This window comes from Anolis carolinensis, chromosome 3, assembly GCF_035594765.1.
Source record: "Anolis carolinensis isolate JA03-04 chromosome 3, rAnoCar3.1.pri, whole genome shotgun sequence".
Classification (NCBI taxonomy): Eukaryota; Metazoa; Chordata; class Lepidosauria; order Squamata; family Dactyloidae; genus Anolis; species Anolis carolinensis.
This window is the reverse complement of record NC_085843.1, coordinates 114,960,384-115,032,472: the sequence shown is the minus strand read 5'-3', so window position 1 is coordinate 115,032,472 and position 72,089 is coordinate 114,960,384. Positions and strand designations below refer to the sequence as shown.

Below are 72,089 nucleotides of genomic sequence, written 5' to 3'. Positions count from 1 at the left end.
CGGGATCATTAGCTAAGTACAGTGCCGAAGATGTAAAGTGTAAGATAGGGAGTTGGGAAGGAAAGGTGTCATTTGTGATATCACAAATAGCCAGCTATAATGTTATACTAGGCATGCCATGGCTGGGGCAGGCCAACCCGCAAATCAACTGGGAGGATAAGAGCATGATCTTCAGGATGGAGTTGGAAGAAGGGAGCCAGGAAGTGGAGAGAGAGCCGGGGAAAAGGGGGGAGGAAGACTCTATCAGGATAGCAGAACTGGCAGATAAATTACCCCCAGAGTATCGGGATTTTGTGGACGTATTTGATGAGAAGGAAGCAGACAGTTTCCCACCGAAGCGGAGAGTTGAAGTGAAGATAGAGCTAGTCCCAGGAGCAGAGCTTCCTAAGGCAAAAATATACCCAATGTCGGCTAGGGAAAAGGAGGAACTGAGAAAATACATTGATAAAAACCTAGCGAGGGGTTTCATAGAGCCTTCAAATTCCCCTCTAGGGGCGCCTGTGTTGTTCAGGCGCAAAAAGGACCAAACGCTGAGGCTCTGCATTGACTACAGGGGCCTGAATGCAATCAGTTCTGGAAATAAATACCCCCTACCTTTAGTGAAGGACTTGATCGCCCAGTTATCGGAGGGACAGATATTCACTAAATTGGACTTAATTGAAGCATACCATAAATTGCAGATTAAACCAGAGGACAGGTGGAAGACAGCCTTCTCCTGTGCATTCGGATTATTCAATTATCGTGTGCTCCCTTTCGGTTTGTGCGGCGGAGGCGCCGCGTTCATGCAATTAATCAACGAAGTGTTGCATCCATTGTTGTACAAGGGAGTCTTTGTTTTTTTAGATGACATATTGTTAGTATCTCGGACTAAGGAGCAACACGTAGAACTAGTCAGGGAAGTCCTGCAAAAGTTGAGAGAAGCAAAACTGTATGCGAAGCTTGCCAAGTGCGAGTTCAATAAAGACCAGATAGACTTTCTGGGGTATAGGATTTCCTCCCAGGGAGTGGCGATGGACCCTGCGAAGGTAGAAGACGTGAGGGGGTGGGAAGCCCCCAAAACACGGAAGCAGCTGCAATCCTTCCTAGGGTTCGCAAACTTCTATAGAACATTTATCAAGGACTTTGCGCGCCTCACTTTGCCATTAACGGATTTGTTAAAGACTAAAGGTAGGGGAGAAACAGCCAAAGTGAAGGCCCCAGGGGCCAAACTGACCTGGACAATAGAATGCCAGGAAGCTTTCGAAGCCCTTAAAAAGCGTTTTACGGAGGAGCCTGTCCTACAGCACCCTGATATGTCTAAAGCCTTTGTATTACATTGCGATGCGTCAGACCGGGCATATGGGGCAGTTCTGCTACAGAAAGACGAGCGGGGGAACCTGAAGCCATGTGGCTATCTGTCAAAAAAGTTTAGTGATACAGAAAAAAACTGGCCGATTTGGGAGAGAGAAGCCTTAGCGATTCTAAAAGCACTAGAGTGCTGGAGACACTTCCTGGAAGGAAGTGGAACACCGTTTGAGGTGTGGACTGACCATAGAAATTTACAGTATCTAAGATCCCCTCGTAAACTATCAGCGAAGCAAATTAGATGGGCCCAATATTTCAGCCGTTTTGATTTCAGACTCAGATTCTTCCAGGGGAAACATAATATACTCGCTGACGCTCTCTCTCGGATGCCTCAGCACGGGGGAGGAATTCAGGAATCTGAAGGGAGTATTTTTCTTGATAAGCAATGGGGCCTGGCAGTACTAACTCGAGCACAAGCGGCCAAAGAAAACAAACGTACTGCCATTTCCACGGGGGGAGGAGAAATATGGGAGGAAGAGTTGAAGCGAGCGTATGGAATGGACAAATGGTTACAAACAAACAAAGAAAAGGGAGAATTGTGTGGGGATTTGGTGTTTGTAAATAAGAAATTGTATATTCCTGAATGTTTAAGACGAGAAATGTTAAGGAAGTACCATGATAACAAGGGTGCGGGTCATCTAGGCCCCACCAGGACTATTAAACTGTTGGCCAAACAATGCTGGTGGCCCGGAATGAGGAAAGACGCCAGGGGGTACGTCACGCAGTGTGAATTATGCGCAGAGGGAAAAACACCACCGGGGAAGCCCCAGGGGCTATTGCAGAAGGTGGTAGAGCCCATGAGGCCATGGGAATGCGTAGCCATGGATTTTGTAGGCGAACTACCCCCCAGCAGAGGCCACAGATACATTTGGACAATATTGGACTTATTCTCAAAACAGGCACACTTTGTGGCTCTGCCAAAACTTCCTTCAGCTGAAAAACTTGCTGATTTGTATGTGAAGCACGTATATCGCCTACATGGGTGTCCCGACAAGATAATTAGTGACCGGGGAGTCCAATTTACTGCAAAATTTTGGGGAAAATTCTTACAGCTGTTAGGAGCAGAAAGGAACCTGAGCTCGGCCTTTCATCCCGCGACCAACGGGGGGGTCGAACGTACCCAACAGACACTGTGCCAATTCTTAAGGATGTACACCAATTATAGACAGGATGATTGGGCGGACCTTCTTCCGTTTGCTGAGATGGCTTTTAACGGGGCCGTACATTCGGCCACAGGTCGTGCCCCATTCGAAATAGTATACGGACAGGAGGTGGCACCTTTCCCCAGGCTACCCGAGTGGAAGGAAGGGGAGGGCCAGACCGACGAGGAATGGCCGGCCAAAATCAAGCAAGGGTGGCGAACCGTGGTAGAGGCATTGCGGGAAACACAAAAGAAGTACAAGCTCTTTGCGGATCGTAGGCGCCGAGAGGGGGACAAATTGGGCGAAGGAGATCTGGTTTGGCTGAGCACAAAAAACCTGAAATTGGGGTTCCCATCCAAGAAATTGGCTCCACGCTATATAGGGCCATTCAGGGTAGCAAAAAGAATAAACGAAGTGACCTATGAGCTGAGGCTACCAAAGGACCTAGGAAAGGTACACCCGGTATTCCATTGCAGCCTGTTAAAAAAGTATAAAGGAACTCTGGACAGCGGAGAACAATAGTTGTGTTTAATCTTTTCCTTCCAGGACGAAGGGGAGGAGGACGCCATGTCAGAACCCTGCTACTAGAGCCTGGATGTGGCTCTGAGTTTCAGGGTCACTGACATTGATAAGACACCTGCGTCCCAGGACTCGGAGGAGAAACGGCTGATGGACTTGGCGGGGAATTTGCGCGGGGTTTTACTGAGCGGGAAGAGACTGTTCAAATGAGGGGGAGGGTATATAAAGGAGGGTTGGCCGGAGCCTCCCATTCTTGGCTTTTCTGATGTTCATGTTTCCTACAGTAAAAGTTTCTGGTGATATCACAGAGAGTCTTGTGTGTTCATTCAGGAGCGGCTGTGGTGAGCTGACACTAGGGATATAGATATATAAAATAAGTATAAACATTGAACATTTACTATAATAAATCATCATTTGCAAGGCTATCTAAACAGGTTGATGTTGGGTTGCTGGGAGTTTTCCGGGCTGTATGGCCATGTTCCAGAAGGATTTTTTTCCCTGACGTTTCATCTGCATCCATGGCAGGCATCCTTAGAGGTTGTGAGGTCTGTTGGAAAACTAGGCAAGTGGGGTTTATATATCTGTGCAATGTTCAGGGTGGGAGAAAGAACTCTTGTCTGTTTGAGACAGGTGTGAATATTGCAATTGGCCAGCTTGGTTAGAATTTAATGGAATTCAAGGTCTAGTTGCTTACTGCCTGTGGGAATCATTTGTTGGGAGGTGTTAGCTGGACCTAATTGATTCATGTCTAGAATTCATCTGTTTTCTGAGTGGTGTTCTTTATTTACTGTCCCAGTTTTAGAGTTTTTTAATATTGTGGAGGACACCTGAAGCATTTTCTGCAGAACCCACTGTAAATTGTTGCCATTCAGAAACCTTTAACTGTTGCTAATTTATTTGTGACCCCAACATTGTGCTAAGGGGACCCCATTTGGGGTTGGGACCCACAGTTTAAGAAGCAGTGCTCTTATAACTTTAATATTATATTATTATAACTGTTAATATTGAAAGACCAAACAATTGGCTGCTGTAGGTAAAACTGTTAAAAGAAAATCCAGAATTCCACTGTTTATTCATATGGCAATGCCACCACTTATTTGTGGCTACTGAACACACACCTTTTCTGGTTTCATTTCAAATTAACAACCACTGGAAGGTTCTCAAATATAAAATAAATACTCGTATAACTTTATTTTGCAATTACTGAGATTGATTTTCATTAAGTGTTTTTCTCCCCATTTAGCAAAGTTGTTTTGTGCATTAAATGAAGTGCCAAAGCAGACAAATGTAACCAACATTAAGCTAGCCAATAGAATTCAACAAACTGTTCGGGTCATTAATATAATTTGTTTTGGCACGGTTACATTTCCTAGTGCTACTCTGAGTAGTTTGCCGGGCACATCGATTTGTTTTCAGCTATTGTGAAATTGGATATCCTGGCTTTCATCCAAAGCACCCTCTCAATTTGCATATCTTTGTTATCATTTCAGGTTCTCAGAACATACTGTGGACTATCACACCATCTGTACCAAGATCCTCACATCCAAACACAAATTAAAAATGAAACTGTAAAATTTGCAAGGAAACAATGCAGACCTTTTATCTCATTCTCCCTCTGTTCATTTTCAAAAGAGAAACTTGCTTGTAGCCAAGCATAGCTAAAAAGGCTTTTATTAATTGGACTGGCATCAAGCATGCATACATAACATTGTTTATTTTTCCCCCTATAAAGGGGTTGCCTGACATAAAAGGGTCTTTGAAGATGACATTCAGATTTTGACATTTGCATGATATTGTATAAATATCAGAGGTAGGAGACTTCTCTGACAAACCAGATGGGTCAGAAAAAGCACTCCCATAGATAGATATTAGTCTTTTACATAAAGCATATTAGCTTCGTCTCAAAGCTGTGAATTATTAGATAGCTAAAACAAACACATTTCCCCTACTAAACATAGCTCGCTTACTTGATTCCCCCCCCCCCCCCCAAAGCCAAGAACTGGGATTGAGGAAAATATAAAATAAATCATTATTCTGGCATTGCCACCCCCCACTGTAATTAAATTAAGATCAAACAATAAAAATGAACCTCCTCTTTGGATTGTCATAGAGATTAAATCTTATTGCCAAACTTACAGCTTCTTAGTTGAGCTCATTTTGGTTTCAGGCATGGTCTTTGAATGTTATTGAAATATGAAAAGGTATTTTAGGCCTTGGAATCCATCAATATTTGAATTAGAGAGACAAAGATTCTTCATTTTAACATAATTCCTATCTGCAGTTAGATGGCAGCCACAGGCATTTTAAGCAGGGTGTGAGGGAGGGTTAAGGAAATAACAAGTACTGAACTAAGTAAGTTATCGAGTGCTTTGTTGTCACTGTTGTTGCTTCTTTTTATAGGTAGAATTGCTGACTGGATTATTTTACCTTAGATTTCAAATGAAGGCAGAAGGAATCTCCTTCTCTTTGATAATGCAAAGCAATGACACAAATCTGATTAGAGGTGTTGACCTTCCTGATCAACAAAGAATCCACCTCTGTCAGCAAGTAACGTCTAGGAACGATACAATTTTCATTTGAAAATGATAGCGGAACAACCTGAAACACTATTTGCAAATGCACATGTTTCTAAAATTAAAATGTTCCATACCATGGGTTGTTGTTATAAAAGGAACAGCAAAGGGAGGATTATTAACCATACATTGCCTCTCTACCTTCTTAAATCAACTAAAACTGTAACAAAAAGTTTCAAAAGAAATAATAATGAACTGGGAGAAAAAGATGAAGCAAAGGCAGAACTAGGAGTGTTTGTACAGAATTTCACCTTTCCCGTCAGTGAAGACTTTTTCCCTTGGATTTTGTAATATCTGTTATTTGCATATATGTACATGAGATATCATGGAAATAGGACCAAGGTCTAAACACCTTTTCATACAGCTGAACTCAGAGTGAGGAGCTAGCAGGTAGTCAGTTAAAATTCAGATGTTGTTCAAAATAGATTTTGGAAGGAAATAAAACAAATATTTGGAAGCTATATGTAATGAGCCCTGGTGGCGAAGTGTGTTAAAGCACTGAGCTGCTGAACATGCAGACCGAAAGGTCCCAGGTTCAAATCCCGGGAGCGGAGTGAGCACCCGCTGTTGCTCCAGCTTCTACCAACCTAGCAGTTCAAAAACATGCCAATGTGAGTAGATCAATAGGTACCACTCCGGCAGGAAGGTAACAGTGCTCCAAGCAGTCATGCCAGCCACATGACCTTGGAGGTGTCTACGGACAACGCCAGCTCTTCAGTTTAGAAATGGAGATGAGCACCAACCCCCAGAGTCAGACAGGACTGGACTTAATGTCAGGGGAAACCTTTATCTTTTTATATGTAATGCTGTCATATATTTGGTATATTGCTTGATGGTTTAGTTTTTCATAGGAATTGATTAGTTGGACACATAAAAAAGGTGACGTTGGAAGATGTAACTTATATAGTATAGTACTATGTGTCTGTCTACAACTCTGTGTGTTTTCTTTTTCCCTTTTCTGCCAGAGCTACCCATTATTACTTCTTTTCCTCATTTGAAAACATACCCACTCTTCAGCTGCAACCTGCTACTTTATGTTAGCAGATCGCTAATCCTGGAGATTTTCCAGTGCAGAAGATTACATTCCCAGAAATAGCTTCTCTAACTTCTGCTCAATAAAAAAGGAAATGTTTTTCATCATTAGGTATGAACATACAGGTTAGAGCCAGATTTGTACTCAAGAATTCCAGTGACACAGGATGAAAGGCTGTTTCCAGTACCACCACAATCAATGTTTGAGGGGCCTCAGGATCTGGATCCACATCACTCTATTTTTACACAGACAAAATTACTATCTGAGTGGTAATCCATTCTCAGTTTAAAGTTAGGGCATAAATGTTAGAAGAAAAGAGGGGAAAGCATATTTCAATGGGCTACTACCAATTGTTTTTATTATCCTTTTTTCATCAGTTTCACCTGCACACTTTTGTTCTTCCTGACTCATTACCATTTCACATTTCCTAGCTCTTTGTTTAGTAAGAACTAGAGACAGATAGAAATCCTGACTGCCAAAGGCTGCCTGACCTTGGTTTTCCGAGGTGACGTCACAATGGATGGATGCCTATTTCTGTTCCACATCACTTCCACATATGTTCATTCATAAGCATGTTCTGTTCAATTTTTATATCAAACTATTTTATTCTTCAAAACAAGACATTTTTTTTGCAAAATATAAATGACTGTACATTTTACAATGTACAAAATGTACAATACATTATATAGTGTATGGATTTTAGACATAAAATATCTATTTTTACATTCTGTTTAACAAAGCATACATTTTACAATATTTTGATGTGTTTTAAACTTAATAATGCATCTAAAAAAAATTTTAGAAGAGTAAAAACTGAAGTAGCTACATTCCAATCTATGTATTAGTCCAGTAAGTAAAAACTTGGATACACATGTCCAGATAGCACAATGCTCCAAAGGCAGGTCAGAGAATCGACGCTGAAGCTCCCTGAGATAAATTTAATGAGAATGAAATGGACAGACTTCCTTCTGTTGTGTCTGGAATCATTTGAACCAGATTTCAAGACCAGACAAGACCCTTCAGCACAGATTTTTAAAAAACACATTAAAGTTCTGTGCTTTCTTATGTTCAGTTTAGCAAGAAGGGTATGCCAAATGGCGTAATTCGATCTGAAATCAAATGCTGTGATCCATCACTACTAAGATTGATCCTACAATTATGACTTGTCTGGATGGGTAAGTTTTGCTTTTTTGAACATTCTATCTTTTTATATGTTCTGTATATCCAGAACATTATGCATTCTGTTCAGAAATGAACCGACCTTAAATTCTCATCCACCACTAGTTTAGAAAGTTATGGTAGGGCTTATACTAATATATCTGTTAAATCATGCACTTTTTCATAAAAACAACCAAACTACATAATTTGTAAACTAAAATATGATCACCTTTTTCAGATGTTAAGTATTGCACATGTGTTTGCACATGAACACCTGATTGAGCATGGTATAATGTACACTGACTCATCTAACAATTGTATGCTTTTCATAAAGGCATTGATATAATTCCAATGCTCTAAAATAATTGCTACACAGATGTTTGTTAAATTAAAAACTAATATCACATTTAACAACATATGTCTACTTTTCTATTTGAATTCTGTGAACCTTTGTAGTGTATACATTGATCCATACTTAGTCATGCTCAGAATAATCCCAGGAAAATGAGAGGGATTTTTGAACAGAATGGATCTATTCTTCACTGACTTGGTAGCATTTTGGTTTGTTTGTTTTCAAATGACTTAATCTGATCATCTACCCAAAGATCATCAAGAGGGCAAAAACCGCTTGAAGGTCAAAAGAAAGCAACAAGCACTTGAGTGGTGAGGGAAGAATTTTCAGACATATTTACAGTGTGACAATATGACACTGTGCTTGAAAATTATTTTATGTCCCCATAGCATTTTGTTTTACATTCACCCTTATAAAACGACATTGCATGTGCATTTGCAAGCAACTTAGATAAAAGGTTAAATGCCCGGATGACTGCCATCTGTCATCTCAAACTCTGATATGCACAATATTTATGTGATTCACTGTGTTACACCAAGCTCAATCAACTGCAATACTATACCGTATGACTCCCATATCCACAGGGATATAAGAGCTATATATTCTTGGACTTCATCTGAAACTGCATATAACATCTCCTCAGCCACTAATTATCCATGGAATACACCTATGGCATCCCATGGCTTCCTTTATTCACTGAAGGAAGAAGGAGCAGCCTTGCACTTAAAAGTAGGTACCGCTCCTTATTAGTTAAGTGCTCAGATATGCCCACAGTCTCCAGGAATGTATCTGAACCCCAAATATTTTCTAGCATGTTGTGGATAGGGAAAGAAATGGAATGGAGCAGCATCTGCTCCCCTATCTTAGCATAAGTATGCTGGCAGGGTCTTATGATTTGCAAGAGGGCTATTTGCATCTTGGCCAATGTTGTGAAAAGTCAGTCTATAGATTACAAGGTCATTCACATTACAAGTGTCACTCCACTGCTTTATCTCCTGCATTAAAATTATCAGATGTATAGCCTGAGATAGTCATTTATGGGACTACACCTCCAAGAATCCCTTGTTTTACGTGGATATGGCTAACATAGCTATATGATTCTGCGTGCTTCAGTCTTGAGGATCAATATAAGAACAGGGACAATTGCAGCCTCATATATTATGCTATGCAGTGTAACCAACACAGCTCTACTTTCTATTTAAAATTCTGGATATTACCAGGTTAACATTTACAATGAAAATATGAAATATAGCATTGATCTCATAGCTTGAAACATCTGGTGTGCAGTTTAACATAATAAATACAACTCTGATTAAACTTAACATAATTAAATAAAAACTGAGCTAGGGAAGATTCCCAAAAAGAAAAGAAAAGTGTGTTTTGAATTCTTCAAGCTTGTAGAAACTCCCTGGTGAATCACTAGTTCCTACTCTTGGGCAATTTGAACAAAAGACGTTTCTGTTTACCTGAGATTTAGAATATTAGAACACAAACAAACCATAAGGTTAAAGTCCTGACGATACAGTATTATCTTATCCCAGAGAACAACATGAACACTTTTTAGTAGTCCTCCCCCACACAACACACAAATCCACTTTAAAAAGTGATTGGACTCTAAACAGTGTATAAAATGAAATGTCTTACTCACTGACTTAGACAGTATTTTATTATGTGAGACAATTTAAACTGGACACTCAGTCGTATAAAGACATAAATCCAAATGCTGCTACAAACTGGAGTAGACCTGCTGAGTAACTGGGATTACATAAGTGTTGATTTATTTCTGTATTATTGTAGATTTATTCTGGTGAGACTAAGGGCCCATCTACACAAACCAAAGGAGTTGGAGTGTAGTCGAATTGACTCCATGGCATCCACATGATAGATGGGATCCATTCACCAAGGTCGCTTAAAGCCATCTTGTTCCATGTTAAAAAAAAAAAAGAAGAAGTATGGGATGCTTTTTGGCAGTGTGAATAAGTGGAAATCATGTTCCCACTCTTATCCCCAGCTTAACAGTGACCAATGGGCATGCCTTTGGTTGTCACTCATCACATGACAGAGCGATTGGAGAAAGGAAGGAAAGGAGTGATTTCTTCTTTTCTCCACTAGAGTGTGGATGCAACTAATGACAACCACTAGCAGTTTCTTGCCTGGGAGTCACAGCTAAACTGAGAATGAAAAGGAGAAGGTAAGGGTGCAGTCCAGAGGTACTCAACTGGGCTTAGCACCACTGGTCCATGTGAGCTCCATTCAACTGCAATGCTGTGCAAACACCTGCCAAGTACCAGGTACTGCTCCAGAGTACTGCACTCCAGATGTGCATTAACATATGTAGCCCATGTAAATGGATAATTATGTAGAACGAATACAGTTTCACATTACTTTAACAACTATGGCTCAATGTTATGGAATCATGGGAATTGTAGTTTCACAGGGTCATTAACATTTCTCTCATTAGTGCTGGTGCTCCCACCAAACTACAAATCCTAGGATTCCATAGCACTGAGCCATGGCAGTTAAAGTGATATCAAATTGCATTAACTTTACAGTGTAGATGCACCCTAACAATTGGATTTAAGGAAAAGTCATCAATTCCCATCAGCTGTAATTTTAAAAGAGCAAGACATGGTTACCTAAGTCTCAGTCCTTTCTAACAACTCTCTAGGTCACTATCTGCCCAAATAAGGGAGACAAATTTGAATCACTGCAGATGCAGACTGCAGCCAGGAAATCAGAAGATGTTTACTTCTTTGGAGGAGAGCAATGGCCAACCTCGATAAAATAGTGAAGAGCAGAGACATCTGGCAACGAAGGTCCGCATAGTTAAAGCAATGGTATTTCTTGTAGTAACCTATGGATGTGAGAGCTGGACCATAAGGAAGGCTGAGCGAAAGAAGATAGACACTTTTGAACTGTGGTGTTGGAGGAAAATCCTGAGAGTGCCTTGGACCGCAAGAAGATCCAACCAGTCCAGACTCCAGGAAATAATGCCCAACTGCTCACTGGAGGGAAGGATACTAGAGGCAAAGATGAAATATTTTGGCCACATCATGAGAAGACAGGAAAGTTTGGAAAAGATCATGATGCTGGGGAAAATGGAAGGAAAAAGGAAGAGAGGCCAACCAAGGGCAAGATGGATGGATGGTATCCTTGAAGTGACTGGCTTAACCTTGAAGGAGCTGGGTGCAGCGACGGCCGACAGGAAGCTTTGGCATGGGCTGGGCCATGTAGGTCACGAAGAGTCGGAAGCGACTGAACGAATAAACAACAATTTGAAAATTGCAAACAGATAACATATGAAGCTATCTAAATATTTTACCCCCTTATTGTTGGGACAGAAGGAACATTGAAATGTATATGATTAGATGTCCAAAGATTAGCCAATACTGGGGACATCTTTTATATTTTCTTTCATGGATAATTGGTCGGCATACTGCAAAGGTATTAATATTGCATTTTCCTAGCACTAGCTGTTGCAAACACTGGGGCAGACAAATGTTGGGAAAGATTAGAAAGCCTAAAAATAAATATTTCAGAATTGAAACACTCAACAATAATTTTCATTCAGATTCTGTAACATTCAGAATCCTCCCGAAGTCAGTGTAATTTTCAGTATAAGCATTAAGCAACTTTGGTAAAGCTAAAGAGGCCACTGCTGGACTGAGGCTGCTTGCCGGTCGTCATAAGGAAGGGCAACTAGCTGGGCTGGATGGGAGATGGAAAATACAGCATTCTGGAAAATGTAGTTTGGGAAGGCGAGGCCCCCTATGGCAGAGAATTCAAAAGGCCTTGCTCTAAACTGCATTTCTGAGAATGCAGTGCTCAGCATCAGAAAGCCCAAAAAGGGCTGCAGCAGCCAGCCGTTTAGAGTCAGGATGATGATGATGATGATGATGATGATGATGATGATGATGATGATGATTGAATCTGCAAAAAGGATTAAAGTAACTAACTAATAGTATAAATCTGTGCTAAGTTGAAGTTCTATGGTTAATTGTGTGTCACATAGACCCACTGTTAGACAGACATTCAAGGGGATCACTGTTGTGATTTTGTCTAAACTTTTTAAAATCCCCCAAAAAACAGTAGATGTGTTAATCTTTCTGAAACTTCCAGGAATAGATGCCCTGGTTGTCTTGTGCATTGTAGATAAAATTCAAGTAGATAGCTTTAATATATATATATATATATATATATATATATATATATATATATATATTTGTAAAGAAAATTCAAAAATTCTCCACAAATTAGTGGATGGGTGTAATATTCTGACATTTGGTGAGCTAACAGTGGAAGATGTGTGGTACAATTATAGCACATTTAGTCACAATCACTCTAAAACTGAGAGAGAAATGTGCCCCTGAAGTTTCCTCACTTGCTCAATTACTTAACAAAAAAGTCATGAAAAAATCATTACTTTGTATAGTCCATAATTTTGGGAACACCCTCAAAAACAATACACCTCCCTTCCCAATTTGAAAAATTTATTTCATTGATTGCCCAGCCCTAATATGTACTAAAAAGTTAAACATAAATGCTAGGAGCATGATCTGGAGAAAAGGAGAGAGAGAGAGAGAGGCATAGATAGAGAAAGAGAGAGAGAATTCAAAGTTTTTCAGGCAGCTTCTTCACATATAACCAACTTTGCTGCAGAATCATCAGGTTTACCAATTTAATCCAAATATTATGAACCTGTAAAATTGCTGAGTTTGGCCTACTGGTAGTTTAATTTTAGTCTTTGGACATTATAGATCATTGGAAATGAAATAAAAGTGTCAATAGTGTTTTAGACAAGTTGGTTAAGAGGTGGCTACGGTTTCTTTACCCTTTCTGAAAATACTGTCAAACCAGATATTGTGGATAGTAGTTGATCTGTGATAAGCAGTTATATTGAAAAAGCAAAAGAATATTGTTTTTATCATATCCTCAAAGTATCTACTAGTAATTCCTTGCTTAACTATATTCCCTTTGCAAGCATCAATATTGTGCACATCATAAATGAGATAAAGGAGATGAAAATGGAACTCATTTCATTTCTTTGTGTAGGACCAGAATATTCAGGGTGCTGACCTGTGTGGAAAACTATGACAGAACTTGGAAAAATTACAATTTACATTACAAATTCAATAACCTCAGTCCAGCTAGCATTCTGGAAAGGGGTTCTTGGATTTTAATCCAAAAAGTAATGGATATTCCCTAACAAGATCGATTGAATATTTGATATACTGATTGTATGCATTTATCACTTCTTCGTTCACTAAGATTTAAGACATTAAATATACCAATAAAATGTTGAAAAAATAAACTAAACCAACACTTTTGAAGAAATATTAAAGCTGCAGACAGAACAGTAGAGAATCTAAGCCTAGGTTTAAATTTGATGGCCATGCAAAAGAATACAGATTTAGCTCCTTGCTAGAGACTCAAAGGTAAATAGCCAGTCAAATTTCCCTTGTGAGTGAGTTTGGATATTACTATGGAGAAAGTCTATGAACCTGGTCTATTAAAGTGGTGGCATACTGCAGAACAACTTAGTATTTCATGCATGTTCAGATGAAAGGAATCAGTTTTGTAGATGGCCTAGCCTCAAGTTGCTTATGGTTTATAGGTCACAAACAGCACATTGAATTAAAATTGAAAACAAATTAAATTCCAGTGCAGATCTTGTAAGACCTCTAAATTGCTGCTGCTCACACCCCAAAATAAATTTACTGCTTAATTGTACAGTAGTTGAACCTTTCAGGAACTTTTCAAGGGACAGTTCACATAGGCGATATTACAGTTATCTAATTGGAAAGTAATTAAGGTATGAACCACTATAACCAGATCTGGCCTCCCTAGGCAAGCAACCATAACTAAAGAAAGGCATTCCTAGACACCTGGCAATTGTGAATTCCAGGCACCAACAAGCTACAAAACTGACTGTGCAGTCCCAATTTTTCTCCCGAATCCTATGTAACTGGAATTTTCAATAAAAAAGGGAATTGGTAACATAAACTTCTGCTTATAGTGCTTGTTCTCCTCTTATCAGGGAAGACTCAAAAGAATCACAATATTGCCTACAATTCTCTAGAAAAGTGATAAAAAAATTATCTTCTCAAATGTGAACTTTTTAAACCAAACACTATTTTACATGTCTCAAGTTTTTCTGGCTGAACTTGGTTTATCTGAAAGGATAAAGGATGAAAACACTGTTCATCTGAAAGGCACTGGTGTCTTGTCCACACACAGATTGTTTGCCACCCACCATTCTGCTTAATGAAGGAGACAGAGAGATTATTGCATAACTGGTCAACCTCATTCATATAATTTTACAAGGACTTAAGATTGCTTCCATTTTTAGCCTGTTTATCTTTTCCTACAGTTTCTTCCATTCTCCTCCCTCCCTCTTCTTACTACTTACTACTCCTTTCTTAAGGAAGGAAAGACTGAACAATGTCTAGAAGCTATCCATCTGGAAGCAGCTTTAAACCTTATCAAACTCCTTTCAGACAATATCTTCTGTTTTGGGGCAAAAGACAGATAAATGCATCAAGGCCTTCAATATTGGAAACATTTAGAATAATTATTGTGGTTTTTGTTTGTTTGTTTGTTTGTTTTTTAAAAAAGAAGAGGCCACTAAAATCTTTAAAAAGAAAATTTGGATAACATCTTATCAAATTATGAAATTGTATGATCTTGCAACAGCTGAGGATTCATGTTTATATTTGTTGGCAACTGAACATGACTCCCAGGCCCACATTATAAGACTGGTAGTGACCCAACCGAAAGGTTCCTGAAGTGTGATAAAGACCTATTAAGACTGGCACCACAGTTCCTGGCCTGGAATGACTGCCACTTTCCCCCTGTCCTACAATACTCTTTTAAAGCCCTCCTTGGATTTGAGTCTTGGGCCTCCAGTTGACCAAATTCATTTTACCATTAGATCCTGTCATGGAAAGAATGATATTCTATGGTGCATAGAGAATCAGTCATAATCAGATTGAGCAAAGTGGTCAGTAATTCAACAACAATTGTTGTTGCTGCTTTCAAGCTACTAGTGCTTAGTTCCAATCATCTGATAATGTTCAAATCTAATTATGACCTTTTCCTTTAATCAGTTCACTCTGCACACTTCACTCCCCTCTGAGTTTCACAACTTACTTCTTAAACAGTCTTCCCCCAATGGACCCCAACAAACACCCTTTTAAAAAAATCATCCTCTCAATCACAGAAACCCCTCCTCCTTTCATAGAGTTCTCTGTGTGGAATTATTTGCCCACGTACTTTACACCCTTCATCTAGGAGTCAACCAGTAACATTTTTGCCAGTCTTCTTTCTAAACCATTATTAGTGACTAAGGTGAGACCTACACTGCTATATAACCCAGATAATCAAAGCAGATAATCCATTGTATTATATGAGTCTACACTGCCATATAATCTAGTTCAAAGCAGATAATGTGGATTTTATATGGCAGTGTAGTTCCAGCCTAAGAATGTAGTTCACCTCCCTGTTTGTTCTCAAAGAGGTGTGTGTGTGTGTGTGTGTGTGTGTGCCATCGCGCCTGGGGCTGTAAACTCTTAGTGAAAGAGGCATGGACGTGACATCTTTCCCCAGGGGATTGCTTCTTGCCCTCCTTTAGGGAAACTGGAACTCCCAAGGACCAAAACACTGTAGATAACTCAAAAACTGGGTTTATTCTTCACAAAGGGGGTAAAAGAAAATATACATTACAGTCTTTGGTTGTTTAAGTCCATGAAGCTTGTCCAGATCCCTCTTTCTCTGGCTGTGACTGCCGAAGCAAACTCAGCCTCAGTCCAATGACCTATATCTGAAGACAAGAGTCTTCCTCTGTTGCCAAAGGACTGATATGAAGGCGCTTGAGACTCCTCAACGTTGTTCAGGTTGGCCCTGAACATGAAGTGTGAGTCCCAAGGGTAAGAACCTCAGAATTGGTGCTGAGAGGTAACTTTTGAAGGGCTTTTTGAGCCAAGCCTCTCTTTCACGTCCATCCAATAGAGAACTTGCTGATGGAATGAAAAGGAGGAAACACAGTCCTACTCCAGGAAGAGGTGGAGCCAAACAGTTTTGCTGAGTGAGCAATATAACAGGTACAAACAACATTGATTGACAGATATAAATAACCAATCCAACTACATTTACAGGGTAAGGGCAAAATCAGGCATGATACAACAATTCAAATCTTGAAACTTATAGTTCCAACATATAGATGGCGCCACTCGCGCCGTCACACTCCCGGCCTAGATTTCCGGACTTTTGGAAATCTAAACAAAATGGAGTTAAATACCTTTAACTCTAATAACTTTAAGACTGTACGTCTTGTGAAAATAACTCAACCATGTCGCTAATAGGCCTGTCAAATAAAAAAAAACCTTTTCGTTAGAGATGACCTTAACCTGGGCCTTGCGCACTCTATTGTCAGAGCTAGGATATAATTTTGACACAATACCCTTAGCCCATTGGTATCTAGGAGCATCTTTGATTAAGTAACACCAAATCCCCAACCTTTACGTTGGCACCTAACAATCCAAAACCCATAGTTTCTTAGGGCAGACTGAGTAATTGACCTTCCTTGGTGTTTGACTTTTGTGTGGAAATGCTGTGTCAACAGCAGAGCTATGTAGCTATGGTGTGGCAAAATAAAAGGATTTTTAACACAGGATCTAATCTTTGCTCTTTTTAGTCTACCTCCTAAGGAGACCCTCATTGTCCAGGAAGGGGTTCAAGTCCTTTAAACAACTATTTTTGGGCAAGGATGCTTTTCTTTCTAGACAAGCTATTTCTTCTAAAAAACACTGTCTTTGAGTGGATCTCAGGATGACTGTTGAGGCTTTTGAAAGATCTTGGGGCTGAATTGCACCACTGTTTTTTGTAGTGATGTAATGTATGAGCCTGGCAATGGCTGCCTGAAGTCTAGTCCGTTTTGAAAATCTTTCAAACTTGGCTGGATTTAAACCTTGCCTTGATAAGTCTTGGCCATCGATGGTAGATTTGCAGGACTGAATTTCTGGCAACTCAGTGTCTTTGAGCACGGAAATGCTTTCTGGAAAGGAAGGATTTTGAAGACATTTGGGTCCAGTGATCCAGGATGACTTGGACAACTTTGCGGCTGATGTTCCTCGGGATGTCACATCTGCCGGATTTTCTGAAGTGGATATGTAATGCCACTGCTCTTCTCCCTCCGCACACATGCTGGCTGGTTCAGCGTAGTTGCTTCTGAAGAGGTCTTCCACAAACTGGGTGATCTGGATCTTTACCTTCGGATCCTTTAGCATCCTTCTTCTTAAGGACAGGAGACGATGAAGGGCAACATCTCTGTTGTTGGGTAGAGATGGTCTTTCCGGCTTGAAAGGTAAAGGTGCTATCCAATTACCTTCAGGGTCTTGAGTGACTTGGTTGTTCATCATCTCAAGAAACTTCTGATCATTTTTAGAGAAGGCTGTTTGCTCATCTCTCTCTGTGACTTCAAAGATGGAAGAGTAATCGGGCATTACTCCCTGGCAGCAAACTGAGATGTGGCTGGCACATCCTTGCATTAGTGAAGGCCTTTTAGTGACAGGCTGGAACATCTTGTTCAGGCAGACTGGGCCTAACACCGTCCATCCTAAAGGCAACTGCTGGGCCATGGGTGATCCCTTAGGACCTTCAATCTGGTTGCTAACACGGAACAGTGTGGGACAATCTGCACCGATAAGCATGACGATGTCTGTTTCCAAGTCCAAAGCTGGAATTAGATCTTGAATTCCTTTGAGATGAGGATGGGCTTGTACCACCTCTTTCGTGGCTATCTGTTCTTTGTTCCTGGGAATCAGGCTGCATTCTATAAGGTCAGGAAGATCGTACCTGACCTTTTGTCCGACAGGTGAGATTTTGAACTTTGTTGCAACTCTGCCATTCATCTTATTCTTTCCAGAACAAGTGGATATGGTGTAATCTATTGTCTCGGTATGAAGGTCGAACATGTCGAAGAACTCTGGTGTTGCAAGAGATGCGTCACTTTGGGCATCCAAGGCGACGTAGACCCTTTTCTTATTCCACGGCTGCTTGTCTGGATACACCTCTGCCAGGCAGATTGGGTGGCAAATCCTGGGCTTGTGGCTATTTTGACAAAGCTTGGTGCAGGCAACCGCAGGAGCCTTGAGGGCTACCTGAGGTTCTGTAGGCTTTTGGTCTTCTTTGGTTTCTTCTTTGGCAGGAGAATTTGACTTTGCTTTGAATTGAGGGGAATCGAAGTTGTGCATTGCAGAGCAATGCTTGATGCTGTTGCAGTGTTGGCATTTAACCTTTTCTTTGCAGTCCTTGGAGAAGTGAATAGTGGCGCCGCAGCATCTAAAGCACACCTTGGCCTTTTGAACTATTTGGAGTCGTTCTTTGTAAGGCTTCTTTGCGAACTCTCTGCATTCAGCTAGGCTGTGTGGCCTTTGATGAATGGGACAGGATATGGTGTTGTTGCTGACTGGTTGAGCAGAAGTTGCAGGAGTTGCGTCTGTCATCTTGACACTCAGGTTCCTTCTAAGATTTTTGCCCTGGGCTTTGTCTTCTTTGGAGGTCTTTTCAGGCTTTAGGTCTTGGTACAAAGCGAGAAGACCTGTTTGAGGGTCATTCCTCTCGTGGGCTGCTCTAGTGACGAAATCCACCAAAAAGGTGAAGGGCGGGTATACATTTGCATTCTCCTCTTTGTACTTGAACACCTGTTTCCCCCAAGCTTCTCGAAGAGGAAAAGGAAGTTTGCAGAGGATGGCACTCTGCGACGTGTGCTGGTCCAGACATGCTAAACCTGGCAGCTCTGGATTTCCTTTGGCTGAAGCTAGCTCTAGTAAAAGATCACTAAAGTCCCAAAGCTGTTTGCAATCTTTCATCTTCAGTGATGGGAACCTGTTGAGTCGATCCATGAGGGATGCTTCTATCTCAGTGCTCGCACCGAAGCGCTGGTCCAAGCGAGACCACGCTGTGGACAAAGCTCTTTGGGGGTCTGCTACATGAGCAGCATAAAGTCTTTTTACTTGCTCGGCTGAGCTGGGTCCAAGCCACGCCATAAGAAGGGACAGTTCTTCATCCGCTTCTAGCTTGAAATCTCGAATGGCCCTCATGAAGGTGATTTTCCACAGAAGGTAGTCATCCGGTCGGTCAGTGAATTTCTGGACGCCTTTGTCTCTGATGTCTCTTCTTGGATTTCTCAAGAGGGAACCCAATTGAGACTCCAGTGTGTAAGGGTACATCTGAGGAGTGTGATGTGGCCCGACGAAGTCAATGTTCTTCGGTTGAACACATCTTGTCGCGATGGTAGGCGATGCTGGGTTCAGCAGATTGCTGGCAGGCAGCACCTCTGAAGCCTTCATCTTCAGCGATGGGAGAATTGACTTGGTATGCAGGGATGAATGTGGTGGTTCACTCCCGGCCATGCCTTGCCAATGTGGATGGACATCTGGATGTTGTTGAAAGACGTCATCCTTTCGTTCCCAAGTAGACAGGTGGTATCTCTGAGGCCTAAGTGCAGGGATGGACTCTGACAGAGATGGCACTCTCCCGGCCGTGCTTTGCTGTACTTCTGAGGAATGGGCTGGCCTTGAAGTTGCGAACACTGGAACAGGTGAGCGATCTTCAAGGTGATGAAAGGAGATATGACTCTGCACTACAGGTTGCAGATGTGCTGAAACCTTTGCTGTAGGCTCTTGTGTTGGCAGGAAACTAAGGTTTTCTTGGGTTAGTTCCTGTGATAGGGCTTTGGCTAGAACGTTAGCTCTGACTACCTTTTGTGCTGTGTCTCTTTTTACTTGAAGCAGATCTAGATCGCGTTGCAGCTCATCTTGCTTGGCTTCAGCCACTGCAAGCTCTATTTCTCTCTGGGCCCTGGCCTGTGCTAGGTCAGCTTCTTGCTGGGCCCTAGCCTGAGCTAGAAGCAGTTTCTGCTTGGCTTTAGCCTGTTGAAGGAGGAGTTCCTCTTCATTGAAGGCAAAGTCTTGCTTAGCCATTTCTGCAGATGCCTGTGCTTCTAAAACCTCTTTTCTAATTTTCAAACGGACAGCCTCTCTGTTGTAGTGGGCTGCTTTGGAAGAAGTACTGATGAATGAGTGTGTGGATTGGGAGGAACTGCTACGCCTAGATGAATGCTTGGATTTAAGGCTAGCATCATTAGATGGAATCTTGAGCAGACTGGATCTAAGGCTTACACATGGGGAGCCTTGAACCCTTTCTTCTGCACCTTCTACAAGGGGGGATTTGACCCTTGTTTGCAAAATCTCATTGCTATGACTTGCCATTATGAAATTCAAAAGGAAACTTATCCCAAGTTTCAAACAGTACAAAAATGCAATACTATATAACTATACAATTAAAGGCACACAAAAGGGCAATGCAATATTTTAAACAAGACAATAAAAACAGCTGCTTAACTGAGAAGTTAAGCCTGGGCCTTCATAAACTTGCAGCAGGCTCTGAAGAAATGGCAGGAACTGCAGAAGGTTGGAAATTTATTGCTTTGCAAACAGAGTTCTGGAAGAGGCTTGGTTGAGCTGTAAAGGCTGGCTTCTGGAGAAATGTATCTACTTTGCAAAAAGTTTGATCTTGTGCAGTTGAAGAGCTGAATGTAGCAATTAGCTGGCTAGCTTGGGAAACAGAAAAGGCGGGAAGCTTAGCAAATGTTTCAATTTTGCAAAGGCTAGGCTTCTAGCAAAATGTATCCACTTTTCAGAAGGCTTGAACTTGCTGCAGCTGCAAGAGCTGGATGTATCAATTTGCTGGGGCTTGAGATGCAAAAAAAGGCGGGAAACCTAGCAAATGTCTCAATTTTGCAAAGGCTAGGCTTCTAGCAAATGTATCCACTTTGCAGAAGGCTTGAACTTGCTGCTGCTGCAAGAGCTGGATGTAGGGATGTGCTGGTGGCTTGAGATGCAAAAGAGCAGGAAAGCTTTTAAATGTCTCAATTTTTTGAAGGCTGGGCTTCCTTTGACTTCTTTATCTTTAGGAGACTATGGGCTTGGCAAATTTAATGCCCTTTCACTCCTTCTTTTCCCTTCTTAGCACTTCTGGAAGGCTTCTTTCAGCAGTTCTGGAAAAGAAGGCTCCTCTCTCAGTACTTCTGGAAAAGAAGGCTTCTCTCAGCACTGTGCCGTCGCGCCTGGGGCTGTAAACTCTTAGTGAAAGAGGCATGGACGTGACATCTTTCCCCAGGGGATTGCTTCTTGCCCTCCTTTAGGGAAACTGGAACTCCCAAGGACCAAAATACTGTAGTTAACTCAAAAACTGGGTTTATTCTTCACAAAGGGGGTAAAAGAAAATATACATTACAGTCTTTGGTTGTTTAAGTCCATGAAGCTTGTCCAGATCCCTCTTTCTCTGGCTGTGACTGCCGGAGCAAACTCAGCCTCAGTCCAATGACCTATATCTGAAGACAAGAGTCTTCCTCTGTTGCCAAAGGACTGATATGAAGGCGCTTGAGACTCCTCAACGTTGTTCAGGTTGGCCCTGAACATGAAGTGTGAGTCCCAAGGGTAAGAACCTCAGAATTGGTGCTGAGAGGTAACTTTTGAAGGGCTTTTTGAGCCAAGCCTCTCTTTCACGTCCATCCAATAGAGAACTTGCTGATGGAATGAAAAGGAGGAAACACAGTCCTACTCCAGGAAGAGGTGGAGCCAAACAGTTTTGCTGAGTGAGCAATATAACAGGTACAAACAACATTGATTGACAGATATAAATAACCAATCCAACTACATTTACAGGGTAAGGGCAAAATCAGGCATGATACAACAATTCAAATCTTGAAACTTATAGTTCCAACATATAGATGGCGCCACTCGCGCCGTCACAGTGTGTGTGTGTGCATATACACACACATATATATATACATATCACAAAGCTAGAGCATGGTCCTCTTTGTGCTGGGAACAGCTGCAGTACATATATGGAATGTAGATGGGAAGAATTTTATTTTAGTTTGTTGAAGTTTTGTAAACTCTTAAAAAGCAATCACAAATTAAGGATGCAAAGAACTTGAGAATTTTTGTAAAAAAAAAATCTGAACCAACACTTTTCCTCTTCAGCTTGTCATTCATACAACTCAGACAGGTCAGTCCTTCTCTATTCAGAGTTAGTTCCACCAACTCACACAGTCCTTCCTGCCGTGTCCCATGAGTTGTCAGTCTCTCGAGATTTAGAGCGGCATAGAATCTTTTCCTCTGATTCATTAGACCCCAATACATTAGCAGTGCTCTCTGCATGTGTCTCTGCATGTGTATGATACCTCCTAAAACAAAATTTAAATCCCCAAAGAATCTCTCTACTTAGAATTCAGCAGAGCTGGTGTAGCCTAGTTTTACTGATGTTTCAAACTTTAAATTGGATATTTTCCTCTGGCTACGAAACTCATTTTTTAAAATTGATTTACGTTCAAATACATAATACTGGTCTAAATATATGTTAAATGCACAAGGAATCAACCACAAATGAATGAATATATAAACACAACCAAAAGCTATGTTTTCTATGTATAGGAAACAAAATTAATTATCACAAGCCCTATTATAGTTCTTGAAAATAGTCCATCACCAGAACCTACATTTTATGTTTTCATTTCTCATTCAGCCTGGCCTCTTAATGATTATATTAACAGATGTAGGTGTTAACTTGTTTGATTAAAGCAACTGTTGTTTCAAGTCTTTCCTGATTGAGAACCCTTGATTTAGGTATGCCTTGGTGTATTATTTGAAATCAAATACATTTTCCTTCAGTTTTTCTTAAATTTATGCTGCTCACACCGAATGTGGATTTCAATTAATTTATTCTAGGTGACCAGCACAGCTGAGATACAGTAAAATTAACTAGCCAAGCTGCTGTCATAGCAAAATGTACTTTGGAAATGTGTTATACATAAAACTGGAATTAAACTCACAAGTATAAGATAACACATTTGAGATGCAAGCCAGGCACATGCAGTACTGCCAGTCTTATATGTACCTCCTTCTGAATTAGTGCCAGTGTTAGAACAGGGAAAATAATTTTAAAGTGCAGTATTTGCTCAAGGAGATGTAGATTTTTATTCTCCGTATTCTGCTTCAGAAATGTGATTCCTTTATTTTATTTTATTTTCCCAAGACTCCACAAACAGCCTTCCAATGAGCTCCAGTCATTTCAGATAACTTCCAGCTCAAACCAGTCTCTAGCACTTTAGTTTTTTTAAATTAATAGCTGGACAAATTCAGGCAATCTCAAGTTCTTTGCAAATCACAATATATTAATCCTGCACCATGTGAATGTTTCGTAATAATAATAATAATAAATTTATTCTTATATCCCGCCCCATCTCCCCGAGGGGACTCGGGGCGGCTCACAACAATAATAAAAACAGTGACAAATTACACATTGTAAAATCAAACATGAAAAGCAGTCATACAATCAATAGATACATCACATGTTAAAAACAAGGAGATAAGACAGTTCTAGGCCGAAATAGAGGGCTTCTGTAGCTTCGTGGCAGAAGTATTCAGCAAGGTATCAATAATCATGGCAGAACACTCTCTAATTAAATTAAATGGGCAGACAAATCAACCCCCAAAAATTAGTCGTAGGTAGCCTTCCTCCATGAAGACGGTATCTGCTCGTAGGCGGACTCTTTTCTTCTACAGAAACACTTTGGGAAGAAGGAGACTGAACTCAAATTAGGCTCCGTTTCAGCAGATTGTTTGCAGAATATCTTCTAATGCAATTGAGTAGGGTCAGGATGGTAAGATGATTGCCTCAGACAACAGGATTTAGCGGGACGCAATGACCACCACCTATTCTCCAAGACTGTTGCTCTGTATTGGAGGAAGAAATTGTGTGTCACACCAGACCACTTGTTCTTGGCTCACTAAAGCTGGACTGATGTCTCAGCTGTAGTAAACATCACCATCCAATTACAATATAATAATAATAATAATAATAATAATAATAATAATAATAATAATAATAATATAATTTTTATTTATTACCTGCCTCTCCTCACAGTTTGACGTGGAGTGGAGCATTGATAAAAACACATAATCATAAAAAACATTCAATAAAATACATGAAACTTATTTCTATAAAATACACATATTAAAATACCCAGAACAAAGGATACAATAAAGTAGACACAAGATGTAAGTTTAAAATTCATAGTTAAAAATTAACTGCCAGAAGAGATAGGTCTTCAGTTGTCTCTTAAATTCCAGTAGTTGATTTAGCTCTTCAGGCAGGTCATTCCACGGTCTTCATGTGGCCAATGAAAAGATCCTCAGGTGATGGTCACCAGTCGGCTTCTGTCTGGTAATACTAGTAATAATAATAATAATAATAATAATAATAATAATAATAGTTTTATTTCTTGCCTGCCTCTCCTCACAGCTCAAAATGGGTTACAGCATTACTTAAACATAAACAAACACATAATCATTTTAAAACATTCCATAGGTAGAGGTAAAGGTTTTCCCCTGACATGAAGTCTAGTCATGTCCAATTCTGGGGGTTGGTGCCCATCTCCATTTCTAAGCTGAAGAACCCGTATTGTCCATAGACTCCTCCAAGGTCATGTGACTGGCATGACTACATGAAGCACTGTTACCTTCCCGCTGGAGCAGTACCTATTGATCTATTCACATTTGCATGCTTTTGAACTGCTAGGTTGACAGAAGCTGGGGCTAACAGTGGGAGCTCACTCCACTCCTGAGATTCAAACCGCCAACCTTTTTGTAGCAAGTTCAGCAGCTCAGCGATTTTCCACTGTGCCACTGGGGGCTCCAAAACATTCCATAAAATATATATATTAAAATACGTATTTAAGCACACAAAACAAAAATTAGTCATACAGTGGAGTTTAAAATTCATCATTAAAACTGTCCGAGTAGGCCTGCCAGAAGAGATAGGTCTTAATTTGTATCTTAAATTCAAAAAGCTGATCCAGCTGTTGGAGCTCTACCAGCAGGTCGTACCACAGCCATGGGGCAGCTGATGAAAAGGTCCTCTGGGTGGTGGTTGCCAGTCTGGTTCTGGCTAGTTGGAGTAACTGCACCCCCCCCCCCCCCCGCAGGCTCACACATAGAACATGCTCATCATTTCATGGTTATGCTGCCAAGTAGTAAGTTGCATATGTGAAACTGGTCCATACAAATATATATATATGTATATTTATTTCTAATACTTAAACAAATGGCCCAAAACTATCCAACTAGACATGTGTGAAAATAAGAGAAAGAACAAGTACACTGCACTATGTTATTCCCAAACACACGTAAAGCCTGACTTTCTGCTTGCACAAAGGCTAATTGCTTTATTTAAAATTGTTGCTATATCTTTGTTAGAATTATTGATACTAGGTTTTCTGACTTCCTGAGTCTTTGCAACTTTTTTTATATTGCCCTATTTTTGATTGCTAAATTATTCTTAGAAAGGTAATAATATAAATAGAAACGTTAATTGTTTTTGTAAGGAAGAAGTAGAATAAGCTTTGTTTTGGAAAACATATTTCAACAAAACAGCAAGGTTTATATTGACTGTCTCTTGTCTTACTAACAAATTTACTGACCCCCAAGTTTGGTAAAAGCAAATATATATAAATATATGCATCCATGGTTGGGCAGCATAGATAAAAATAATGTGACACTGAAATTTATACATAAGAAGTAGTGCACTTCATTGCAATCAATTTTTCATTATGTTGTTGAAATCAATAGCAACAAATAAGATATAAAAACTGTATTATTGATGTGGCACATGTCAGTATAAAATGTGCAATTTTATATAGCATTTCACTTGTGGAAAATTATATTGTACAATTTCCAGCATTATGCATATCGGTCTGCAGAGAATGCTTATTAAAATCAATGTAAAGTAAGTCACACTCAGGAATTTTTACCAAACAGAGGGAGATCCAAAAATATACAGCAGTACTGAATCTGCAAGAAACTGCTGTAAGTAAATATTCGTTTGAAGAATACTGGGCAATTTGAAGCCTGATTCTCATCTGCTAGGCACAACATGATGGATGCCAACCTTGCATGACCATGCTTTGAATGAAGTGGCTAAACAAGTCAGAGGAACAGCTTGCTTCTTTCCCCAAACTGAAATCAGAAAATTATACACTAAAAAGGGACATAACTTGTTCATTTACAAAAAAAACTAGGTGTTGTAAATACATCATTTTTTCTCATTTTTTAAACTTTGAATATGTTTTAATGGTTTTAAACTGGGAATCTTTTAATACTGTTTATATTTAATTTTGTTTTAATGTTTGCATATTTGTATGTTTTAAATTGTATGCTGATGCTTTTATGTTAAGCAACTTTGAGTCTTCTTCAGAAGAGGTAAAGCAGGGTCTAAATAACAACAACAACAACAACAACAACAACAACAACAACAACAACAACAACAACAACAACAACAGGTGCAGCCAGGTTCCATCACAATTCTAACCTGGTGATGATTAGTTTCTCTTCTTTTGTATTGTCACTAGCTGTGCCCTGCCACGTGTTGCTGTGCCCAATTGGAATTATACTGAATAGCCTCGCTGTTTCAAAGTCTGGCCGCTTTCTATATAGGGGCCTCCTTCGTTGGGCTGATTGAATGGGACAGAGTGGCCTGATGGTTTCCAAACCTGAGGGTGTTCCATCTAGGGGAAATCTTGGTTGGCCAGCTTGAAGAGCAGTGAATAGTCTCGGTGCAGCAGGTATGAATGTTGGAATTAGTTACCTTGATTAGCATTGAATGGTCTTGCAGCTCCTAAGCCTGGCTGCTTCCTGCCTGAGGGAATCCTTTGTTGGGAGGTGTTAGCTGGGCTTGATGTTTTCCTGTCTGGAATTCCCCTGTCTTCTGAGTGTTATTTATTGTCCCAATTTTAGAGATTCTATTTTTCTGTATTCTTATTAGACCACAGTAATTATTACATATTACATGTATATTCTTATATTATTCTTATATTATCTGCTTAGAACAGGAGGGAGGAAATCTGTGGCCCCCAAAAGTGGCGAAGGCCAGTGGGGGGGGGGGAGGAAAGCTGTGGTCCCCAAAAGCTCCCTTCCCTCCCTCGAAGTTTTGTGTGGTTCGCAGTTTGTGAGGGGATGTTGCTCTCCTATGCCATCCCATTTCCCCTGGTGAGGACCGTGAGGGCCGCCATTTCCCACACACCTTGCTCCTGAAGTGTGACGTCCCCTCTTTAGGTGCAGCGGTTTCCCTGCTGTTGTTCCGTCTTCAGCGGCGGGGAGGGGGGGAAGCTGTGGAGCCCAAAAGCGGCAAGAAGAGGAGGAGAGCCAGGAGAGGCACCTGGGAGGCTTGAGCCCATGTTGTTGAGGGCCGCTGGGCGAGTGAATAGCGCGCGTTGTGTCGGGGATGGTGGGCAAAATGGTGGGGGTGGCACTGGGGAAAGGGTACCGCGTGGGAGCAAGCATAGAGGGGAGGGGTGGGGGTTGTTCTGTCCATGCAAGGGGTCTGTTTTGGCACAGGTGCACATGGAGCGTGCTGGTTTTTGGGGGTTTTTTAGGCCCCATGGAGATTCGTGATATGTATTTTTGTTGTATGAACCTAGAGGCGTGGATGAGGGGTTGTGCTGCCAAATTTCGAGTTTGTGGGGCATTTAGTTGTGTTGTTTTGTCTGAGGCCGCAATTCCATTACATATATATATATATATATATATATATATATATATATAGACATTTTTGCAGCGGCTCCTTGGTATCAACTCGAGTTTGACTTCAGTTCCACTGGGGATACCAATTTCTGTGAATGCCCAAGTCCCATTTTATACGTATAATGTCAAAGTGAAATGGTGCCCCTTATATAAAATGGCTAAATTATGTTTTGTTTTGGGAATTTTTATGGATGTGTTTATTATAATATTTTGAATTCTGGGGTGCAGAATCTATGAATGTAATTGCTTTTATAGTTCTCAAAATGTTGCTTCAAGGAATGATAGAGAAGGAGGACAATACAGTTTAAGTTCTTGTTTGTGTCTCATTCTGCTTCCTTAGTGACCTCTGGTTGATGCTGAGGTGACAATGAGGTGGATATGTAGAGTGTGTTTTTCAACACTAGGTCATAGCTTGGAGCATTTTGAGCAGGGATGAATAACTGTACTGATTTTAGGACTTGTGCTGCAAGCTTCTGGAACAATGAGAAAAAGTACATTTCCTACCACTGTTGCACAGTGTTATTCCTTATGCATACTGCAAATGGTTACTCTGGCTCAGCTTCAAGTAAGTTTCATGTTATACAATTATGGCACTATGATTCCACTTTAACTGCCATGGAAACACCTTATGGAATTCTGGAATTTCTAGTTTGGTTCTTCACTGGAGTGAGTGCTCTATCTTATTATTCTAAATGCCCTTCCCTAAACTGCCAATACCAGGATGAAACCATGGCAGTTAATGTGGATTCGTAGCTATAGTATGAAAGGACTCCAGCAACAGGAGCAATTAAGGGCGCTCAATAATGTCTGGTGATATATGTGTTCGGAGTGCATCAACATTTTAAAGGTCATCCTAGCATTAAATAATATATGATGTAAGGGTTGATAATATAGGGGCTGGGTAGTATTTTTCATGATATCAAAAATACTTACCAGTAACTTTTAGGGACACATTTCTATATGTAATATTCACACCTACCCTTTCTGCAGTATTGGATGTTTTTTGTACTCCTCGTACAGGGCCTAGCATAGTATGGAAAGTAGTATAGCATATCTCTGGAAAATCATTTTGATTTAGAGTCTTAACAGATATCTCACCAACTTAATACATATACAGGCCAAAGCACTATTTCAACCTTAGGAGTCATCTTAGCAGCTCACTGACATAGAGGGGCAGAGCAAAGGGACTTTAGTTGCTTCATCAACTAAGCTGTTTTTATACAGTGCAAAATATATGTCTCTTATGTTGACAGGCCACTTTCCTTTGAAGAGTGTTCATGTTTTCTTTTTAAAAAAAAAACACAAGTGTCACTTACAAAATGTCTCTAGTTATGGATTAAAATGGCTTGGAACACATTTTAAAAATCTTATGTTGCATCCATTGTCAACAGTGAAGAAAGAAACATTTGACCCACTTCATTACTTTAAAATACTGTATTTGGACAAGATAAGATTTGAATCTAGGACTCCATAGGACAGATTCAACCCTGGAATCTTTGGGCTTTCTCATGTGGGGATATAGTGAGTTTCACACTGTAGCATATCCAATTACATTTTTTGTGTTATTGGTTTCCGAATTAATTTCCTCACGCTGAGTAGTGATCATTTTGTCTTGGGGCTTGACTATATGGTCCAAAAAACCTGTACTCAGCATGAATGCACTGCTCATGACACACAGTGATTTTCACTGAGTATTTGGCGGGATTATTTGTTTTAAAATGTATTGTATTTTTGTTTATTATGTTTTAATTGTATTTTTAACCCAGACACACAATATTATTATTTTTATTTTATTTTTTTATTTTTTTATTTTTTTAAATTTTGTATTTGCTTTGTTTTACATAGATCAAAGTGTGTGATCTGCCTTGAGTCCCCATGGGGAGAAAGGTAGGGTATAAATATAGTTTAAAAAATTCCCAGTTTTTGCGGGCTCTAAACTGACTTTACCCGGCTTTATACAAAGCCAGGGGATCCTCCACAATTTACTTGAATCTCCAGAGTACCCTGTGGCTTTGAGGTAGTTTAGGCACCTGGATCAAGTTTAATTTGGACAGATTCCACATCTAGATGAACACCACACTCCTACCACCCTTTCCCTGTGCTCAACAGCCAGGGGCAGCTGAACCCATATGCGAAGTATGCAAATGCGGAAGGCGCCGATCCCCTGGGGCCGCTATTAAGGTGCCCAGTTCAGTGACTAGGGGGAGAGAGAGAGAGGCGGGCAGGAAGTCGGAGGCAGCAATATCCAACCCCAAAGAGACCAGGCAAAGAGATTTATACAGAAGGGAAAGATTGGCCTCAATTTCAAAAACTACAGGAAGCAGAGCAAGAAAGAGACAGAGAAGAGGGAGGCAAGGAAGGAAGAAAAGGAAGCCGAGCATTAGTTCTAGGGGTTGGGGATATGTTTGTTCTGGATTGTCTTTAAAGGGGAAGGTGAGAAGCAGAAGGGAAGGACTCTTGAAGTCTCCAAAGGAAAGAAGGGGAGTCATGGCTGAGCCTGGGCTTCCAGAGTTCGAAGGGAAGAGAAGGGAGGCGAGGCGAGGCGGGGCCCAGTGAGGGGTGCCTCCTTGGTCCATGTGCCAGGTAGCTTTGACAACTCCTCCTGGAGCAGCAGTGTATCGCCAGGCTATCCGGACGCCTATCCCAGCCTCGCCACGCAATAGGTAGGAGTAGAGCCCTCGCCTCCAACGCCTCCGTGGTTCACAACACAAGTGCCTCCTGCCTCCTTCCTTCCTTGCTTCCTTCCTTTTCTCCCTTCCTTCCTTCTTTTCTCCCTTCCTTTCTTCCTTCCTTTCTCCCTTCCTTCCCTCTTTCTTGATTCCTTTGCTCTTTTTCCCCTTCCCTCTTTACCCCTGCCTTTCTTTCCCCTTTTCATTTTCCTGTTGACTCCTTTCTTTCCTCCCTCTCCTCTCTCTCCCCTTCCTTTGTGTTGTTTAAGGCTTCCAGGGCCAGAATCACTGGCTAGCTGTGACTTTTCCAGACTCTATGGCCATGTTCCAGAAGCATTCTTTCCTCAAGTTTTGTCTGCATCTGTGGCAGGCATTTTCAGAGGTCTATTGGAAACTAGGCAATTGGGGTTTAGATATCTGTGAAGCCACTGAAATCCACAAACATGTGGACAATGTCAACAGAAAGGAAGAAACCATGATAATGAACAAAATCTGAATATTAAAAAAAATCTAAAATCGGGACAGTAAAAAAAGAACAACACTCAGAAGACAAGAAACAATCAGGGCCAGGTAACACCTCCAAACAAAGGATTCCCCCAGACAGAAAGCAACCAGACCTTTAAGCTGAAAGGCTTTTCCATGCAAATCAAGGTAGCCAATTGAAACATTCACACCTGCCTCAAACAGACAACAGTTCTTTCTTCCAAGCTGGACATTATTCCACAGAGCTAGAAGCCCCACTTGCCTAGTTTCCAACAGATCTCACAACCTGTGTGGCTGGTTCTACACTGAGTATATAATACACTGCATTACACAAAAGGCTAGAATGAGCCCAAGTTTCCTCTCTTGAACCTGAACAGCTATTCAATGCTAATCAATTTGATTAATTGCAACATTCACACCTGCCTCCAACAGACAAGAGTTCTTTCTCCTTATCTAGACCTTCCACAGATATATAAACCCAACTTGCCTAGTTTCCAACAGTCCTCACAAACTCTGAGATGTGAGCAAAACATCAGGAGAGAATGCTTCTGGAACATGGCCATACAGCCCAGAAAACTCACACCCACCCAGTGATTCCGGCCATGAAAACCTTCGAGCAATGTTTCCATAGCATTGATACACATGGCGGTTAAAGTGCGTTCCTTCTACACTACAGTGTAGCTGCTCCTGAAGCTGCCAAAAGAAATAGCAAAGTGTGGCCACTCCAGCCTACTAGGGTTCCAAGCTGGCCCTTGCCCTTTGGCCTCCGCTCCCAGGGAAAGGCGCCCATTTGCCTGGGCCGCTTCCTTGGAAAGAGCCCGTCCATCTCTGTACAGCTCAGCCCATGGCCTCCTTCGCGCCTCCCTCCTCTTCCTCTTTCCTCCTCCATCTCCTCCCTTGGCTTCGCAAAAGCACTGCTCCTCCTCCTGCTCCTGTTGACGACACTCGGCAGGGAGGAAACTCTTCCCTCCGGTAAAAGCCTGGGACTTTGGGGAAATGTGGAGCGCATTGCTAAACAACAACTCCCCCCGGGTTTCCCTAAGCCAGGCCTCCCTATTATCCAACAGATCCGGTTATCTGACACTTGGCCTACTCGTTTAAGTCGGACAACCGGAACTCTACTGTACTTCCATCCTTGGAGGGTCTTCTGCCCTGTTGGAGATGCAGACTGCCTGTGTGGATATAACACCGCTGCTGTCTTCAATATCAATCTCAAATACACATACAGTAGAGTCTCACTTAGCCAATATAAACGGGCCGGCAGAACGTTGGATAAACTAATATGTTGAATAATAAGGAGGGATTAAGGAAAAGCCTATTAAACATCAAATTAGGTTATGATTTTTTAAATTAAGCACCAAAACATCATGTTATACAACAAATTTGACAGAAAAAGTAGTTCAATACGCAGTAATGCTATGTAGTAATGACTGTATTTATGAATTTAGCACCTATCTTCCTTTACCCAGCCTTCTGTCACTGCCTCCATGTTTTCTCCTTCTATTTTCCAGTTATCAATAGGTGTAGTTGCCATGATCTTGATTTTCTTGATGTTTAACTGCAACCCAGCTTTTGCAATTTCTTCTTTCACCCTGGTGCTAAGGCTCCTCAACTCTTCCTCAGTTTCGGCCATCAGAGTGGTATCATCTGCATACCTAAGGTTGTTAATGTTTCTTCCAGCAATTTTTAACTCTGGCCTTGGATTCGTCAAGCCACATGATGTGTTCTGTGTACAAGTTGAATAGGTAGGGTGAAAGGTAGGGTGAAAGTGTGCAGCCCTGCCGTACTCCTTTCCCAATCTTGAACCAGTCTGTTGTTCCATGATCTGTTCTTACTTGGTCTTTATATAGATTTCTCAGGAGACAGACAAGGTGACTTGGTATCCCCATGCCACCAAGAACATGCCACAGTTTATTATGATCCACACAGTCGAAGGCTTTAGAATAGTTAATAAAGCAGAAGTAGATGTTTTTCTGAAACTCCCTGGCTTCCTCCATTATCCAGTAGATATTGGCAATTTGGTCTCTTTTTCCTCTGCCTTTTCTAATCCCAGCTTGGACATCTGGCAACTCTCACTCCATGTATTGCTGGAGTCTTCCTTGCAGGATCTTGAGCATTATGTTACTGGCATGGGAAATAAGTGCCACTGTACGGAAGTTTGAGCATTCTTTAGTGTTTCCCTTTTTTGGTATGGGGATATAAATTGATTTTTTCCAATCTGATGGCCATTCTTGGGTTTTCCATATTTGCTGGCATATGGCATGCATCACCTTGACAACATATCTTTCAAGATTTTAAACAGCTCAGCTGGGATACCGTCATCTCCTGCTGCCTTGTTATTAGCAATGCTTCTTAAGGCCCATTCAACCTCACTCCTCAGGATATCTGGTTCTAGTTCACTAACCACACCATCAAAGCTATCCTCTAAATTATTATCCTTCCTATACAGATCTTCTATATATTTTTGCCATCTTTTCTTGATCTCTTCATCTTCTGTTAGGTCCCTGCCATCTTTGTTTTTGATCATGCCCATTTTTGCCTGAAATTTACCTCCGATGTTTCTGATTTTCTGGAAGAGGTCTCTTGTCCTTCCTATTCTGTTGTCTTCTTCCACTTCCATGCATTGCTTGTTTAAAAATAGTTCCTTGTATCTCCTGGCTAACCTCTGGAATTGTGCATTTAATTAGATGTTTGGCTTCAGTAGCCATTTAACCTTGGAAAAAGGAGGCAGAAAATCTTTTAAAAGAAAGTAGCTTCCTTCTCTTGTGTCTTTTCCTGCTCTTTTCCCAATGGCTTCTCTGTGTTTGCAAGCCTCATGGCTCTTCTGAAGCAACTTTCCTTTTTACTTTGCCTCAGTACTTAGATTACTGCAATACTCAATACTAATACACTTGGGAAAATACAGTACTATAGGTCATTGAACTCTGATAGAAAACACACCTAAATATTAAGATGACACAATTTGTAACAATAGTCAAACCACAAAAGGAGATAATCCAGAGATAATCTAACTCCCTTAATGTTACATTTATGATGCAACTTAACTTTGCTATTATTACAAAAAGAGTTAATTACAAATAATTGTATATTTGTAATTGGCTCCTGTGTAACTATATTCTGATTTGAACTACATTGATCTAAGGGGAATATAGGTATTAATTTTAAAACTAAAGCAAAAGTTTGCTGTATGTATGTGGAAAATGATGACACGCAAATGACAATATAGAGTTCATACCAGTGGAACAGAAAGGAAGATTTTGATACAGCATCAATGTGGCCTGGAACTTAAGATAGGAACTGCAGTTGACTTCGAAGCCTCAGATATCTCCCCATTGACAGTAACATCCTTTGAGACCTTTCTAAAAATGACAGGATTCAATTTCCAGATATAGATAGTAGTATCTTTACAAGGGATGAATCCTATCAAGGTGGGCTAGGGTATTGTCATGCTTGTCACCTTTGAAGTCTGAGAGCTTCTTGAGAAGTGGACACCAATGGAAATGTTATTTGTAAGGTGTTTAATTTTATTTTAAAAATTAGGCGAGATTAAATGAAACTTATAGTATTTCCTTATAAGAGAATGAAACCTGTCAAATGAATGGGATTTGGACAATGTAATACTTGATTTTTTAGTTTTAAAGAACTCAGGTTCTCTGCTGATGTCCCAAGAGTGTTTCGGGCTGCTGGAGTTGAAATACAAGGGAGGATATATAGTGTTGTCTTGCCTTGAGTGAGAATGCCTTAACATCCTAATTTATAGAATAAACCTGAACCAGTTTCTAAGCAATGTGTTGAATTCAGAGGTTGATCTAAATCAGGAGTGGGAATTGCATGGGCCTCCAGATGTTGCTGATTTGCAACTCACAACTTTCCACAACACTGACTATGGTATCTGGGAATTATCCGTATGATATCTGGAAGTCTGCACAATTCTGAGCCACCAATTTTCCTTTGACTCATTGGGCCTACTTTAGCTGGCACTAACAATTGGGTTTATTTGTTTATAGAGCCCTCCCACTGAAAGTAAAGAAACTGAAATTAGATGTGCCTAACCTACATTCCTTTGATTCCAGGGGTGGTTGTTTGAGTATGATGAATCAAGCTTTTTCTTGTCACTTTACCTATCATTTTTCCAAATAATTTCCCAGTGTCCTGTGTTGTTCCAATTTCACCATGAGATATCAGGTATTATGGAAGATAAACTGAGACTTTGCATCAGAGAAAAGCTTTACAATCCTTTCAAAGGATTAGCTCATAATGACACACTATAGCAATTCTCCCTCTTTACTCTTAAATAGTCTCACTGAAATAAATGGGATTACTTGTGACTAGTTAGCATCTAAGCAAACAAATCACTCCTTAAAGCTTTTTGACAACACTGCTCTGATATTCATTTTTGAAAATTGATGCAGATCTAGAAGACCTTGCTGGAAACTGATTGTCTAAGTTCTAGTAAGCATATTGGAAAAAAAGAGTAACAATGCAGGTGCTTAAATGTTCATTATCATGATAAAAATCTGTTGCTATGTTTCAGGTAAAGGGAATATATAGTTGCTCTTCCAAATTAAAATCTTTATTAAAATTGCCCAGATTGCCCAGAATATACCAAGCTGAAATATGGTTATTTCCTTTCCCTTCCTTTTTTTACATCTGTAAATCTATGAGAAAACTTATTTATTTGAATGAAATGTTTTAGAACATTTGTTGCTCTACTTTAGAAATAAATGAATATTTCCTACAGAAGGAAGACTACCTGAAGTTTCTATAGATGTCAGACAGGATTTGCTTTTCACTTTTGTTGAGGGAGGGGGACCAGCTATTCTTTGTAAAATATTCCCACACATCCCTAAGTTTATTTCTCAAAGCTGGGCCACAAAGGATATGACCTCTTTACTCCTAGTAACCTTTCATGCTCCTGAATGGCCTTGGACATTGGTGCCAGTCAACACAGCTTGATTTGCTATGGTAAGAATAAGATTATATCTAACAGCCTATGTCATTTCCAGGTTCAATAGGCACAGATTTAAACCTAGTCCTCCCTTTGACCCTTTGGATTCTCTTGAACTATTGCACTTTCTTTGACAATATTTGTGAATGAATGAATTCATGACGATTCAAGGTTATTTTAATGATAATAGCCCTGCCGCTGACAAAGGGAAAAGGAGAGGGCTAGTAGTTACTGGCACTAGTGCTTTTTCACCACAGCCGACTTCCTTTTTGACAGATTGACTGTGGAGTGAATTCCTGTTTATGGTCAAAGGCTGAAAGCTGTTGTATGTCTGCAGCAGCACTGCTGCTACTGATCTGTGAACATGACATGCCTGATAATATTGCATTGCCATGGCAACAACAAACATAGGGCAAAATTCTATTAGCTAGAGTGACTCAGTGAGTCAAACCGATAATGTGATGGGTCTGGCCAGATACCCAAGAAAGAATGATGTGGAAGTTGTGATGAATTAACTTTGGGCTTGTTACATCTTTCTTTCTTTTTCTTTTTTTAAATACAAATTGCATGTATTAAGACTTTCCCCAAATTCCAGTTATTAAGACCTCATATTTTTCATGTTTATTCAGTCATTCTATTTCTGTAAAATGCTTAGGTACCCACTAGACACAGGGGCACGTGACACAGTGAGAGACATAGAAGGATATTCAGTTTGTTTTTTGAAAGGAAGGAAGGAAGGAAGGAAGGAAGGAAGGAAGGAAGGAAGGAAGGAAGGAAGGAAGGAAGGAAGGAAGGAAGGATTCTATTCCAGATTGAGCATCTCTTATCTGGAATTCCAAAATCCAAAATACTCCAAATTCCAAGTTTGGGTGGAAGAAATAGTCACACCTTTGCTTTCCGATGGTTCAACAAAACAAACTTTATTTCAGGCATACCATTATTACAACTATTGCATGAAATTACTTTCATGTGTGTAGAAAGGAATTTCATGTTGGGTCCCGACTTCAAGATATTCTGTTATGTATGCATATGCCAAGGCAGATACTATTTCCAAATCTAAAAAAGGATCCAAAACACTTCTACTCCCAACCATTTGGGATAAGAAATACTCAGTCTGTATTTTAAATGTTTAATTTTTTTTCCTCAGATGATGAGCCTCAGATATTTATTCTTCAACATTAATTGTTCAGGCTTTAGTTTATTTATTTATGTATTTATTTATTGCATTTCTATATCGCTTTTCTCACCACTAGTGGGACTCAAAGTAGTGTACAGCATAATAAATGACAAAAATTCAATGTCTCATATACATATATAGACAATACATTACATATCTTAAGACAATAACATATAACTGTAAATTAAAATCATTAAAAACTATACAGGAGATTTTCCTGCTTCTTGCAGGGGGTTGGACTGGATGGTCCGTGAGGTCTCTTCCAACTCTATGATTCTATAATTCTATGATTCTACAAAATGCCACCCATGATTTTTGATGGCTCATATAGTCTTCAATGATCGATCTCATAGACAGCACAATAATAATGAAAGTTTGTGATGGGGTCCAGAGCCACCAAAGCTGTCCAAGTCAGGTAGTAAGGAAATGATAGAAAAGCTTCAGAGAGCAGTTTAGTTAATCCAGGCAAGTAGTTTGTGATGTTGCAGGTGCCAGGTGGCAAAGAGGCGGTGCCCTTGAAGTGGCCACACAGGATGATGGAGGCACAGATGTTGCTGGTGCCAGTTGGCTCTCTGCTCAGATGTAGCTGATGCTGGGTGATGAGAAGGCAGGGCCCTTAGAGGGCAGGCATCGAGGCAGTGGGGGGCCGAGGAGGGTCCCCACGCAGATGGTGCTGGTGCCGGGCAGCTCCCAGCTCAGGTCCTGTTTGGTGCCATTAGCACTTAACTCTTAACTACAGAAATACGCATGATTTATAAGCAAAAAGTCTACTTAAATACAGTTGTTTTTGAGTAAACCTGTAAAGGATTTCACTATTACACTTGCATGAATATTATGTTTGCCCCATGAAACCTGTCTGGTGGATGGAAACATAGGATCCAACTACCAATTAGTAGGCTTGGACCTTAATCAGTACGAAAATGATTTGTAATATTTGGTGGGCCGTTTTATATAATCTCTGATAAAAGAATGGGGAGAAGGGAGCCAAAAAGTCTGGCAAAACAGATTAAGGGAGCAGAATTTTATCCAGTTCCTAGATAGGAAGGGGTTAAAGCTGCAATATAACAGGCAGGCATCTGCCATGTCTTTTCTCCTTCCCCGGCAGCAGCAGTGTGCTTTCTGGAAATTTTCCAAGGCTCCTTCTCCAGAGAGGGCTCTGCTGAGAACTCACTTTCCCAGCAGCACTTGTATAGGGCAGCACTGAAAAGTCTCCTCTCACAGCATGATGGGAGTTGAAGTTTTTCTCTCTGTTTTCAGCCAATAAAAAGCCTGTTTGTGTCAATGCTCTGAATGGCTCAGAATGGACACAACCGGCTAATACAATTCCCAAAACCCTCTCTTGTGGTTTGCCTTATTTAAAAAAAATGTTATGGTTAAAACTTAACATAATTCTAAAAAATCAGAAGATTGGTGAATTTTCTTGAATCTTGGCAGGCCTGAAGTTGTAAATGGGGTCTAAAACTGGGGTAGGTTTCATGCAGATAGGCCTTAAATTGACAGAGGATTTAGCCTTTAAATTTTCACATTGTAGCCAATGGGCCGAATCTTTGATGAATGAAAATGGCATCACCCCTCCCCTTTTCAGTAACTTCCTGGTAAACAGAGTAAGATGTCAGCTGACAATATACCCCAAAACGGGATGCCTTGTGGCCAAATTGCATACCTCCACCAACTAGTATGCAAATAGCAAATAGACTTAGAGATTACATATCTTTTTCTGTTAACAGGCTTATTTTTGGAATAATAGTCACTGCTTCTGATTACTTTTATGTAGCTATGGTCCTGTCTAAGAAATGTACATTATTTTTAATAAGTTTAAGATTTAACAAGCTTTCACAATGTTTTGATGTTAGCAGGTTAATTTTCTCTTGACAATGTAATGCTGAAACATTAGCACTGACATTAATATTTCCAAGTTCTCAAGCTATTTAAAACATGTGAGGCAGTGCTGCCTCTTGGATGCTCAGCCGAGTGTCAGTCTGCCTGCCAGAAAACATATGATTAGCAGTGCCCTACATTCATAGAGGGGTATACACATAAGGCTCCTTTTATGTCAACAGAAACCTACACACATTCAATTCTTTGCTAATTTTGTTCTTAAAGAACGAAACTAATTTTAACCACTTTCTTCCTGGTATTCACAGTTTGGGACTTAATCTGTGCAAATATGCACACAACATTTTGGTCCAGAAAGCAGCATTTTCTACTGCTGGAAACAACAAGTGTTGCTTCATGCACAAAAACATTGTTTTCTGCAAAAAAAAAAAAAATCACGAACAAATTTTGTGCGGAATCAGTCTCAACTTGAAAATATTCTGATCAATTTAGGATTGTCCCTGCACTCAAGAAAAAAGATTTTAAAATATTTCTGAATATTCTTTCCATTTTATATGCTCATAATCCTCTTTAATGATTATGATCATGTATTGGTCAATAATGCCATACAAGTTCATGTTTAGCAAACAGGGCAAATCCCAGTACTGAGAGCCCAAGTGTCTTTAATGCTCCATAGAGCAATGGAGACAACTTAAAAATTGAATTGAGCACCATGTTTAAAAATTCTTTGCCATGTATACAATTCCAACTGTATAAAATGCATGATTATTGCAATAAAATGGTTTACAATTTTATTAAGCAGGCTGAAAGAGTTTTGAAATACTATTCTAACACATTAAAGGGTGAAGAGGGTTTTTTTATGCAGCCTTTACATGGAACCCATAACATTTAAAGGTACTCCAGCCATTTGTGTAACACTCTGAATGTACAGGAAAAAAATACCCTTCTATAATTTTATTAACTTATTTCTCAGTGCTACCTGAACTTTCAGTAGTTTCCATAGACTCTTGCTTTCCTTCCTATGCTTTTCTCAGGATGTTATGCATTAATGCAGCACTGCTTTTCAGCTTTGTCAAAATGTTACAGATAATTTTTAAAGGAAAAAAACTATATTGAATACAAATAGAATTTAGTGTGGGAGGTAATTTTAAATATTTGATGATATAATTAAGTTCCAATAATGGTCTTTTATTTCCACATTAAAAATTCATGAGGACTTTTATCCTCTTCATCTTTATTAGACACTCTTTTCATTGTAATTATTTGTTCTATATTTTCATAAACATCTCATGTTAGCAGTATGAAGCAGCAAAAATCCAATTAATTGTAAAGGCTTGAACATATGGTTCTACTATTCATATAAAAGAGAAAGTACTATGTGTGTGTGGAGGGAGTATCTGTTATTACTTGAATCTGTGGATGTGGAGGAAGTATCTGTGGTACATACAGGAAATGCATCAAAAAGAAATTTTTCCAGCCTAAACCACCAAACCCCTATTTGTATTGCTAACCATTTTTAGGGCCTCATAGCCCTAACCTTGGAATAAATATGCAGACTCATTGAAGCCATCCCATAATATTGGATGGCCACCTCCTGTTTGAAGGAAAATAATTTTCTCACTTCCCACTGAACAAAGGCTATCCAGGAAAAGGAAGTTTTCTATTCTCTTGTCCTTCTAAACCTCCTGTGTTCTTTCCAAAATACCTACTCTATATACTCATGAAAAAATCTAGACATTTTAATCAAAAAGCAATCCCAAAAACCTTGGTTGACTTATTCACGAGTCAAAGCCAGTATTATAACTTATTCACGAGTCAAAGCCAGTATTATAACTTAACTCTTATTTTAAAAGAAATCACCCCTTCTTTGAGAAGAGTAGCAGTACGCAAGAACTCAGTCTACCCCGGAAGCACTTGAAAGAAATATATGTAGACCTTTCTTTTAACCAAAAAATACAGTGACTTTCTGATTGAAAAAAAGAAAATTAGTAAATTAATCAATGAAAATAATTTTTAATAATTTTATGGTTTAACAAGCTTTCTCAATATTTGGATGTTAAAATCTTCATGGTTCTATGAGACAGTGCAAGGCCCTTAAAAGCTTTGAAAGCAAGAGGGGGAACTTCAGATACCTCATAAATTCACTATCCCGCTAAATGAGAATGAAAATCTTTTTCTTGCCATTCATTGAAAAAAATGGTGTTAAAAATTTCTTTTCAAAAATATATATCTGTATTGACTCAAATCTAATGCACCATCAAATCTAATGTGAAGCTCAATTTTGAAAACCCTGAAACCAAAAAAAAAAAAGTATTTGCTGGCAAATGTAATGTGCAGTGGCAAAAAGTGCACTGTTTGTAATTTGGCCAAAAAAGGTGTGTATTACTGTTACTGCCTGGTTATAATTCCTTATTTTAAAACAATAGTGTTAGAGCACCAAAGCTTTCAGCAATGGAAAAGAAAACCTTGGGTGCATCTACCCTGTAGAATTAAGCCACTTTAACTGCCTAGCTCAATGTTGTGAAGTTATAAGGGCTGTAGTTTCAGATCATGGGAGTTCTCAAATAATGCTGATGCCTCACCAAATTCCAATTTCCAGCATTGCATAGCATTGAGCCATGACAATTAAATTAGAGATTAAGCTCCTCAAATAGGAGCTCCAGGTGCTCATGAAGAAGTTTCCTCTTTTGCTTTGGTTCAGCACAAAGATTACATTACATGAATTAATGTGCACCCAAATTTTGGGAAGGCAATTTAACCAAAAAAGGTGAGCATTAGATTTGAGTTAATGCAGTAGTAAATTCCAACATGTGTTGCTATTTTTGGTTTACAATGTTCCAGAGAGTATAACAGACACTTTAAAAAAAACACAAACCACAAAAGTAAGATTTAGTTAGACTATCATCACAGTGAGCCGGAATTTCAAAACTTGCCTCCATTTTATTACCTCGCTTAATTTGCTCCTTTTACAAAGGTAGACATTATGAAAAATTGGTGTGTTTCACTGCATGTGTATCCCTGAACTCATCATTATGCAGCATCTTAGTTAATGCACAGTATTTCATATTCCAGGGACAGGATATATCATTGTTCTTTTGATGTTATATCATATTGGCTTTATGTAGGGAATGGTTATTTCAACTGTAAAATGTAAATTTGTCTTATGGTGTTCTTGTGCCTATCTGAATGTTAAATATGCATTATATAAATGTCATATAAAATTCACAATTGCTCATAACAAATGATTGGCTTTGTGGGAAAGTGAATACCTGAAACTTCTCAAACTATGTATGTGTGTGTATATACTCACACATAGTAAGGAGCTAAAAATAAATAATGCATAAAGAAATAATATGAATAAAGAATTAAAAGCAAACCAAGGTGTTTTTTTTTCATTATTATTTTATGACGTACATCTATCTTTTTAGAAGGGAATCACTCCAACAAAACAAGAGAAAGCCCAAAACCATCTGTCAGCATCTTGCTTGTTTGCTCTTTGCTGAAGGACATGATAGAAACAAATAAATATTTGTTGACTTACAAGGCAGATCGTTCTTGGGAAATATTTCATGAAATCCTGCTGCTTCAGAGTGAATGAATCTCTAGAGAGGAGCTGTGACTGCTGAGTACACTACATGTTGTGCCTGCAGAAGTTTCCCAGTTCAATCCCCAGCATCTCCAGATAGGTTTGGTCAAAACATCTCTCTGAAACCCTAGAGAGCTTAATCCATGCAAAATTAGGTGGACCAATTATTTGACTTGGTTTAAAGCAATTTCCTAAGCCTCTAGTACCAGCTATTTATTGCTGGGCTGGAAAGCCATTTGGGAAATTCCCCTGCAGAAGGCCCTGTGGAATTGCAATAAAATAGGAAACAAATGGAAATTGCAAATAGGTTATGATGAAAAATAAGATGGCTTCTTTCTAATATACTATCTTATTTCTAATAATCTATCTTATTTCTCATGAGCTATATTGATTAGAAATATTGAAGTGTGGCCTTCCCTCCCCCCCCAAAAAAAAATTGAATAGGCAAACAAAAATAAGACACTATACTGTTTCTTTATTTTATTTATTTATTCAGTTGTTGGAGATAACAGTAAACAATGGTATAAAAGTTTGATTGGATGAATAACATTTTTGATTTAATAATTGATTTAGAATGGCATTTTAGGTATTTTTACACAATTTTTGAAAATTGATTTATTCCTCTCATAATCCTGCCTTTCTCCAAAAGCCAGGGATCAAGGAGACTCAAAACAAGAATCAAACAGTTACAGTACAAAACACAATGGACAATATTTAAACCGAGAATTAAAAAGAGTTCATTACAATACAACCAAATTAAAAGAAATACAACATCACAGCTATAGAACACAATTTAGGAAAGGACCCTTCCTAGCATTCAGACCATTGACAAATCCCTGATGTGATTTTTTTTTTCATACTAGACAGTAAATAGATTCCAAGCAGATGCTGTAAAGCATCAAGTGTGGATTTTCTGTAAGAACACTATAATTCTGCTTCATTCCAAAAGTTAATTTTTATTTTTAATGATTATAAGATGTAGTCTCTCCCACCCCTATCTAAAACCATTATATTTAAGAGGGAGAAGAAATGGAACAAACTGTATATATAAAAAAAACCTAAAGGTTTACTGGTGATAACTTGGGCCATAGAACATCAAACAGGCTATTTATTTTCTGTTCCATGAGGGTGCAGCATGTCATTCAATATTGCCTCCATTCATTGTTTCCAGACTTGTGATCCCATGATGGGAAGCATGAACACCCAACTGGAATAAGCAACTAATTTACTTGGGATGTCGGGTCTAAAGACTATGGTCTTTTGGCCATTGAACTGTGACTCAGGCCTGACATTAGGGTTTAGGTCTGGGTTTAGTTCTTCTCTGGCCTATGCTACTGTTACTTCTGATATAGATGATCCTTCCTTGTTCAGGTTATATTCCAAGCTGTTATCCAGGGTGGTAGTTATTACTATTCACATCATTCAGAGTCAGATCTGTGATCACCAGTGCTCAATGATTAAAACAGTGTATTTCATAGGCCTACGGGCATATCACCCATTCACTCCATAGCTCACTCCCTTTCATAAACATTGTAATGTTATATTTATTTATGAAGATGTTCACCAGAAGAGAAAATCAAGATCTGTTGTTGCTGTTGTTGTTGTTGTTGTTGTTTTCTTTTTTTATCTCTTGATTGACCGCTCTGCTATTCAATCCTAACTCCTGATCCCTTAGGAACAACAAACAGATTACACATTTGGGACATTTTACTTTCATCCATTGTGAGAATTGCACCTTTTGTCTATTCTGTCTGTGGTTTCTCTTTTTAACTTCATAACAAAATTCATTCTATTATCAAATGAGTTCTAAGTTTACCAAAAGTACATCACCAGACATCAAGTAGGGCTGCTCCTGTAAGTAAACACTGCTGCTATGGCTATGTCAGAAGCATCACAAGCCTTGAGATTTATGGATTTTATTATATCAGTCACATTAAATTTAAGTTGCTTGGAGCATTCAAATAATAAATACCAAACAAGCTAACAAATAATAAAATGTTTGGGAATAAAATGTTCATGCTCACCACATCGAACATAAATATTTTTTTTAAACACTTTTCCAAACTCTGTTTTTAAAATGTTTTCACACAATTCTTTTAAGAGCACATAAATATTATAATCCAATCAAAGAAAGGCTTAAAAGCACTGCTTTGAACAGTAAATGGTTTATTAAAGGGGTTTACAAGGTAAGGGGACCACGTATACCTTGTACACACACACACACACACACACACACACACCTTTTTAAATGTAGTTTTCAAGGCAATGGTGTCACCCTGAGACAGAGCCAGCCCTAGGTATTTTTCAAGTGTAGGCGAACAGAATTTTGGCAAACCCCCCCCCCCCCAACCAATCACTGAAAAATAAAAGTGTTGGATAAGCAAAAATGTTGGATAATAAGGAGGGATTAAGAAAAAAACTTATTAAACATCAAATTACATTAAGATTTTAAGCACCAAAAACATCATGTTTTACAAGAAATCAACAGAAAAAGCAGTCTTGACTGCGCCCCCGTATGTTTTGCGCCCAAAGCGACCACTTAATTCGCCTCATTGTTGGACCGGCCCTGCCCTGAGATTCTTCTTTCTTGCCCTGATGAATGAAAAAGTGAGTCCCAAGATATGGGAACCTTATTTGAATAATATTTGGAATGAGCACCTTAAGACATGATTTCAAAGATGTAATGCTATCTACCTATTCTTCCTCTATATGTTTGGTAAATTTAAAATAATTTATTCCACTGGTATTCCCAGAGGCAGTCTTAAGCTAATGCTATGATTGTTTTTCTCAATTCCTCTTGTTAAAATGGTATTATGTTGGATACTTTCCAGTCTTCCTCATGAAAAAAATAGAAGCCCCTTGTCATTAGGAAGTGGCTTCAGTGTTGCTTCCTGTTTTGAACGGAAGAAACATTTTAGTTATTCAATTATTAAATTCAGTTACAATTCTCCCACCATGTTCTGACATTAAAATTCAGAATAGGGAGATATTTACTTTTGGCAGAAGAGATGTAGTTGTGCAATACAACTTTGCAGAAGAAATATCTGCCTTTTAAAACATGCACCCAAATGCAATTTTTTTTGTTTCTTTTCCTTTCTCTGCTTCAAAACCCAATTTAAAAGGTTTTAAATCCTATTAAATGTAATATACTTGAAGGAAAGTACAACTTTGCCATAGGAGTTTCATTGTTTTTCACTAAGGTGCTACTTTCACTGATAATACTTCCCCAAAGCACATTTTCAGGTATAGTGGTTAAAGATTATTTCAGAGAATACTATATACTTTCATGCAGTACTATAATTTTACTTTTGCTCAGCATACGAGATGGGTGTTGAGAGGGCTGAAGTAAATCCCAAGGCACTTTGTGATTATAGCTCTTATTAGCCAGAAAAGTCTTACTGGCACTTATAAATATCCTCTTTTTGCCACCTATTGAAACAGATGTTGTAGAAAGCTTGTGTCATGGGAAATCTTTGATACTGGGAAAGCAGATTTTAGCACTAGATGGCAATTATTCGTTGAAAATGTATCCTTCCTCCAATGAAAACCATTATACAGGAAAGATTTCACTCTCTACATTCAGAATACAACAATCACTTCACTCTTGACTATATTCACTAAGATGCCATCCACAGAAATAGACAAATGTGGAAGAGAAAGTGGTCATGATCCACAAAAAAATAAAGATGTCATGAATGAGCTAACATATCTGGGAGGTTTCTTCATCTTGATGTCCCACTATTATTATTATTTTACTTTTGGTGAGAACTAATGGAAACCATTAGTGCATCCCTCTAAACAATCTCAGAAAGATATAGGCTCTAACATGGAAAGACTTCAGATATCTTCAGAGGAAGAAATACAGTGATCACTACATGTCTACTCCTGTGAGCAATGGAAAAAAGTGATTCTACTTCATACTCTCAAAATCTGTATGTGATTTGTAGAGACCCCATAGTTTTGCACATTACTCACATGAACATTTATTTTCTCTTTCAGACTACTGGGCCATTCTTACAATATGAAGCCATATGGGGGCCACTTGAAATTGCTTCCACGTAGTATGTGTTTTGTGTTAACTAGCTCATGATAAACATTTTTGGTAATCACATGGTGCTCTCTGGAGAAAAGGTGGGTATATATTTAAATAAATACTTTGTAGTAAATCACATTCTAAGAGGTTCCCCCCCCCCCCCCCGCCATTTCACTTTACTGTACAGATTGGATTCCCTGTCACATTAGTAACTGGGAAGCTGTCCAGATAGTAATGTGATGGGAAAAGATTTTGTTAGATTTGACAGTCTCAGTGAAAGTTGCCTTCTTGCACCCCTCAAAATGTTTTGTGAGAAGAAATGCTGGCAAAGAAATTCTCTACACTCCTGTCTAGGTACCTTTCAGTGAAGTAATCTCAAAATCAGGACTATGAAATCATTTGTAGTTTGAAGGAAGTTTGCAAGGCATGATGGCTTCATCCATGAGGTAAGTTTCAGTGGTTCCATGTAGCTCCAATTTAGAGTCCCAAAACTTGACAAAATTGCATTTTAAACTACAACTTCCTGCATCTCACAACTAGCATGACCACTTGCTGGAGTCTTTTGGGAGCTTTAATCCAAAGTGAATTTTCCATACTCTGCACAGCACAGATCACATGAGATAACAATGGCAAAATTATGTGCTTTACTATAACTATATAATGAAAACAGAGATACCGTCAGCATGCTTGTACAGAAAACCAAGTTTTGTACAGGGTAAACACTTTAAGAATTAAAATAAATCAGAAGAAGCTTACCTCAGAACTATCTTGTAAACACTGAGTATAGCCATTAGCTAAAATGCTGAGTAGCTTTTGCTAAAGGGAGAAATTCCAACCCAAAGGAGAGCCTATGGAATGGCATATTCAGAATGAAGGCTTGGCATTTCATAGTGTAGGAATATTTGGTATCATATTAAGCAGAATGTAGAGGACTAGTGTAATATGGGCTTATAATAGAAATGGAGGAAATGATTCTGGATGCGCTTGTAAGGTAATAAAGAAAGAAAAATCCTTGCTTTTATCATTTCAGGAAATCAATTTTAGCATAATATAGGAGACAGGCAAAAGAAGTTGGCCTATACTTGATTAGATGAGACCCTAAAAGTTAACTCTTATATGTGAGTGTAAACTAGCATCCATTGCTGAGGTTGGAGATTAGTGGGTGCTCCTTCCCAGAAAGGAATAAAACAGATAAGACTGTCTTTCCATGAAAAGAGAGGAGCAACATCTAAAAGATAGAAGGAAGCAAAAGCTTTAGTATAGAACAAAGGAAGATACAGAGAAGTTAAACAAGGGGTAGCCATTATCTGGTCTACCCTTTGTCATTAATCACTTCATATAAGCTTTAATATCTGCTTCTGACAGAGTAGTTTGAAGTCTTCTCCCTTCCCACATGAGCCTTCCCAAAGCCAAAGATCTTCAGGGAGGCCACTTGTCTCTGCCCCACCATCTTCACAGGCAGAATTGGTGGGAAAGCAGGAGAAAACCTTCTCTGCAGCTGATTCCACCTATTGCAACTGTCATTCCATAGAAGTCCTTCCTTCTTCTCACTTCGGTGAATATTTGCAGCTGTTCTTTTCCAGCAAGGCTTTGGGAATTGATTTTCAACAAGGGAAGAATACTTTATTGTTTAAAATATTTGTTTGAAAATAAGATTTTAAATTGATGTGATTCTGCTGTTCTTTAATACTGTTTTATCCTCAAGTTTGCCTCTTTTAACTCTTTGTGTTCTTATTGCTATTTACTATCCTTTTTTGAGCTGCCTTTTTTTGAATCAGGAAGAAAAGTGGACTAAAAATACAGTGATGTATAGGTGGTTGGATGGCTACTACATTTCAGTGCATGTCATGACATTTTGTTTCAAGTCTTACTTGTAACCAGGGAAGAAAAGACTGGTTGTATGAAAATGCCTTAGCTAAACAAGAATTTATTCCAAACTATTCTTATATATGTTAGAAAGAGAAAGAGTATGTAAGTATGGAAATGAGAAACTTGTGAAATATAGCTTGGAATGCACTGCAAATGATTCATACAGGTATTCAGTCCATAAATTAAAACAAAATCACATACTATGCTTCTCCACATATTACATAATAATTTAGCATTCTAATTATCAATATGAATTGCTTAGAGTAAACTGGTTGCCTTTAATTTATGTACTGCATGCACAATAACATTAACTCACCAGTTTATTCCCAGTTGTACCTCCAATGATAGTTGAGTATTTCACCCAGATTTTAATTGATTTTCATAGTAGCTGGTTGTTAATAGGATAATTTGTCAGTACAATAATAAAACAATTGTTTCTACAGCCCTATGAGTTTCAGTTGATCAGATAACAAAGTTAAGTAGAGTATCATTAATTGAAAGCAGGTGTAGGGTTTTCAGGATGAAAGATACAAATCCCTATGGCCATTTGGAAATCGAGATCAGGGGTCAGTTAAAAATTAGTTAAGCATGATGGACCAACATTGACCTACACAGGTGTTCATGCTTTCTTTTAGAGTATCACTTCCTGTGCTCTTATTTAACTCTGACAAAGCCCATAGGTCAACATGTGTCTTTCAAAGTCTGCATTAAATTAAAAGCCAGTTGAGAACAGTTTAACTCTCAGTCATTTATTTGTAAACCTGGAATAGTAGTACAAACAGTAATAAAAACATCTCAGCTCTTAGCTGACAATATTATGGATATTCATGTTTTCTATAGACTAAATTGAGTTTCTTTTTTTCTTAAAAAAAAAACAGACATATTTAGATTAAAAACATTATGAATGTGCTGTGGTGGTTTAAGTTATGACAATGGAGAGACCGTGGTTAAATTCCCTACCCAGTCATAGAAGCACACTGGGGGTTATTACACAAGTCATACTCTCTCATTCAGAGGATGGCTCCACTGTACAAAAACTGCCGAGAATACCCTATTATAGGTGGATCCAATATATTATGTAAAAGAACCACAGAAATATACATTGCTTCTGATGTGAGAGAATTGGCCATCTGCAAGGATGTTGCCCAGGGGACACCCAGATGTTTAATGTTTTACCATCCTGTGGGAGGTTTCTCTCATGTCCCTGCATGGGGAGCTGGAGCTAACAGATGGGAACTCACCTCGCTCCCTGGATTTGAACTACTGACCTTTTGGTCAGCAGTCCTGCTAGCACAAGTGTTTAACCCATTGCGCCACCAGAGTCTCCTTGTTGTCTAATGATTTGAGCATTTTCTGTCCTCCCCATCACTGGCAGCTTACAGAAAACTCTGAAGGAAATACATTGGCTCTTTCCATATAGAAACATCTAGGGAAGAAAGAGCCAATGTATTTCCTTCCTCATCACACCTCACCCCAATATTTGGACGTTCTTCTTTAAGCAAAATACATGAGCAAATCTTTTGGAGGGGGGAGGGGGCACAAAACTGTTTTTAATAGACTTTCTTCTGTCCAGAGCAACTCTCTGAATGAACCTAGCAATTACTATTTCTCTCTTCTCCTGTAAGAAATCAAAATGTATCAAATTTAAGTATTACTATCTTAAATGTCATTCATTACTAACAATATACTATGTAAATTTGAACAAAAACCTGAAGCTTGAACAGTAATATAACTTTTTCCTTTTTACTGTTTTTGTGTTGCTGCATTGGCACTTTTATGGAATTCAAGATGATTGAAACTTGGGATGACTGGAAATCCTGTGGTATGTTCTTTAAAAACTAATTTCATTAATATTCCTAGTGAAGATTTGACATGGTTTGCAGTGGCTGACACAAAAATGGGTTCAACTTTAAAAGGGCAAAATCAGGGAAGGTCTTCTGGCTGAGAAGTATCGGATGCTAATAGCTGGATTTTAGTGTGAAAGAAGCTCTTTGAAGAGAGTCAACCCATGGAAGTGTATTAGGGACCATATTGCAGACATGTGAAGTAAGATTCTTAGGTAACTTCACAGCATAGATCAGATGCATGAATGCACATCATATTAATCAAATTTTAACATTCTTAAGTGGCTTAAATACTATACAGTTAGGAGATAAAAATAGAAATTCCATTCATGTGTGTCTCCTCAATGATGTTTCCCACTGACTCTAATCGATTTATCCCAATTAAATTTGTATAGTGGGAGAAGGAGCAACTTTTAACTACGACAATAGGTGCAGGTCTCTATATGTTCAAACTAGGGATACAAGTAGCCCATCCTGGATGCACAGGTTTGTAGTTTAAATACACACAGAAATGGTTAGATGTGTGTAAAACTAGAATGAAGCCAATATATAACATTCAGAAGTTCAAAAAGTGTATTTCCAGAAAAAAAAATGACATGTTTGTATAACCAATGCAAAATAGGGATTAAGAAGCTCAGTAATATGAAAGGCAAAATCTCCCTTTGCTTTCATTACCATCAGGCTATTTTTTGTATTTGTGATTCACTACTTGATTCATGTAGTTATATTTCCCCCTTTTTACTTGTTTATCTCCTTCTGTTTGCATTACAGGAAGCATATTCTGAAATTGCACATCTTCCATTAGCCCAACAGGACTAGAACTTGTTAAAATGCCTCCAGTCTTAGCCTTATTTCAAAGATCTCCAATGACATCCATGTGCAGAAGGCCCTGGTGGCATCAGATTACAGTCATTAGCATCTTTCTCAATTCAGTCACATCAGAAATGAAGACACTACCCGGATTCTGAAATGCACAGTAGCTTCAAATTAATGGTATGCTTCACATTTTTGGGAATGCTTTGGTCTTCTTTGCTGATGCGTGGCACTAATTTTCAAGAAGTGTAATTGTTTACTAGTGGGAGTCACAGTTTCTTTTTAAACTTCATTCAATTATGAACGTTCATTCCTTACTTACTGTACAAAGCAGTGCTGTTGTTGTTTTTCCGGCACCACTGACATCTATTCCTTTAAAGTTCATTTGTCATGCAATCTAAGCCTGCTCTTCTTTTCTGTGCATGCAAAAAGAAAGGAAAGTCATCAGGAGAAAAATAAAAGTGCTGTTTGTTTCTACATCAGAGCCTTATAGACATTCATTCACTTCTGAAAGGGGTAATGCTATTTATTTATTTATTTTGCACTGCTAGCATTTCCCACATGATGGCAAGAATGATCACTCCAAGGTTAAAGCAATAGTTGTTATCTCCATGTCAAGTAGGGATGACACCTACAGTAATTAAATCTTACATCATGGTTTCTCCAGTGCTCATTCTGAGGCACAGAAAATGAAGCATGGTAGTCAAGGAGAAAATGGCAGAGCAAAAAGATGGGAAACTGTGAAAATAATAATAATAATAATAATAATAATAATAATAATAATAATAATAATAACAACTTTATTTTTATATCCTGCTCCCATCTCCCCAGAGGGGACACGGGGCGGCTCACATGGGGACAAGCCCAGTTCCAAAATACAATAAAATACAGCATAATTAAACCAATGTAAAACAGGTAAAATAGTATAATCATACAAACCAGCATAAAGTATCAACATAAAATATTAGAACATTAGAGTCTGTACCAAATATACAAACTGTAAGATAAAATTCAGCAGACTCTACAAAAGGAAATTAAGGATCTCATTACAGAGTTCAATCAATAAGAGTGGGGTGTGATAAAGTGCAGTAGTTGTGGCCACTAATAATTAACTGGGACTATTTATTCGAATGCACATCGAAATAACCATGTTTTAAGGTCCTTCCTAAAGATGGACAGTGAGAGTGCCAGTCTGATCTCCCTGGGGAGGGAATTCCAGAGCCGAGGGGCCACCACTGAGAAGGCCCTCTCTCTCGTCCCCACCAATCGCGCCTGAGACGGGGGTGGGAGCGAGAGGAGGGCCTCCCCAGAAGATCTCAAGGCCCGCGTGGGTTCATAGGGGAGGAAGCAGTCACAGAGATAAGCAGGTCCTGAACAGTTTAGGGCTTTATAGGTAATAACCTGCTACTTATTGGTAGCCAGTGGAGCTGCTTATAGAGGGGTATTGACCACTCCCTATAGCCTGCTCCTGTTATCACCGTGGCCGCTGATCCTTGTACCAACTGTAGTTTCCGAACCATCTTCAAAGGCAGCCCCACATAGAGCCCATTGCAGTAATCCAATCTAGAGGTAACTAAGGCGTGGACCACCATGGCCAAGTCAGACTTCACGAGGTACAGTCGCAGCTGGCGCACAAGTTTTAGTGGTGCAAAGGCCCTCCCAGCCACCGCCGACACCTGAGCATCAAGCGTCAGCGCTGAGTCCAGGAGGACCCCAAGACTGTGGACCTACGCTTTCAGGGGGCGTGCAACCCCCTCGAGCACAGGTTGCCACCCTATGCCCCGATTGGCCTTACGACTGACCTGGAGGACCTCTGTCTTGTCAGGATTGAGCTTCAGCTTGTTAACCCTCATCCAGTCCATCACAGCGGCCAGACACTGGTCCAGGATCCAAGGGGCTTCCTTGGAATTTGGTGGAAAAGAGTAGTAGAGTTGAGTGTCATCTGCATAAAGATGGCACCGAACTCCAAAACTCCAGATGACCTCGCCCAGCGGTTTCATGTAGATGTTAAAAAGCAGAGCAGACAGAATTGAACTTTGCGGGACCCCACAGGTCAATGGCCAGGGATCCGAGCAGATGTCTCCCAGCTTCACCAACTGGGAATGGCCCTCCAGGAAGGAGCGGAGTCATTGCAAAGCAACGCCCCCAGTACCCATTCTGGTGAGCCGACCCAGAAGGATACCATGGTCGATGGTATCGAAAGCCGCTGAGATGTCCAAGAGAACCAACAGTGACACACTCCCCCTGTCAAGTTCTCTATGGAGGTTATCCACCAAGGTGACCAAAGCCATCTCCGTACCATGACCAGGCCTGAACCCAGACTGCGGCGGATCAAGATAATCGGTCTCTAGCAGGAACCCCTGGAGCTGCAAGGCGACCACCCGCTCCAGAACCTTGCCCAAGAAGGGAAGGTTGGAAACTGGCCGGTAGTTGTTTAATACCGTTGGATCAAGGGACGCCTTCTTCAGGATTGGTTTTTAAAATGCCTGTTTTAAGGCAGCAAGAATCAAATCAGATTATTGGAGGAGTAAAACATTAGTGATGGAGACATCTGGATATTAGTGAAAATGGTTTTTGGAATTATGTGGTTGCCATTGTCCACTTTATTCAGTATCATGGTTACAGTTTTGTCTCCTTATCTATGCAAGTCAAAGAAGTGATAGTAATTTGTCAAATTCATGCAAATAATTAGCAGTGATTGGCAAGAGAACCACTGCTGTTGAGGCATATCTGCAGCCCTGTCTCTGTTGCTGATGTCAGCATGGGGCTCCTGTACCAGCTAGAAGCTCACACAGAGCCCCATGGCCGCTTGGTTGCAGTCAGGTTTGTAACCAGAAAAAAATAGGTGGTGGTGGTGGGGTGGGGGGTGGGGGGGTTGAAACAATTTTTATTTTTTAGCAAATCATGAAGAGTAGGTCCATAATACAAAACAATTGAAATTCTATGACTCATTCTATATTTTTATATAGACTTGATTAAATCAAATTCTATTTTGGCTACAAAGTTTCAAGTCTAAAAAACTGAAAATGACTCTTAATTGGTAATTTACAAAAGAATAGCATACACCAGTCAATACACTTTGACAGAAATCAGGCTCCATCAATAAACTTTGGTGGACATTCAAGAGTGCAAGTCCAGCCAGTCTTTCTTGCCCTGTTGTGCTTCTTATATATGTTTTCAAACGTTTAACAGTTGAAAACAAACTTTCATTTGTAGCTGTTGACACTGGCAATTTTGCAGAAATATGAAGAAGTTTCTTCACATTTGGGAAAACTGCCAGCCACAAACAAGATATGCTTCCAGTGCATTTGATGGTTTTTCTGCAGATGTAATCTTTTTCATTTTCTACACCATGGGTCAATCTCTTCCATCAGTGTGTCAATGTCTTGATGGCATTCATTGTAAAGTTCTGTGCACTTGTTCAAGTTGGATTTTAAATGGGCACCATTAATAGGGAGGAAGACTTGCAGTTCCTAAACTACTTCCCTGTGCGTTGTAAACTTTTCTTGAGGCTGACTGCAGAAGAAGTTCATAAATGGGAAGTACATATTTAGCCTATAATATTCCATTGGTGTTGGTGAAGTTACATGTTGCTTTTACAAGTCTTCCTTGAACAAATGTGAAAAATTCTACCTTCTCCACCCATAGACTCCACCACTAATCTTGCTGTGTCGATGATCTTCTGAAATTCTGGGTTTTTTTAGAGACTGTTGACATGTTGCAGACCACAGAAAATGTCCGTATGTACTCTTTGTAATGTTTTGCTAAGCTAAAGGAATGATGACAGAAGCTTTCTTAGGATGTGTATGGTCTCAACAAATTCAGCATTCAGAACAGCTAAAAAAATGTGTCCAGCTGGGGAAGAAATCACACTGTTGTATAGAGGACTCTCTTTAGTTCTTCAAGTGTTCTCACCACCACACTGCATAGTTCAACAAAATGTAAAACTGCATCATGTCGCCCAACCTATCAAGTTTCACAAAGTGACAGCAGTTTGTTTGCTCTAGATTCAGGGAAATTGTCTTTTATATTTTCCTTCAACAGTTTCAGTCTGATGGATGATGTTCTGAGCAAATTGCACACATATGATATTGTTCCTTGGCAATTTCTGGCAGATGGAATGCTGCAAGTCTTTGCTAAGGCTAGATTTAGAGAGTGAGCACTGCAGTGGATGCAGACAGCCATTGGATACCTCTGTGATATATTCTGTATTTGAGGACTATTATACTCTTCCAAGATGACTTCTCAGGTCAGTGTCTCCTGATCTGGCACAAGATCTCAACAAGGCCCTGAAATTACCATCGTTGTGCAAAGATCCTTCACAGGTAATAGGTCCTGAATAAGTGCTCCCTCTTAAAGCCAGTTCTTGTAGACCACAAAGGACGATAGTTTCCACAACTGGCAGAAGTTTATTTCTGTTTTCTTCTTATTCCCTTTATCATGATGCCAGGTTACATCAAAACATTTTCCATTGTGAATTAGCAAGTTTTCAGCCAAGCACAAGTTGGTCTGATGGTATTCTGTTTTTTGGTGTCCATTGAAGATGTGTATTGCATCTTTCCATCACACAAATGGTTTAGCAACCAATGCACCAAGTTTCTGATGACCACCTTTACCCTCAACTTCTCCTCCAAACACCACACAGTACAGTAGAGTCTCACTTTTGCAACATAAACGGGCCAGCAGAACTTTGGATAAGCTAAAATGTTGGATAATAATGAGGGATTAAGGAAAAGCCTATTAAACATCAAATTACAGAATGTGCTGTCATTATATAGATAAAAGTGATATGCTCATGTTCACATTACTTTCCTGGAGGGTGGCATTTCCTTATTCCCCTTTGGGACCTCTGGAACTGTAAGGAGTCAGGTATGGAGAGATGTGGTATAATAAAGCAGAATTAACTTTGAGTCCCACCCATGGGAGAAGTGGGATAGAAATGAATAGATGATGATGATGATGATGATGATGATGATGATGATGATGATGATGATATACATCTCCCTTGTCTAGTTTCCAACAGACCTCACAACTTCTGAGGATGCCTGCCATAGATGCAGGTGAAAAGTGAGGAGAGAATGCTTCTGAAACATAGCCAGACAACCCAGAAAACTCACAGAAACCCAGATCTCTTCTCTTCCTGTTAGTAGCCAAATGGCCCGATTGGAATGCCTGCCTCACATTTGGAGACACTGTCCTTGCTTTCACTCCAGACCTCTCAAACCTTTTCTTGAGAGGAAAAACACATGTTAGGATCAGTTTAAACACTTTGCCCTCACCATCTTGGAAACTAATGTGTTGAAAAACGTGTCTTTTTTTAAAAGGGGGGCTTAAGAGGGTGTCTGAGCTTCCAGCTGTTGTCCTTTCATCCCCCTTGCCGTCAAAAAGCCAAGTCTTCCCTTGCAACAAGGCTTTGGAGAAACCTGTCATGGGGAAGAGCTGCTTATTGCTATAGCAAAGCGGGTTTCCAAAGAAAAGACCTTCCCCTTCTGCTTCAGCACCAGAGGGAAGCAGGAGACCTCAAACTGGGGTGGCTTCCAGGGGGATTCAAGCCTCACCCACTGTCAAGCGCCCAAAAGAGCAGTAGCAGCAACAACGATGCTCCCCCAGGTACTCTGTTTCCCCCACTCTGATCCAGCGCCCTCGTCCCCTGTCACACATTTCCAGCCTGATTCCTTTTGTGAATTGCCTGCAGAGAGGGGAAGCGGGCAGATTCTGGGTAAGCCAGTGGCTGCTCAGCATAAGCAAAATACTGAGTGGAAGGAGGTGGGAGGAGGAAGAGGAGGAAGAGAGGAGGCGGGAGGGAGGAGGTGAAAGGACTGGCACGAGGAGAGGCCTGCTGTATGTTGCTGCCTAGAGAAAGGCAGCAACAACTGTGGATCCGGGAAGCCGACTGCTGTCAGATAATACAGAATGTTGAATAAGCGGAGGTTGGATAAGCGGGACTCTACTGTACTTACAGAGTGCACCTAGTATGTGAAATGAGTAGGCTAACCAGGGAAATCTATTGAACCATTTGGGTTGAAAATTTAGTTGCATGTTCTTATCCACAGGAAATGCATATCTTGGCAATGTAGGTTGTGGATTTTGCACTAATTGATCTTTCACTTAGTCATCAGAAACAGTCTTGTTCATATAAAGTCCAAGGTCTAACAATGACACAGCTTCTTGTCTTTGCTCCTGTTCCATGGTTTCTTTGGCAGAGCTTGGATTTTATGAATCAGTAAACACCTCAGCTGCCACAGTTTCCTCAGTTTCCACCTGCAATTCAAGTATGCATGTTCTGGGGTCTTCATTTGTACCAAGCAGTGACATGGATATTTTCAATTGTTTTAAAAATAATATATCAAACATTATTACAGATAATTACATGGGATAAAAACAAATGAAACTACATAATAAAATCTATAATTGTGTTCAAATTTCATGAACAAATGTTGATTAGAATCAGAGATACAGCCTTCTGAAAGATCTCTTCTATATACTTTTTCACTCCAAATTGGAATATCAAAAATCAAGATCTATGACCCACACATATTATTACATTTTTAGAAACTACATTAAAATACCTTTAATCTGGTAACGTAGTTATTCAAAAATAAACTTGATTGTTTAGGAGAAATTAAAGTATACACTTTTAAAGCAAGCACAAATTATCATAGTTGTAATATACCTAGAAACATTATAAATTGTATTTAAACCTAAGGTTTTCTTATGGAGTTTAACCTGGGGAGTCCGATTCTGGTGTCAGTTTGGGTGGATTATATTGTCTTCATGTTAAAAATGTTGATTAACTCTCCATGACATCAAAACTTGGTTGCTTCCACTATTTCACCTATTGCTGCTGAAAGGTAGCTATAGATAATGATAGTATGAAAAAATTTGGTTGAGATATTGCTTGCAGTTCTGGAGGAACTCTAATTTGTGCTTCTCATAGACTTAGCATGGGGATTTGGTTAATCAGTTAAAATTCACAAGTAAACCAGGTTTATTTTTTAACCTAAAAAAAAATAGGTTGTGGGCTTGGCTACAGGCTTGGTGACAGTGATGACACAGAAGGTGAGGTGACAGTCTTGAAGGGCTGATGTAATCTCAATGTCTGGATGTCTTCTATCAATAATGCACAAATCACGATGGTTTCCTGTGTGTGTGTGTTCATTCACTCAGTTGTCTCCGACTCTTCGTGACCTCATGGAAGAGCTCCCTGTTGGCCGTCGCCACCCCCAGTTCCTTCAAGGTCAAGCCAGTCACCTCAAGGATGCCATCCATCCATCTTGCCCTTGGTCGGCCCATCTTCCTTTTTCCTTCCTTTTCCCCTAGCATCATGATCTTTTCCAAGCTCTCCTGTCTTCTCATGATGTGGCCAAAGTACTTCATCTTTGCCTCCAATATCCTTCCCTCCAGTGAGCAGTCGGGCATTATTTCCTGGAGGATGGACTGGTTGGTTCTTCTTGCGGTCCAAGGCACTCTCAGGATTTTCTTCCAGCACCAAAGTTCAAAAGCATCTATCTTCCTTCACTCAGACTTCCTTATAGTCCAGCTCTCGCATCCATAGGTAACTATGGGGAATATCATTGCTTTAACTATGCGGACCTTCGTTGCCAGTGTGATGTCTCTGCTTTTCACTATTTTATCGAGGTTGGCCATTATTCTCCTCCCAAGAAGTAAACATCTTCTGATTTCCTGGCTGCAGTCTGCATCTGCAGTGATCTTCGCACCTAGAAATATAAAGTCTGTCACTGCCTCCACGTTTTCTCCCTCTATTTGCCAATTATCAATCAGTCTGGTTGCCATAATCTTGGTTTTTTTGATGTTTAACTGCAACCCAGCTTTTTTGCTTTCTTCTTTCACCTTTGTGATAAGGCTTCTCAGCTCCTCCTCACTTTCAGCCATCAGAGTGGTATCATCTGCATACCTAAGGTGGTTAATGTTTAGTCCAGCAATTTTAACTCCTGCCTTGGATTTGTCAAGTCCCTCATGATGTGTTCTGCGTACAAGTTGAATAGGTAGGGTGAAAGTATAAAGCCCTGCCATACTCCTTTCCCAATCTTGAACCAGTCTGTTGTTTCCTAGAACTAGATTAATGAATGTATGACACTGTACGAAAACTTGGGAATGTGCCATCTAGCATCCCTATATTGGGATAAAAGTTGAAGGAAAAGTTAAGTGAATAAGTAAATATCTCTAGGTGCAGCTGCCAAAGGGAACTATCTTTGAAAAACTGAAGAAACTAGTGGAAGATTTGGTCAGAAAAACAAAGATGAGAGAGAATTTCAAAGAACACCAGAAACTGAAGGTTTTGTTTACTCTGCCCTGGAGATTTTAGCTTCAGATGTTCTGCAGTTATCCTGGCATATGAAGTAAAAGCATTATTCCCATCCTGGGTCACTGCATTTTTTCTTATGTAAGAACCTTCCTGAGTTATCTGATGGAATAAACAATGAGGAAATCTTTTTGTGACAAGTGTGTTTTTTCCTCCAGACCTTGGATATTTATTTATTACTAGCTTGGGAACCCGGCGATGCCCAGGTTATTTGATAAAGGCATTATTTGTCTTTGATAGTTAGGTATTCTCAGTTTGGAGTGGGTGAACTACAATTCCTAGAATCGTGGGTCAATCCTCCCCAAACCATGCCAGTATTCAAAGTTGGCCATTTTGGGTCTGTGTACCAAGTATGGTCCAGATCTGGCTGGTCATCGCCTGCCAGATGGGGGTGACCTGCTAGAACTCCCAGATTCCAGGGGCAATTGTCCCAAAACATCTGTCAGTATCCACAGCAGGCTATGTTGAGTCTGTGTGCCAAGTTTGATCCAGATCTGTCGTTGGCTGCGTTCAGTGCTCTTTGGATGCAGGTGAATTACAACTCCCAAAATCAAGGCCCATTCCCACAAACCCCTGCAGTATGTTCATTTGGTCATGAGGCTTCTCTGTGCGAAATTTGGTCCCGGTCCATTGTCGTTGGGGGTCACTGTTTCTTTGGATGCAGGTGAACTATAACTCCCTTTCCCCCAAACTTGTCTAATATGCTCTTTTGGTTATGGGGGCTCTGTGTGCCAAGTTTGGTCCTGGTCCATCATCGGAGGGGTTCAGAGTGCTCATTCATTGCAGGTGAACTATAAATACTAGTACCTACTACTCCCAAATGTCCAGGCCAATTCCCCTCAACACCCACCTGTATTCAAATCTGGGCATATCAGGTATGCATGGCAAGTTTCGCCCAGAGCCATCATTGTTTGGGTTCATAGCATTCTGGGTGTAGGTGAACTACAACTCCTCTACATTCCCCAGTAGGAGTCATGGTGCTCTGACTTGATGCAGGGTGAACTACAACTTCCACCATGTGGAGTCAATCCCCCAAAATCCTCCAGGAAGTGTAGTTGTGCTGTGTTTGTTTTGCAGACAGATTTGAAAGGGAAGGGCAGTAGGCGGGGTCATGCAAATTTCACACCAATGGAGAACCCTGGGATGCCACATTCACACATATGGATTTTTACTTTTATTATGGATATAGATATACTAGGGCTATCCAGAAAGTAGGCTACGTTTTGGATTTTAAAAAGGATGAATTATAGGATAAATCATTTACCATATGCAGCTGAAAGACACATCCCAAAACTACAATCTCATGTAATCCCCATTTAAATTTAGCCATGTTTCTTATAGATAAATGAGTTTGAAAAGTACTGCACCAGTAAATTTGCCGCCTCTCTCCTCCGTTTCCAACAATGGGTGTGTGGCTGGCAGCGCAGCATTTTGGCTACGCTGCAGGAAGGGAGCAGTGACGACACAAGCAGGGAATTTACAGGCGCAGTACTTTTCAAACTCATTTATCTATAAGAAACGTGGCTAAATTTAAATGGGGATTACATGAGATTGTAGTTTTGGGATGTGTCTTTCAGCTGCATATGGTAAATGATTTATCCTATACTTCGTCCTTTTTAAAATCCAAAACGTAGCCTACTTTCTGGATAGCCCTCGTAGATATAGATATAGATTAATGTATTTACATATTTATTTATTTATTTATTACATTTATATCCCACCCTTCTCACCCCGAAGGGGACTCAGAGCGGCTTACAAATTAAATTTACATACAGTATTATATTATTACCATCGCACAATATCGGCATTAAATTACTATATTGTACTATATCAATATATTGTAATATTCTTAGTAATATAACATGTAATATATAATATATAATTAATATTATTATATTGTATTAATTAACATTATATTGTATTACAATAGAATATTATCAATATTATATGTATATACAATATATTATATTATATATTATTGTAAATTATATTGTGTGTATATTTAGGTGTTCTGATTCTCATTCTGATTATGTAAAACATTGTTGGGGTTGCTATTGTTTGGTAAAGGTCTCTTTTGTTTTGCTTTTATTTGATATTTGATCTGCATCAGTTGTAATCTTAGAGCCCTTCCACACAGTCATTTAACCCAGAATACCAAGGCAAAATCCCACAATATCTGCTTTGAACTCGGTTATCTGAGTCCACACTGCCATATATTCCAGTTCAAAGCAGATAATGTGGGATTTTATTCAGCTGTGTGGAAGGGGCCTTGGTCACCATGACTCAAAAAACATCACCTGCTACTTTGTACATGTTGAACATCAAAGCAGAGCAGGTTATTTTTCCTCTCGGACAAGTTGGCAACACTTGCACTGGAAATTGGACCATGCCAGCTAGCAGCAAAGACCTAAATCCCACTGTGAATCCCAACTAGAGAAAAAACATTGATTCACTGAAACTTGCATAAGTGTTGACCTCTTACTCAATGGGTATGTTCTATTTGGGTATTACAACTGAATTTAGTTTAAATTGGAACCAGGAAGCAAAACAACTACTTAAAATGCATACAGCATGATATGGTACTCTGCCCTTTACTTTTCTATTTTTGCATGGGAAATGAAACATCCATATTCAAGATGTTGAAGCATTCATTTCTTTCCAACTTGCAGAGACTAAGTATGTACAAGTACTCCATGTTTTCTTAAACAGTGGACCAAGTCATTGGTTGCAATGATTAATCCATTCCATGCTTCCAAGTCTATTGTCTATAAGCCTCTTTGGATGTTATTTTCAATAGAAACAAAGAGGGGGAAAATGTTGTAATTCAAAACAACTTGAATCAGGATTGCCCTCAATGACTTTCTTTCCAACAAAAGCCAATGCCTGGTGGTAACACATAATTTTTCTTTGTATCGTCCTTAAAATAACAAACACCACAGCAAAACAAACTCATTTTGGACCAACATCTATATCTCATTAAGCAATGACAACTAAAATTTTCTGCTAATTCTTGCATTAAAGACACTGGGGAGATTTTGTTTTCCATTGTGGAAGTAAAAGTGGTCCAAACTATTGCTGGATCACATCTGAGGGAAAAGTTCTTTCCTTAATCTGAGGATCAGCACAGAAGGAAAAAGAAAGAATTTGTGTATATTAATTAAGAGGCAATTTGTAGAACAAAATACACATATATTTAGAAGTGTTCAGTACTCCCAACCCATTCTGGAAACAGACCCTGAACTGAAGCTACCATGTGGCACACCAACTAAATATATATTATTTTGTTCGTTTTCATAAGATTGCATAGGGCATGAGTTGTTTTCAACATGCCTCGGACTCCTACAGCTCCAGCTGTCATGTGTAATTAAACATTTGGCCTCCACAATTACTCTACAGTGTACATATGCCAGCATTTCAAGCCTGGAATATGCATTTCAAAGAAGAATAATTCCCTGGAAATCCTAAATTGACAGGAGCAAAGACAGCCTGAAGGAAAGTAGTCAGAGAAAACTGTAAGGTCGGGATCTAATGATTAAAAAAGAAACTTCAAGAAGAACTTCAACCCTTAACTAAACCAATGGGAAAAAGAACGACAGTTGGCAAGCAGATTTCCTACATTGGGGTTCTGATTAGGACCCTCTTGGGTTAATTTAATATTATCTGTATTGTTCACCTTGCATTACCATTAATACTGCTCAAAATTTTTTTCCAAAGCATATTTTGTATCAATAGCTTTTCATGAATAATTGTTGCCATATTATATAGAATAATTTGCAGCATTATTCATCATGATTGTTTATATCACTTTTCTCTGTGGTTTAGCTTCCTTATCTCTTTTATCTTCATTCACTATATCATGAGTTGTTTCATCAGCAAAAGAATGTCTTTTTGTTCTAATCTTCCGTGATTTGGTGGCTTCGGTTCACTAAGCCAATTGTATGATTGCTACAAGCAATTCTAAGTTAGCATTTCCATTAATAAATACTGATTTCTAAACTGCACCAAAGATAAGAGTTTATGTTTTTGAGGTCAAAGATAAGAGTATATGTTTTAGCCTTAAACACAGCTTAGACCAGTAAACATTTATCCAAATCTTAAACACATCCACTGACTAATATATTTGCCACTGCCTAATATATTTGCCACTGTAATAAGATAAATTGACAAAATGACTTACAGAAGGAACAGATAAAATAGACAATTAAGTTCTATTTGTTAGGTTTGGGTGGGGAAGGTCAACTAGTTTTTGAGATGAAGCGAAGAGCTTTTGTAGACATCTGGCATCAAGCCTGGACTTCAATTGGCAACTTCTCCCCCACTAAATTCTGCCGCTTTCGTCCTCAGCCACTTGTTTCCAACAATGGGGGCGTGGCTGGCAATGCAGCATTTTGGCGACGCTACGCAGTTGCGGGAAAGGGTGACCAGCAAGTGGCAGAATTTAGTGGGGGAGGAGTTGCAAAGCTCATTCATCGCTATGGTAAGTGCCTAGATTTGAATGATGACTATGTGAGATGTGGTATTTGGGCGTGGCTTTCAACTGCATATGGTAAATGTTTTCTCCTATACTTTGTTCATTTTTAACTCCAAAACATAATCTACTTTCTGGATAGCCCATTATCTAACATTTCTGAGGCCATACTGTATAAATCAAAAACATTTATTAATAGAGGTGGAATAAAACAAAACAAATTAACTATGAAATACACTTTAAACACAACTCATACTTCCTCACACACTCTACTTATATTTAACTCAGGCTTTAAAACCCCATTTATTCCTAAACCTAAATGACTAGCTCTAAACCCTAATTTTCACTTTACTCACTCCATTATTCTTTCTAATTCTCTATATCAACTGTCATCCCAATAGTCATTTACCAACCTTATTCAAATCTCCTCACGCACTCCACCACTCACTTCTAATATTTCATTCTCTCATCCACTCCCAGCTCCTTACTTTATTGTTGTTAGCTGCCTTCAGGTTATTTGCAACTTATGGTGACTCACAACACAAATCTATCACAGTGTGTGTTTGTTTTAGGCAAGATTTATTCAGAGGGGAACTTGCTTCCTCTACCTTCCTCTGAGGCTGAGATAGCATGACTTGCCCAAGTCACCTAACAAGTTTTGATGCCCAAGTGTGGATTCAAACCCTGGTCTCCAGAGTTATAGTCCGAATTCAAATCACTACACCACACTGGCTTTCCCTTACTTTATTACCTCCATTATATATAATAAATCAAATAACAATTTATACTCACAGACATTATGCAATTGCCTAATATAATCTCTGTGAATTAACCCCATTAATGTACTTGTTGATGGGCAGAAAGTGAAGTCATTACAGCAGGTCAATCCAAAATCCTATTCAGGTGTTTTGGACTTGACTGCTCTAAACACATAAAGGAAAGGTGTACACTATTTTGTCCTCAAACATAGAATGAGGAATGCCAGAAACATGATACATGGAGGGCTGCCATGCCAAGAGAAGGCTCTGCTCTTCAGAAAACTGCTTGAAAAAGGACAGAATCAAACAAGAATAAGAATGAGATGGAAATACCCCCTTCTCATCATGTGTTTACAGTTCTCAGCTCCATAGTGCCCAAATAGAGCGACTAAATACTGGAAAACTATAACTCAGAGGAATTTGATTACTTGAGCACTGCTGTTTGGAATGTACCCACCCAGCATATTATCCTCAGTATCACCCTTGCCAAAATCATCCTCTCTTGAACACCCTCAAAAGGCTAAAGAACTGTACAGGAAGGCTCCATTCTTATCAGAAATGAAAATGATATGATGTGCCTATTTAACACTCTATAGGAGGTAGGAATCTTAAGGTTTTAATATATTGCTGCATGCTCTCATTGAAAGCACACACAGCAACATACGTACACACAGAAAGAAAATAGCTGATGATTGGAAATTTGCTGAAACACATGATTCAATAGATGCCTGAGCAATTGAAAATGCTTGCATGCGCTCAACACGATGCAGTAGGATTTAAATGTTTGTACTTAATATAGTGCATGAACATTAGCTAATAATTATTTTCAGTGAAAAGTTGTCAGTCTTTTACCAAACAATAGGACAAATACAAGCTAGAGCTACAAAAGAATTGTAGGCAAAGCAATGATTTTGAAATCACAGTGTAAAGTTACAAGTTAAGAATACATGTCATTATAATTTCTGCTTTCCGAGGTATCCTAGTAAACTAATCATTTTGCTTGTTAGAACAACCAGAGTGTTATCATATACATTAAACGAAAAACAGTAGTTAATTTTTGTCAGCTGTGCAGCAAAGTGTGTATGGGACTGAGGTAAATGGACAATATACCATGGCAGTCAAATTGCAATGTTCTTAGGGGATAAATTTAGAAACAGTAAATGGAATGCACTAAAATGGAACAGAACACATAGTTCTGTTTAGAATGTTTACTGAAAATCCCTGTTTGTTCTATTACTATACTTTGCCCACGATCTAAATGGCACATCTTGAATTATATTTTAGTTCAGATTTTTTTTCAGCCTCTGTCTTCTTGAGTCTATATCCATATCAGATTTAGATTTTAAGGCTTGACCAGCAAGCTCTTGGAATCATTCCCAGCTTTAAAATTCTACAGTTCTGTGTGTTTTTCCTTTCTTTAAGTTAGATCATACTTCATTATAGTTGGACACTTTTAGATCAAGATAATATGCAATTTGATGAATGCTGATTTAACATTTTATATAGATAAACAAACGTAACCTAATTGGCCATGGAGCAGGATGACCATATTTCAGATCTTTTGGTACAACCACTCTAGCATATTCTGTTGTGCTTAGTAAAACACTGTTTCCAATGAATTAAGTCATTCAAGCATAAACTATATATATTCATATGTAGATCAACTTCATGTATAAGTTTAGTGCAAGTTTTGGGGCAAAAAAGGCTGGAATGAGTACAGTATGAAGAAAATGATGCTTCAGCCTCTTCAGTTTGTGCTTCCTTGCCACAACTTTGTGCTTCTATCATTGTGCCACATCTTTGTGATTTGTTGCCATTTGCTTGTGAATACAATTCTGAAGTTCACTAAACAGAGTTTACTTTGGACAATTGTGCTTCTACCATTTTAAAGTTGCTCTTTTTTACTGTTCAATGTAAATGTGCAGGTTATGCCTTGCTGTTGCATTTTGTTGCCTCAAATGTGCTTCTATCATTTTAAAGTTGATCTTTCTTTCTTTAATTGTTCCATGTGAATATACATTTATACATTATTTGTGATTTATAAAGTACATTTTCTTTTTAAAAACACACACAACAAAAAGGGGGGGTTGGGGGCCCAGAACGGATTAATAGCATTTCAATGCATTTCAATGGGAAAATTCACTTTGAGATAAGAATGCTTTGAGTTAAGAGCTCGGTCATGAAATGAATTAAACTCTTAAGTCAAGATATATTAAGAAGAAGGATGTGAAGAAAGAGACGTGGAGCCGTGAGGGGAACTGCGAGCCACCAGTAAGTCTCTACATTAAGAAAAAGTTCAATGTTGACTGATAAGGCTCTCCCAAAGGTTGAGAGAAGAAACATTTGAAAATTGATATAAAATTGATATAAAACAATTAATTAAAGGGTTGAAATATTGGAAGAATTAATACATGAAGAATTATTACTTTAAGGACTTGCTGTGGTTGGACTACGATGTAATAATAATTTAATTAATTAACAAATTATTTTATGAAGATAATTAAGAGTATTACCGACCAGCATCAAATCACAGGACTGAATTAATTAATTATGAAGGTATTTAAAAATGGAAGAAATAGACTAAATGAACTATAATTTGATTAAAACTAAGAGACAGATGCCAGAAAGCCTTAGAATCAAACGGGCTGACCTTGAGTGCCATACTGTTATGGTTACGAGCTGGCTTCTTTAAACCAACAGTGGGCAAGGAGCCAGACTGGATCTAAGGAGGGAAGTTGGAGGAGCAGTGTGCTGAGAAGTGATGAGGACGCACAGATCAGAAAGCACTTCTGGTAGGATGACAGACGAAGATCAGAGGAATACAAACCATAGAGAAGCAGTGAAGGAACAGGAAAATGACAGAGGAGTGAAGAACCATAGAGGAAAGATGGAGGATAAAGGGAAGGTACCAAACAGACCGGAAAAAACTGGGGGAAGATTTCTAAAGACAGAACGGGAGGCCAAGTTAATAAGAACCATAGAAAAAATACGAGAGAGTGTGGCAACGGGGAAAATAAGATAAGTAAAATAAAATTAATCAAATAATTTGAAAATAAAGGAGGATAAGGATAGGAAACAATGGAATCGGCTCTGCGCATGCCTGGGTAAGAGGAAGCAGCTCTGTTCCTGACTCTCCGGAGACACAAATGAAATAAAGTCCAGAGCCGGAGATAAGTATTAATTTAGCAGTCAGTTAATGGATAATTATTCGTGGGAGACCCCTGCAGCCAACAAACTTTCTCTACAGTAAAATAATTGGGGGAAAGAGACTTTATTAAGTAAGATAAGCAAGAATCAAACCGGGAAGACGGCCAAAAATGGCGTCCAAACGGGAACTACAAAATATTCAACAAATGATTACAGAGCTGTCGGAAACCTTGAATCCAAAAGTTGACATGCTGCTGAAACAAATGAAGACCATACAATATAATAAATTAATTTAAAAAAAAACTTAGACTGAGAAAAGAACGCAGCAAAACCAGAACGAAATTGCAGCTTTAAGATATAAAGTGGCTGAGCTATCAGATAGACAAAGAAGAAAAAACTTGAGACTGTCCGGTTTCCCAGAAGAAATTTCTGCAGAGAATTTACAAGTGGAAATAATATTATGGCTTCAAGGTTTAAACATGGAAATAGTGCAAACTCAAATTGAAAGAGTTCACAGAACCTTTCACCATGCAAAAAGGGGAGGCGTAAGAGATATCATAATGGCCTTCACCACAGAAAGTAAACGAGATGAAGTGTTTAAACTCCTTAAAGCAAACAGAGACTTAACATATAAAGGGGAAAAAATAATTCCAAAACACGACCTGTCTCTGGAATCTCTGAAGATAAAAGCTCTTTTAAAAACGTATGCAGACAGACTGACTGCTCACGGGATAAAGTTTTCCTGGGTGTTACCAATGGCTATTCTGGTTTACAAAGACAAGGAAAAATATACTGCAAGAACACCAGAACAAGCTCACTCAATGCTGGATAAATTGGGCCTTCCGCTGACATCAGAAACAAAAGACTCTACAGAGAAAAAAGGAGAAGAAAGTGAGTCAGAGGAAGGTGACGAAGATGAAGATTAGTGGATTAACAAGACCATTAAAATGAACAAGGACTACAACATCATAATAAGTAGGGACTCTACCTTAGAATCTCTGTGAAAGATGGATGCAGGATTGAATGGACATTATGTTTAAGCTTATGTACAACAAAACTAATATGTATGGCGGGTAGAGGGTTGAAAGCAGGCATATAATGGGCAAAAACAGTGAAGTAACTGTATGGCCTGGAATAGTAATAACAAAGAACGAATAGGAGAGGGAACAGGGGGCGCAGTGCCGCAAGAAATCTCAAATGAAAGGAAAGATTCATTTCCTTAAAATAACATTTGAGAAGGGGGGAGGGGTAACCACAGTAATAAGGGAAGGGAACATTGCAGATGAGGAGCCACAAATATACATAGATAATGGGTGACAAGTTAAAAATGTGTTTTTTAAATACAAACGGGTTGGCTTCAGATCTCAAGCGGTCAAGAATAATACAACTAGCAAAGAAATCGTATTGCAATGTGCTTTGTTTACAGGAAACCCACAAACATCAGAAAGATAACAAACAATTAATAAATATTCCAGGTTGGAGCGTGATAGCTGAAGCGAGAGGTACGAATAAAGCTAGAGGGGTAGCGATTATAATGAAAAACTCATTGAAACTGGAAATATTAGAAACAATAATAGATAAGGAAGGGAGGTACATAGTACTAATATGCAAAATAAATGGCAAGAAATATACAATAGGAAATGTATATGGCCCAAATAAAGGACAAAAGAAATATTTTAGAAAGTGGTTTAGGAAAGTACAGGAAATTTATCAAGGGGAGCTAATAATTGGAGGGGATTTTAATATGGACCTTAGAAAAAACAAAGACCTTGTTAAAAAATGGAAAATGGAGGACATATTTGAAGCAAATCTCATAAAACAAAAGCCAACATACTTCTCACAAAGTCATAAATCTTTTTCGTGGATAGATTATATATTAATAAAAAATACTAATAGGTCTAGAATTTTAAATATGGAAACACAACCGATCTGGATTTCAGATCATGCACCTATTATAGTGGAGTTAAGGATAGAGGAGCCTGATGAAACGGAGGCAATAAAAACTTGGAGATATAAACATTTTATAATTAAGACAGAAAAACTTAAGAATGAACTATCAGAAGAAATAAAAAATTACTTCAAAGAGAATAGGGGTTCAGCAAGTACAGAAACAGTCTGGGACACAGCAAAAGCAGTAATTAGGGGTTACTGTATAGCAAAAGAAGTGGCAGTAAAGAAACAGCAAGATAGAGAAAGGAAAAGGGTGTTTAGAGAAATAGAGGAAACACAAAAATTACTACAAAATAAATACCAAATGCAGGTGAAAGCAAAGTTGGAAAATTTAAAGAAACAGTTAGAAGAAATTGATAATTTGGATTTATGGAAAAAAGATATATTTATTAAAAATAATTTCCAAAGACAAAATACGAATACAACAAAAAAACTGGCTAACTATTTGAAGAACATGAAAGAGAAAGGAAGAGTCATTCAGTTAAAAAATAAATATAATAAAAAAGTAAACTCGACCAAGGAAATAAGGGAGGCATTTGAAGACTTCTATCAGGAATTGTATAAAAAGCAAATACATGGAGAATTTGACGAAAAAATACAGAAAATAATAGATAGAAAAGACAATAGGAAACTAGGAACAGAAATATCGTATCAAGAAATAGAACAGGTTATCGACACACTGAAAAATAGAAAATCTCCGGGAGGGGATGGATACACTGCAGAATTTTACAAAGAAATGAAAGAAATAATAATTCCAGAATTGAAGATTCTATTTAATAACATAATGAAGGGAGGGAAAATCCCTGACACATGAAGAGAATCAGAGATAATAACAGTAAGAAAAAGTGGGAAAGATCCAGAAGATCCCAATTCACACAGACCCATTAGCCTCCTAAATCAGGATTATAAAATATTCACGAAAATATTAGTAAATAGAATAGAAGAGATTATATCCAAAATAGTAAAGGAAGATCAATATGGTTTTATAAAAGGCAGGAATATTGCGCACCCTATAAGAAATGTATTAAACATCCTTAATCATAACAAAAAAAGAAAGTTTGCACTATTAAAGTTAGACATTTATAAAGCCTTTGATTCACTAAACCACAAATATCTGTTACAACTAATGGGTAATTACGAATTTGACATTTCATTTATTAAAATAGTAAAAGAGTTATATAGTAATTCAAGAGCAAGAATAAGAGTAAATGAAGGCTTAACAAAATATTTCAAAACAGAAAGAGGTGTAAAACAAGGTTGTCCTCTGTCTCCGCTCCTATTTGCATTAGCAATGGAACCTCTAGCAGATAGAATAAGAAACAACGGCAGGATAAAGGGATATCAAATTAGGAACGAAGAGGTGAAGATAAATCTTTATGCGGATGATATTTTACTAATAATGGAAAACCCAGCAGAAGCTATTCATGAAATACAAATAATATTAAAAGATTTTGAAAGGTATTCAGGATTGAAAGTGAATATGAGCAAATCAGAAATGAAGATATACAATATGGGGAAAAAGGAGCAGAAGGAGCTGCAGACAAAAATGGGAGACATAAAAATAATAAGAAATAAAATAAAATATTTAGGTATAACCATTACAAAAGAAATAACTAAGTTAAAAGCAGCCAATTATGGGGCAATATGGAAAAAAAATCCAGGAAAAATTAAAATCCTGGGGAGATAAACAATTAAGTATCCCACGAAAATATTAGCACTAAAAATGTGCATAATACCCAAATTACTTTACCTGTTCCAAACCCTATCAATAAAAATAGACTATAGAAAAATAAAAGAATGGGATAATACCTTGAGAGAATGGATATATGGAAAAAAGAGAAACAGAATAATGAAAAAGATTCAATATACCCCAAGAAGATTACTTGGATGGGGATTTCCAAACCTACAAAACTATTATGAGGCCTTTCAACTAAGATCTTTACTAGAAATAAGTTTAAAGGGAGAAGATAAATGGATAAAAGTAGAGAACGAAATAAATGAAGGGTGGGGAAAATATGGGCTATATACTAGAGATATTAAAGAAATAAAAGAAAAACTAACAGGTCCAAGAAAGATTGAGTTTGAATGTTGGCAAAAATGGCAAAAACTATGGGCAAATAAAATTTCTGGAAAGACCCCAATTAAGAGCATGGGACTCCCTGAAAGGTTGGTAAATACCTTAGAAGAAAAAGGATTAAGGAGGGTAAAAGATATGTGGAAATAAGATGGAGGGATAATTAACTGGCTAGACCTTTTGGAAAAAGGGGGAAAGAATATTGGTTAAAATTAAGAGGGATCTGGGAAAAAGTAAAAAAAGAGGGTGCACAGCCCACTGAAGAACTGAAGGTAGATAAATTGCTAAACGCAAGAGAAAAAACAAGTAAAGGAACAGTGGCAAAAATATACAATTTAATGGTAGAA

General features: G+C 38.9%; 1 long non-coding RNA gene across 3 annotated transcripts; it reads left to right on the top strand.

The window, feature by feature from the left end:
* The first annotated feature begins 27,765 nt into the window (after positions 1–27,765).
* On the top strand, positions 27,766–51,499 carry LOC134297544 (uncharacterized). 3 transcript variants are annotated; one of them, XR_010004322.1, is made up of 6 exons: positions 27,766–28,611; positions 29,610–29,651; positions 46,463–46,594; positions 46,851–46,942; positions 50,154–50,187; positions 50,981–51,499. It is a non-coding gene; the product is annotated as an uncharacterized LOC134297544 (long non-coding RNA). The 3 variants fall into 3 exon arrangements; XR_010004324.1 differs by lacking the exon at positions 29,610–29,651; XR_010004323.1 differs by lacking the exon at positions 46,851–46,942.
* The last annotated feature ends 20,590 nt before the right edge of the window (positions 51,500–72,089 follow it).